Source organism: Oncorhynchus keta, chromosome 17 (genome assembly GCF_023373465.1).
Source record: "Oncorhynchus keta strain PuntledgeMale-10-30-2019 chromosome 17, Oket_V2, whole genome shotgun sequence".
Lineage (NCBI taxonomy): Eukaryota > Metazoa > Chordata > Actinopteri > Salmoniformes > Salmonidae > Oncorhynchus > Oncorhynchus keta.
The window spans coordinates 25976898-26048986 of NC_068437.1; the positions used below are offsets into that span (position 1 = coordinate 25976898).

The window sequence follows — 72089 nt, forward strand, 5'->3', positions numbered from 1 at the left end:
CATTGGCTACCAAGAGCGTTATCACACATCCCCACCCCTCGTCTTACCAGATGTAGCTTCTCTGTTCTGCCGGTGCATGGAAAATCCCACCAGCTCTATATTATCCGTGTCGTCGTTCAGCTACGACTCGGTGAAACATAAGATATTCCAGGTAATGTCCCGTGGGTTTAATTTCCCAAATGATTGCACGTTGACCAATAGAACGGATGGTAGTGTGAGTTTACTTGCTCGCCTACGAGCATCATGACCAGTGAACTTAGATAAGGCGGAGCTTTACCTAGCATGGACTTGTAGATGACCTGGAGCCAGTGGGTCTGGCGACGAATATGTAGCGAGGGCCAGGCGACAAGAGCATACAGGTCGCAGTGGTGGGTGGTACAAGGTGCTTTAGTAACAAAACGGATGGCACTGTGATAAACTGCATCCAATTTGCTGAGTAGAGTGTTGAAGCTATTTTGTAGATGGCATCGCCGAAGTCGAGGATCGGTAGGATAGTCAGTTTTACTAGGGTAAGTTTGGTGTCGTGAGTGAAGGAGGCTTTTTTGATTTTAGATTGGAGATGTTTGATATGAGTCTGGAAGGAGAGTTTACAGTCTAGCCAGACACCAAGGTACTTATAGATGTCCACATGTTCTAGGTCGGAACCATCCAGGGTGGTGATGCTAGTCGGGCGTGCGGGTGCAGGCATTTGGTTTTACTAGCGTTCAAGAGCAGTTGGAGGTCACGGAAGGAGTGTTGTATGGCATTGAAGCTCGTTTGGAGGTTAGATAGCAGTGTCCAAGGACTGGCCGGAAGTATACAGAATGGTGTCGTCTGCGTAGACGTGGATCAGGGAATCGCCCGCAGCAAGAGCAACATCATTGATATATACAGAGAAAAGAGTCGGCCCGAGAATTGAACCCTGTGGCACCCCCATAGAGACGGCCAGAGGACCAGACAGCATGCCCTCCGATTTGACACACTGAACTCTGTCTGCAAAGTAGTTGGTGAACCAGGCAAGGCAGTCATCAAAAAATCGAGGCTACTGAGTCTGCCAATAAGAATATGGTGATTGACAGAGTCGAAAGCCTTGGCAAGGTCGATGAAGACGGCTGCACAGTACTGTCTTTTATCGATAGCGGTTATGATATCGTTTAGTACCTTGAGCGTGGCTGAGGTGCACCCGTGACCGGCTCGGAAAGCAGATTGCACAGCGGAGAAGGTACGTTGGGATTTGAGATGGTCAGTGGCCTGTTTGTTGACTTGGCTTTCGAAGACCTTAGATAGGCAGGGCAGGATAGATATAGGTCTGTAACAGTTTGGGTCCAGGGTGTCTCCCCCTTTGAAGAGGGGGATGACTGCGGCAACTTTCCAATCCTTGGGGATCTCAGACGATATGAAAGAGAGGTTGAACAGGCTGGTAATAGGGGTTGCGACAATGGCGGCAGATAGTTTCAGAAATAGAGGGTCCAGATTGTCAAGCCCAGTTGATTTGTACGGGTCCAGGTTTTGCAGCTCTTTCAGAACATCTGCTATCTGGATTTGGGTAAAGGAGAACCATATTTGTAAGTCGCTCTGGATAAGAGCGTCTGCTAAATGACTTAAATGTAAATGTAATGATAAGACTCCTGAACATCTAATCAAATGGCTACCCAGACTATTTGCATTGCCCACCCACCCCCTTTTACACTGCAGCTACTCTCTGTTGTTATCTATGCATATTCACTTTAATAACTCTGCATATTCACTTTAATAACTCTAACTCTAGATTAAATGTGTTCTACGAAAGTTCTTGCAATATCCGGCAAATGTTTTATACAAACATTCTACAATAATCATTGCGACTCGACAGTTTTGGTGTCATGAGAACATTTGCCGTGACCTAACAAATGTTCTTGGAACTTTCACAGAATCAATTGTGGTTTTCTGGGATGACTGTTTAACCAAAACTCTGACCATTTCCAGGAGCTAAGTGCATGGGTCCTTTGGGCTATGCAGTATTTTACAAGTACCTTTTTCATAGACGATTTTAACAAATACACAATAATGATGTACAATCTTCTCCCTACTGATGGAGAAACAAACTCTGCCCTCCATTCCACCAGGCTGCCAGAAATGTCCGCAGGGGTGGATAAGGGAGCCTATGTTTGTTTGTTTGTTTGTTTGTATCTTTCTCCACTCACTTGTTTGTGTCTTCTTCCACTCACTCTGACTGATGTGGAGAGTTGCTCAGATATGAGTTCATATCAAACTCATATGTTGTTGGATATAACCACACAGTGGCTTGTTTTGTTTGTGAGTTCAGGCAAGTGAAATATAAGAGCCGAGTAGCTTTCTCACTTGTCATCCAAATTGTTCTCTCTAAACATCAACAAATACATTGGAAATTAGAATTACAGTAGATGTTTAATTCCCAAGGAAAAACATATACAAGCCATTGGAAAACTAAAGCTCATTATACTCTTCAAGATCACTGCAGAAAGTATATTAAATCCACACTTAGATCTTCAACCTACAAGACCCACATTTAGATCTCCATAGCCTTTAACAGAGTTCTAGCCTACCTCTGTCTGTTCAAACTCAATGGGCAATATCAGGCTGCCAGGGGGAGAGCCACAGAGAAGTGTTTCTGAGTGGAATAAATCCAGGTTTGTGGCACCCGGCTTTCTGCATGGCAGAACCTCCTGGATCACCGAGCTTTCTTAATCAGATGTGGTCCACAGGCCTTTGTCTAAGAACACTGAACACAGTCAAGGGACATAACCATAACCCTGGAGTTTACCACTGAAGCCCCCACATCAATGGTGAAATGGAGACACCCTTATGGAAAAAACACTTGAATTTCACGTGAACACATTTGAAGTGTTCCAAAAACGATTTTTTTTAATGTGATCCCATTTGATCTTATGTGAAGTTAATGTGAAATTATTTGATCATGTGAAGTGTTCCAAAAAACATATGTTTTCACTTGATTCCACAATAAATTTCATGTGAAATCATGTGATTTTTCCACATGTGAAATTTGTGTTTTTTCTTTAAGGGCATGCTTTGTTGGTTTACTGATTTGACTTTTACAGAGCTCTGGGATGTTGATCTTTGAACTAGAGAAACGTGAGGCAAGATAAACAGCTTCTCTACAGATGAGTGTTGAAATGGCTGAGATGGCTCACAACACTGCAGAGCTTCGTGGAGTTGTTTTCATTTGATCAAAATGCTATGATTCTTGTTCAAGGCTAAGGACCATTGATCTGATAGGTTGATTGAATCCATTCCTTAGACATTTGCTCTGATTATTAAAACATAGCTCAGCTCACAACAATGATGGCGAGGGTATCATCAAAATGCCACAAAGGGAAAGTATAGGTTCATTGGTGCAAATGGAAAAATACTGTTTTACAGATAGATGACATAGACATCTCAGTCTTACAAAAAAATATATGTTGATCAGGAAGGAAAATAGAGCTTGAGTGATAGGGTTTATAATCTTAGATAAGGTCCATTTATGGCCTTTGACAACTGCTGATCCCTCCTTTGGCTCTCCCTCCCAAAACTGATTTTGTTTAAAATGGCAGCCACATTTAAACCTTATAGATCCGGCTTATTTCATTGTCGCACCAACAAGCCCCCAAATCCAATGTCAGCCTGCTACATACTGTTTGCTTTCTGTGAGGTAACCATTTACACACTACTCAGCAGGAGGTGCTCCCCAAAAATGATGAGGTAAGATATGAGAGCAAAATTCTGACCAAAACAATCCTATTTCATGGAGGAAATGAGCCTTTCCCCTTGTCCTCTGTCTGTAAAGTTGATTTGAAGTCATGGTTAAGTCCTCTCTGTTTTTGAGGCTTGGTCAGATCAATTTGCCACCTGGTGAGGTGGGGAGGTAGGGAAGTACAATTTTTAATTGGAGGGTCACTTGGTACAGGGACACCACATCCTCTGGGCACTATGGCTGTCTTTGTGCTGGGATCCAGCCACAGGAAATCCCCCACCTCATTAAGGGAAGAAGAAAGATTAATTGACCAGTTCACTAACTGGCAGCCTCAGGACATGATCAACTTTGTAAGGGAAATCACCAATTAGACCTTAGCTCAGCATGATCCTTTCCTTAGAACAGGAGTAATCCTTTTTATTATAATTAGCGTTTGCAATCATCTAAGCTGGATCAAGTTTAACTTGCCCTTATTTTATGACACAATAAAGGCCTTGGTATTATGCCATGTTAAAGATCGCGTGTGCCAGTGGAGGCTCTTCAGAGGAGAAAGGGGAGAACCATCCTCCTCAGTCAATTTCATAAAACGTTATCCTTTTTAGATAAAAGTACACTAAATATATTCACACCACCAAATAATTGATTTAAACACAATGTTTTACAACAAAGTTCTACAGTACCCTCACCAGCACTCTAGGGTAGCGCCATGGTGTAGCCGGAAGACAGATAGTTTCCATCCTCCCCTGGATACATTGACTTCAACACAAAACCTAGGAAGCTGGTGGTTCTCACCCCCTTCCATAGATTTACACAGTAATTATGACAACTTCCGGAGGACATCCTCCAACCTATCAGAGCTCTGCAGCATGAACTGACATGTTGTCCACCCAATCAAAGGATCAGAGAATGACTCTAGTACTGAAACCATAAGCTACAGCTAGCTAGCACTACATCGCATAAAATATGGTGAGTAGTTGACTAAGAGAGAGAGAAAGACAATAATTGAATAGTTTGGAACAAACTAGTTTCTTTTGAAAAATGAAGGAGAAGCAAAAAGAGAGAGAGATAGCTATATTTGTTTCACTTACTTAGCTTGCTAGTTTAGCCTACTCAAACACCTGGCTCAAATAAAAAAGGGATGCTATGTTACCTAGCTGGCTATGACTATCCAACACAGGAACTCTTTCAAGTCAAGGTAAACTTCTGGTTTTATTTATTTTTTTGCCACCAGGGCCCACCGGTGTAACTGCTAAACTGCTTGCTAATTGTACACTGTACTGCATGATTGTAGCAGGTTTACTAACGCGTTAGTTCTAGTAGCTATGTTGACTTGACGTTAGCTAATGTGGTGACAACAATGTAGATAGGCGGTTAGCAGTTATGATATGAAGGTTTGGCTTGGAAAGGTTATTTTGCCTTGTCACAGACAGCGGATGTGTGCATTTAAGTCCACAAGCAAAGGGAAAAGGTGAGAGGAGGAGGGCGCATAGATGAGAGAAGGAATCCTTCAACAATCAAAGTTATTAATAAACCAATTAGGCATGTTTGGGCAATCTTGAAACAATGTTTTTAGCAGAAATGCAAGGGTTCATATGATCAGTGTAAAATGTGCACTTTTTTCTTTTTTTTCTTTTAATTTTTTTTATTTCACCTTTATTTAACCAGGTAGGCAAGTTGAGAACAAGTTCTCATTTACAATTGCGACCTGGCCAAGATAAAGCAAAGCAGTTCGACAGATACAACGACACAGAGTTACACATGGAGTAAAACAAACATACAGTCAATAATACAGTATAAACAATACAATGTGAGCAAATTAGGTGAGAAGGGAGGTAAAGGCAAAAAAGGCCATGGTGGCAAAGTAAATACAATATAGCAAGTAAAACACTGGAATGGTAGTTTTGCAATGGAAGAAAGTGCAAAGTAGAAATAAAAATAATGGGGTGCAAATGGGGCGGCAGCGTAGCCTAGTGGTTAGAGCGTTGGACTAGTAACCGGAAGGTTGCGAGTTCAAACCCCTGAGCTGACAAGGTACAAATCTGTCGTTCTGCCCCTGAACAGGCAGTTAACCCACTGTTCCCAGGCCGTCATTGAAAATAAGAATGTGTTCTTAACTGACTTGCCTGGTTAAATAAAGGTAAAATAAAAAAAAAGGAGCAAAATAAATAAATTAAATACAGTTGGGAAAGAGGTAGTTGTTTGGGCTAAATTATAGGTGGGCTATGTACAGTAATCTGTGAGATGCTCTGACAGTTGGTGCTTAAAGCTAGTGAGGGAGATAAGTGTTTCCAGTTTCAGAGATTTTTGTAGTTCGTTCCAGTCATTGGCAGCAGAGAACTGGAAGGAGAGGCGGCCAAAGAAAGAATTGGTTTTGGGGGTGACTAGAGAGATATACCTGCTGGAGCGTGTGCTACAGGTGGGAGATGCTATGGTGACCAGCGAGCTGAGATAAGGGGGACGTTACCTAGCAGGGTCTTGGAGCCAGTGGGTTTGGCGACGAGTAAGAGGCGAGGGCCAGCCAAAGAGAGCGTACAGGTATGGGGCTTTGGTGACAAAACGGATTGCACTGTGATAGACTGCATCCAAGTTGTTGAGTAGGGTATTGGAGGCTATTTTGTAAATGACATCGCCAAAGTCGAGGATTGGTAGGATGGTCAGTTTTACAAGGGTATGTTTGGCAGCATGAGTGAAGGATGCTTTGTTGTGAAATAGGAAGCCAATTCTAGATTTAACTTTGGATTGGAGATGTTTGATATGGGTCTGGAAGGAGAGTTTACAGTCTAACCAGACACCTAAGTATTTGTAGTTGTCCACGTATTCAAGTCAGAGCCGTCCAGAGTAGTGATGTTGGACAGGCGGGTAGGTGCAGGTAGCGATCGGTTGAAGAGCATGCATTTAGTTTTACTTGTATTTAAGAGCAATTGGAGGCCCCGGAAGGAGAGTTATATGGCATTGAAGCTTGCCTGGAGGGTTGTTAACACAGTGTCCAAAGAAGGGCCGGAAGTATACAGAATGGTGTCGTCTGCGTAGAGGTGGATCATGGACTCACCAGCAGCAAGAGCGACCTCATTGATGTATACAGAGAAGAGAGTCGGTCCAAGAATTGAACCCTGTGGCACCTCCATAGAGACTGCCAGAGGTCCGGACAGCAGACCCTCCGATTTGACACACTGAACTCTATCAGAAAAGTAGTTGGTGAACCAGGCGAGGCAATCATTTGAGAAACCAAGGCTGTCCAGTCTGCCGATGAGGATGTGGTGGTTGACAGAGTCGAAAGCCTTGGCCAGATCAATGAATACGGCTGCACAGTAATGTTTCTTATCGATGGCGGTGACCAGCTCTGAAACCAGATTGCATAGCAGAGAAGGTATGGTGAGATTCGAAATGGTCGGTAAACTGTTTGTTGACTTGGCTTTCGAAGACCTTAGAAAGGCATGGTAGGATAGATATAGGTCTGTAGCAGTTTGGGTCAAGAGTGTCCCCCCCTTTGAAGAGGGGGATGACCGCAGCTGCTTTCCAATCTTTGGGAATCTCAGACGACACGAAAGAGAGGTTGAACAGGCTAGTAATAGGGGTGGCAACAATTTTGGCAGATCATTTTAGAAAGAAAGGGTCCAGATTGTCTAGCCCGGCTGATTTGTAGGGGTCCAGCTGAATGGATTTGGGAGAAGGAGAAATGGGGAAGGCTTGGGCGAGTTGCTGTTGGGGGTGCAGTGCTGTTGACCGGGGTAGGAGTAGCCAGGTGGAAAGCATGGCCAGCCGTAGAAAAATGCTTATTGAAATTCTCAATTATGGTGGATTTATCAGTGGTGACAGTGTTTCCTATCTTCAGTGCAGTGGGCAGCTGGGAGGAGGTGTTCTTATTCTCCATGGACTTTACAGTGTCCCAGAACTTTTTTGAGTTAGTGTTGCAGGAAGCAAATTTCTGCTTGAAAAAGCTAGCTTTGGCTTTTCTAACTGCCTGTGTATAACGGTTTCTAGCTTCCCTGAACAGCTGCATATCACGGGGGCTGTTCGATGCTAATGCAGAACGCCATATGATGTTTTTGTCTTGGTTAAGTGCAGTCAGGTCTGGGGAGAACCAAGGGCTATATCTGTTCCTGGTTCTAAATTTCTTGAATGGGGCATGTTTATTTAAGATGGTTAGGAAGGCATTTTTAAAAAATATCCAGGCATCCTCTACTGACGGGATGAGATCAATATCCTTCCAGGATACCCCGGCCAGGTCGATTAGAAAGGCCTGCTCGCTGAAGTGTTTCAGGGAGCGTTTTACAGTGATGAGTGGAGGTCGTTTGACCGCTGACCCATTACGGATGCAGGCAATGAGGCAGTGATCGCTGAGATCTTGGTTGAAGACAGCAGAGGTGTATTTAGAGGGGAAGTTGGTTAGGATGATATCTATGAGGGTGCCCGTGTTTAAGGCTTTGGGAGGGTACCTGGTAGGTTCATTGATAATTTGAGTGAGATTGAAGGCATCAAGTTTAGATTGTAGGATGGCTGGGGTGTTAAGCATGTTCCAGTTTAGGTCGCCTAGCAGCACGAGCTCTGAAGATAGATGGGGGGCAATCAGTTCACATATGGTGTCCAGAGCACAGCTGGGGGCAGAGGGTGGTCTATAGCAGGCGGCAACGGTGAGAGACTTGTTTTTAGAGAGGTGGATTTTTAAAAGTAGAAGTTCAAATTGTTTGGGTACAGACCTGGATAGTAGGACAGAACTCTGCAGGCTATCTTTGCAGTAGATTGCAACACCGCCCCTTTGGCAGTTCTATCTTGTCTGAAAATGTTGTAATTTGGAATTAAAATGTCAGAATTTTTGGTGGTCTTCCTAAGCCAGGATTCAGACACAGCTAGAACATCCGGGTTGGCAGAGTGTGCTAAAGCAGTGAATAGAACAAACTTAGGGAGGAGGCTTCTAATGTTAACATGCATGAAACCAAGGCTATTACGGTTACAGAAGTCATCAAAAGAGAGCGCCTGGGGAATAGGAGTGGAGCTAGGCACTGCAGGGCCTGGATTCACCTCTACATCGCCAGAGGAACATAGGAGGAGAAGAATAAGGGTACGGCTAAAAGCAATAAGAATTGGTCGTCTAGAACGTCTGGAACAGAGAGTAAACATACATACACATACACTGCTGCCATCTGGTGGCCAAAATCCAAATTGTGCCTTTGCTGGAATAATACATTATAGCCTTTCTCTTGCATTTCAAAGATGATGGTACAAAAAAAATAAAAAATAAACGCATGTTTTTTTCTTTGTATTATCTTTCACCAGATCTAATGTGTTATAATGTGCTAATGTGTTATATTCTCCTACATTCATTTCACATTTCCACAAACTTCAACGTGTTTCCTTTCAAATGGTATCAAGAATTTGCAAATCTGTGCTTCAGGTCCTGAGCTACAAGCAGTTAGATTTGGGTATGATATTTTAGCCTAATGAAGCAAACGGAACAAAATGGGAATAAACAGTAAAACTCTTGTTTGCAACAGTTTGACTAATGATTGCACCATAGATCAGCTAGATGCAGACAAGATTGTGCAAGGCGGTATTGAATATGTCAATGTATGTCATTCATAGGCTAGATTGTAGCAACCTCATAATGGGTATAGGGAAGATTCGAGTATCATGTAGTAGCCTAAACCTATTGATTTTACATTGAGGCTGGATGAATGGAATATGAATGACAGTCATCCAATATGCTGTAATAGAAATAAGGCCATGCTCATAAATAAATAAAATCATCCTCCCTCATCTGAAACGGCACCGACCACCACTGGTCTGTGCTATTCTAAATCGAGCTGCCTGGTGGTTGAATAAATAGGCTCATTGTACATGATCCAGACACCTGCCTGAACAAATCATTTCCAGAAATTAAAAAGAGTGTAATGCAATTGACGTGGACCTCCAACCACGTCAGTAAATGACAATATTACACAAAATGTTTTTGCTTGGATAAAAATCTATTCCAGAATGAAGATACATGCTCTTTTTCCAACATCCACCTTACATTTGAACAATCAGGAAGGCATGACTTGCAAGAAACTTCATGCAGAAGGTTTGTTATTAAACCGCAGGAGGCCAGAAATATGAATTTAATACAATTTGTGGGGGATCACAGGTCCTGGTTCTGCCTGACTGGATTATACATCAGTCTGGTCCAGGTCACAGAGAAACCAAGCCCATTGCAAATTAAATTTGTGTCTGTGTAAAAAAAAATGTTTTTCAAGAAAAGACCAGGCCAATTTCCTCTGTTAAACTGCTAGATTATTTTTCCTTTGCTTTTCACACTTTATTTTTAAATGCTCCTTGTCTATTTATTTCTAAGGCACCTTGTTTTCTGTGCACAATTGAAGCTGAAGCATCATGGGAAGGGATTTAACAAAGGGTGCTGAATTGAATACGCTCCTGCAGGGGACATGCAGTTTTATGCAATTTTCTGGTGGACACAGAACTTGAACATAGAAACAGCGGTTTCAAACACACCAAACAGCGGTTTCAAACAAACACTTTCTTCAAAGTGTTACATAAGGTTTATTCTCAATATTGCATATCTTAGTTCTATATTAATAACAATGCAGAATGGGAGTGTTTCCTCTTTGTAACCATCCAGCTGAGAGGTTGTTGTCAAACCATGTGTGGTGCTACTCTAACTGGAGGGGATGGAAATGTCATGACCACGAGGTGTCTGGAATTTGGTGCCAAGTCCTGTCGGTTTTCATGGAGGTTGCATCTCTAATAACAACATTGACAGTGAAGCACAGCATAAACACGCACACACACACACACACTTTCAAATGCTTTCAGGGGAAATGAGTGCTGGAAAGATGGATATATGTCACCCTCACTCACTTCAGGAGTCCATTATCAGCCCATTATGGATATATGTAATGCACTGTGCAGATATGCAGAGGTCTCTGTCACCAAGGGCTGGTTATTCCTCCTGGGTATATTGGTCAAATTGGTTGACATTTTCCTGGCTCCAATTAACCTTCGATTTGACTCCTAGTACAGCCTGTCCTTTTCTATTGTCTTCTTGAACAAGGGGGCATCAGTGAATTCATGGGCAGACTCAGAAGCAGTGAATGCATGGTCAGAAGCAAAGGCATGGATTCTGATGTTGACCATTTCCCTGAGTGATTGTTCTATTTCCCAATGGGTGACCATGAGGGAGGGAGAACACAGCCCTCATCAGCAGGTCATCACATCAGTCTGCCCTTGTCTATTAAGTGATACAGTATTTAGCTTAAATGGGAAGGAAAATCCTCAATTATGTTTTGGTCTCTTTGGAATACCAAATGGAACTGCAACTAGGTTTTAACAACACAGAGAATCACTGATCATAGTTTGGAGATGTGCTTTTGTTTTTCTTATCAGTTATTTTCAGTATTTTTATTCTAATTATATTTCAATAAAGTCAGACTTTTTTGTCCATGAAAGTAAAAAGATCTAGAATAAATTCATTTTATAACGGTTTTCCTCCTCTTCTGAGGAGGAGTATGAAGGATCGGACCAATATGCAGGGTGGTAAGTGTTCGTCATTGTATTCAATAGCACTGAACACTAAAATACAAAGTAACAAAAAGAACAACCGAAACAGTTCAGTCCGGTAACTAAAACAAAGACAGAAAACAACTACACACAAACAAAAGTGGGAAAACAGGCTGCCTAAGTATGGTTCTCAATCAGAGACAACGATAAACAGCTGCCTCTTGATTGGGAACCATACCAGGCCAAACACATAGAAATATAAACACAAGAACAACACATAGAATGCCCACCCCAACTCACGCCCTGACCAAACTAAAATAGAGACATAAAAAAGGAACTAAGGTCAGGACGTGACACATTTACTGTATCGGTAACACTTTATTTTAAGGGTCCGTAATAAACCATTTTTAAAGGCATATATAAATTGTGTGTTCACCATTTATTAATCATTACTTCCACATTTATAAACCATTTAGTAATCATTAGTTGTAATGCTCTGGGTGTCGTGGGTGTGAAGTCAAATGCAGGAGACAGAGTTCAATGCTGTGCGTCTTTTAATAGCACCAACGCACCACAGGGTGCTCACAAAAGTTACGTTCCCAAAACACAGGGAATCAAAAAATACAATGGAAAAAATACACGACCAGGCACTAACATGTACCTTTACAACAGAGCCGAAGGTTACAATGAAATAATCCCGCACAACAACCAGGCTGTCTAATAAAGACAAACTAATTAACCTAAACAGGTGCTACCACTAAACATACAAGGAGGTGGAGGAAAAACAATCAGTGGCAGCTAATAGGCCGGTGACGACGACCGCCGAGCTCCACCCGCCCGGGAAGGGGAAACACCCTCGGTCGAACTCGTGACAGAACCCCCCTGACGCGCGGCTCCCGCAGCGTGCCGACACTGGCCTCGAGGTCGCCCCGGAGGACGAGGTGCAGGGCGATCCGGATGGAGGCGATGGAAATCCTTCAACATGGATGGATCCAAGATGTCCCTCACCGGTACCCAGCACCTCTCCTCCGGACCGTACCCCTCCCAGTCCACGAGGTACTGCAGGCCCCTCACCCGGCATCTCAAGTCCAGAATGGCCCGGATCGTGTACGCCCGGGACCCCTCGATGTCCAGGGGGGGGCCTCCGGCACCTCACTGTCCTGCAGGGGACCAGCTACCACCGGCCTGAGGAGAGACACATGAAACGAGGGGTTAATACGATAATAGGAAGGGAGTTGTAATCGATAACACACCTCGTTTATTCTCCTCAGGACTTTAAAGGGCCCTACACACTGCGGACCCAGCTTCCGACAGGGCAAGCGGAGAGGTAGGTTTCGGGTCGAGAGCCAGACCCTGTCCCCCGGTACAAACACGGGGGCCTCACTGCGGTGGCGGTCAGCACTCCTCTTCTGCCGTTCACTCGCTTGACGTAGAGATTCCTGGACGGCCCTCCAGGTCTCCTTGGAGCGCTGTACCCATTCCTCCACCGCAGGAGCCTCGGTCTGGCTCGGATGCCATGGTGCCAGGACCGGCTGGTACCCCAACACACACTGAAAAGGGGACACGTTAGTAGAGGAGTGGCGTAATGAGTTCTGAGCCATGTCAGCCCAGGATATGTATCGTGCCCACTCCCCTGGCCGATCCTGGCAATACGACCGCAGAAACCTACCCACCTCCTGGTTCATTCTCTCCACCTGCCCATTACTCCCAGGGTGATAACCAGAGGTCAGGCTGACAGAGACCCCCAAGCGTTCCATGAACGCTCTCCATACCCGAGACGTGAATTGGGGGCCCCGATCAGAAACGATGTCCTCCGGCACCCCGTAGTGCCGAAAGACATGGGTGAATAATGCCTCCGCAGTCTGTAGGGCTGTAGGGATACCGGGCAATGGGAGGAGACGGCAGGACTTAGAGAACCGATCCACAATCACTAGAACCGTGGTGTTCCCCTGAGACGGCGGAAGATCGGTCAGGAAATCTATGGACAGATGTGACCATGGCCGCTGTGGAACGGGGAGGGGTTGTAGCTTCCCTCTAGGAAGGTGCCTAGGAGCCTTACTCTGAGCGCACACTGAACAGGAGGAGACATAACCCTTAACGTCCTTAGCCAACGTAGGCCACCAATACCTCCCCTGAAGGCTCCCCACTGTCCTCGTCACCCCAGGGTGACCCGAGGAGGGTAGGACATGAGCCCACCGAATCAGTTTGTCCCGAACACCAAGCGGCACGTACCTTCGCCCCGCTGGACTCTGGGGAGGTGCGGGTTCAGACCGTAACGCCCGCTCGATGTCCGAGTCCACCTCCCATACCACTGGGGCTACCAGCTTTGAGGCGGGAAGGATGGGAGTAGGTTCGGTGGACCCATCCTCCGTGTCGTAAAGGCGGGACAGTGCGTCAGCCTTCATGTTCTGGGAGCCCGGTCTATAAGACAAAGTAAACCGGAAACGGGTGAAGAACATGGCCCACCTTGCCTGACGTGGGTTAAGTCTCCTAGCTGCCCGAATATACTCCAGATTCTGGTGGTCAGTCCAGATGAGAAAAGGGTGCTTAGCCCCCTCAAACCAGTGTCTCCACACCTTCAGAGCTCTAACCACCGCTAGCAACTCCCGGTCCCCCACATCATAGTTACGCTCCGCTGGGCTGAGCTTCCTTGAGAAGAAAGCGCAGGGGCGGAGTTTTGGTGGCGTACCCAAGCGCTGTGATAGCATGGCACCCACCCCAGCCTCGGACGCGTCCACCTCCACTATGAATGCTAGAGAGGGGTCCGGATGCGCCAACACGGGCGCATCAGTGAACAGCGCCTTCAACTTGTTGAATGCTCCGTCCGCCTCTGCTGACCACTGCAACCGCACCGGCCCCCCCTTCAGCAGTGAGGTAATGGGAGCCGCTACCTGGCCAAAACCCCGGATAAACCTCCGGTAGTAGTTGGCAAAACCCAAAAACCGCTGCACCTCCTTTACCGTGGTCGGAGTCGGCCAATTACGCACGGCCCTAATGCAGTCACCCTCCATCACTACCCCCGAGGTGGAAATGCGATATCCCAGAAAAGAGACGGCTCGTTTAGAGAACACGCATTTCTCAGCCTTGACGTATAGGTCATGCTCCAGCAGTCTACCAAGCACCTTGCACACCAAAGACACATGCGCGGTGTGAGTGGCCGAGTAGATCAGAATGTCATCGATATAAACAACCACTCCCTGCCCGCACAGGTCCCTGAGAATCTTGTCTACAAAAGATTGAAAAACGGCTGGAGCATTTTTTAACCCATACGGCATGACGAGGTACTCATAGTGGCCAGATGTAGTACTAAATGCGGTTTTCCACTCGTCTCCCTTCCGAATACGCACCAGACTATACGCGCTCCTGAGATCCAGTTTTGTGAAGAACTGCGCTCCGTGGAACGATTCCACCGCCGTAGCGATGAGAGGTAGAGGGTAACTATACCCCACTGTGATGGCGTTTAGACCTCTATAATCGATACACGGACGCAAACCTCCCTCCTTTTTCCTCACAAAAAAGAAACTCGAGGAGACGGGTGAATTGGAGGGCCGAATGTACCCCTGTCCCAGCGACTCCGTGACATATGTCTCCATTGCCAACGTCTCCTCCTGGGACAGCGGGTACACGTGACTCTTGGGAAGCGCAGCGTCTACCTGGAGATCTATCGTACAATCCCTTCCCGGTCGATAAGGTGGTAATTTAATCGCTTTCACTTTACTGAAAGCGATTGCCAAATCGGCATACTCGGGGGGAATGCACACCGTGGAACCCTGGTCTGGACTCTCCACCAACGTGGCACCGATGGAAACTCCCAAACACCTTCCAGAACACTCCTCTGACCACCCCTGGAGAACCCCCTGTCTCCACGAAATTTTAGGATTGTGCAGGGCCAGCCGGGAGTCCCCAGCACCACTGGAAACGCAGGCAAATCAATAATAAAGAAACTGATACGCTCCCTATGATTCCCCTGCGTCACCATGTCCAGTGGGACCGTGGTCTCCCTGACCATCCCTGACCCTAATGGCTGGCTATCTAGGGAGTGCACGGGGAAAGGAGAATCTATCGGCACCAGCGGAACCCCTAACTTAAGGGCGAGTCCGCGATCCATAAAGTTCCCAGCTGCGCCTGAATCGACTAGCGCCCTATGCTGGGAAGAGGGGAAAAAGTGAAGGAAAAAGGTTAAGACAAACATGTGGCCAACAAGGGGTTCTGGGTGAGTTTGATGCTGACTCACCTTGGGTGACCGAGAAGCTTTCCGCCTGCCATCTCTACTCCCAGACGGACCCCCCCAGCACCGATCAGACGTGTGTCCTCTCCGACCACAGTTGGTGCAGGGAAGGCCTCCTTCTCCGGTACCCCTCGGCGCAGCCCCTCCCAACTCCATTGGAATGGGAGCGGAGGGGCTGGGTGGTGGAACGCACAGAACCCTCTCTGAACGCCAGCGGGCAGCCAGCAGATTATCCAGTCGAATGGACATGTCAATCAGTTGATCCAGTGACAGAGTGGTGTCCCGACACGCTAGCTCCCGGCGGACGTCCTCTTGGAGACTACACCTGTAGTGGTCCATAAGGGCCCTGTCGTTCCACCCAGATCCGGCTGCCAAGGTCCGGAACGCCAGCGCGTAATCCTGGGCGCTCCTCCTCTTCTGCCTGAGATGAAATAGTCGTTCTCCCACCGCTCGGCCGTCTAGAGGGTGATCAAACACGGCACGGAAGCGGCAGGAAAACTCTGTGTAGTGCTCCCGCGCTGAGTCTGGGCCATTCCAGACTGCGTTCGCCCACTACAGAGCACGAGGCAGGAGATGAGGACACTCACCCTCTCATCTCCTGAGGGAGTGGGTCTGATGGTGGCCAGGTATAGCTCCAGCTGAAGCAAAAACCCCTGGCAACCCGCCGCCGCTCCATCATAAGGCCTCGGTAGCGTCAGACGGAGGGTGCTGGAGTCGGGAGATGGGGAGTCCGGAACCGTGGGTGCCGAAGGTGGAGAGAGGAGACCCTTCCTCTCCCATCTGTCCATTCTCTCCATCACTTGATCCATCGCGGATCCGATCCGATGGAGGATGGTGGTGTGGTGGAGAACCCGTTCCTCCATCGATGGGAGAGGGTTGGCTGCTGCTCCTGCTGACTCCATTCGATTTGGTGGTGCGGGATTCTGTAATGCTCCGGGTGTCGTGGGTGTGAAGTCAAATGCAGGAGACAGAGTTCAATGCTGTGCGTCTTTTAATAGCACCAACGCACCACAGGGTGCTCACAAAAGTTACATTCCCAAAACACAGGGAATCAAAAAATACACGACCAGGCACTAACATGTACCTTTACAACAGAGCCGAAGGTTACAATGAAATAATCCCGCACAACAACCAGGCGGGCCGGCTGTCTAATAAAGACAAACTAATTAACCTAAACAGGTGCTACCACTAAACATACAAGGAGGTGGAGGAAAAACAATCAGTGGCAGCTAATAGTCTGGTGACGACGACCGCCGAGCTCCACCCGCCCGGGAAGGGGAAACACCCTCGGTCGAACTCGTGACATTAGTAAAGTACTTTTGCAGTCCCTAAACTAAAATGAGCGCTATTTATACTTCATAAATACTTTACTAATACTTTACAAATGCTACGCCACACACATTAGTTAATTTTACGCAATGAGTCAGGATCTGAGTACCTCCCTGACCCTTTACCGAATGCAATCACATTCGGAGCCATCTGACTGGTCTAGAAACCGATGGGTTGGGCCAGAGCCAGAATACACGCGTGTAAAGCAGCAGCTTGAACATTCGTAATTGGCTTTTGATACTCTGATTGGTTAAAGATGATCCAATCGCAAATTACATTGTTTTGTACAAGGCCACCCCTCGTCATCACAAATTACTTAAATTATGGCCGACTAAAGTATGTAGCCAACGACAGAGCGTCGGAAGAATTTAGTGTGAGTAGTCAAGCTAAGACATTCCAGCAGTACCTGGTAAAATAATAAACACAGAACACAGTATTTTTAAGGAATATATTTACAGTACCAGTCACACTTTTGGATACACCTACTCATTCAAGGGTTTTTCTTTATTTTTTTATATTTTTTTCTACATTGCATAGTGAAGACATCAAAACTATGAAATAACACACCTGGAATCAGATAATAACCAAAAAGTGTGGCCACCCTTTGCCTTGTGGACATCTTTGCACACTCTTGGTATTCTCTCAACCAGATTCACTTGGAATATGTGGAATTCCCACATATTCTGAGCACTTGTTGGCTGCTTTTCCTTCACTTTGCGGTTCAACTCATCACAAGCCATCTCAGTTTGGTTGAGGTCGGGTGATTGTGGAGGCCAGGTCATCTGATGCAGCACTCCATCACTCTCCTTCTTTGTCAAATAGCCCTTACACAGCCTGGAGGTGTGTTGGGTCATTGTCCTGTTGAAAAACAAATGATAGTGGGCCTAAGTGCAAACCAGATGGGATGGCTAATCGCTGCAGAATGCTGTGGTAGCCATGGTGGTTAAGTGTGCTTTGAATTCTAATTAAATCACAGACAGTGTAACCAGCAAAGCACCCCCACACCATCTCCCCTGCTCTTCCATGCTTCACTGTGGGAACTACATATGCAGAGATGATCCGTTCACCTACTTTGCGTCTCACAAAGACATGGCAGTTGGATCCAAAATCACAAATTTGGACAAATCAGACCAAAGAATAGATTTCCACCTGTCTAATGTCCATTGCTCGTGTTTCTTGGCCCAAGCAAGTCTCTTATTAATATTGGTGTCCTTTAGTAGTGGTTTATTTGCAGAAATTCCACCATGAATGCCTGATTAACGCATCCTCCTCTGAACATTTGAGATGTGTCTGTTACTTGAACTCTGCGAAGCATTTATTTGGGCTGCAATCTGAGGTGCAGTTAACTCTAATGAACTTATCCTCTGCAGCAGAGTTAACTCTGGGTCTTGGCGGTCCTCATGAGAGCCAGGCACCTAAAGGATTCTCAGACCATGATAAACAAAGTTCTATGGTCTGATGAAACCAAGATTGAACACTGGCCTGATTGCCAAGCATCACGTCTGGAGGAAACCAGGCACCATTCCTACTGTGAAGCATGGTGGTGGCAGCTTTATGCTGTGGGGATGTTTTTCAGCTGCAGTGACTGGGAGACTAGTCAGGATCGAGGGAAGATGAACAGAGTAAGTACATAGAGATCCTTGATGAAAACCTGCTTCAAAGCGCTCTGGACCTCAGATTAGGGTGAAGGTTCACCTTCCAACAGGACAACGACCCTAAGCACACAGCCAAGACAATGCAGGAGTGGCTTCGGGACAAGTCTCTGAATGTCCTTGAGTGGCCCAGCCAGAGCCTGTACTTGAACCCGATCGAACATCTTTGGCGAGACCTGAAAATAGCTGTGCAGCGACGCTCTCCATCCAACCTGACAGAGCTTGAGATGATCTTCAGAGAAGAATGTGATTAATTCCCCAAATACAGTTGTGCCAAGCTTGTAGCGTCATATCCAAGAAGACTCTCGGCTGTAATCGCTGCCAAATGTGCTTCAACAAAGTACTGATCAGTAAAGGGTCTGAATACTGTAAATGTGATATTTAATACATTATCAAAAATGTTTTAAAAAATGCTTTTGCTATGTCATTATGAGGTATTGTGTGAAGATCGATGAAGGGAAAAACATTTGAATCATTTTTAGAATAAGGCTGTAACATAACAAAATGTGTAAAAAGTCAATGGGTCTGAATACTTTTGGAATGCACTGTATATGTGATAATAACTAGCTAACTTACATTTACAAATGTGGGCGTAATTATTAATAAATGGTGAGCAAACTGTAAATGCCTTATAAATGGTTTATTATGGACCTTTAAAATAAAGTGTTCCCGAGATTGTAATCATGTATTCTGTTCTAACTACCCCCTCCCCCACTCCCCTTTCTTTCCCCCTGGTTCATTCAGAGGGCATCAACAGTAAGTGTCGTCATGCAGGATTTCACCCCAATTTCAACAGAATCTGACAATTTACAGCTCTGGGCATTTCCTGCTCTTCCACCCCTCTCATTCCATATTTCTAGACTGCCATGTATTTTTAGCAGACTTAATTTCATCCATAACAGCAGACAAAGGTGTTGAAAAGTCCCTACAGTTTGCACTTTGCTCATGTTTGTGTGGTTCACAGAGGCAGTGGCCTGCATGTAATTACTCATTTACAATGACAGTTGGAGGAGGGAGTTCATTTTTTTTTTTTGGTGAAGGAATTAACTAAAATATTTTACCCTGCCCTCTGCAGTCACAAAACATGTCCTTACAACATCTGGGTCAGAATCAGACAAATAATATTTTTCAGAGCATGGCCAACAACTAAGTCAACTTCAAAAAGACAGGACTTTTGTCTTACACAGGTTTGCCATACAGTACTGTATTTTGAGGTCTTCCCAGTACGGTTAGAAGGTGGGGTGCTCTAATGGGCACTGCAACCTCTACATGACTGATGACCAAGTACACGTTGTATGACATAGGCTAATCAGTATCTAACTAACTAATCATTTTGACTTACAATAGAATAGAATTCGATTTAAGAGGAAAATAACAATGTGCAATTGAAAAGCCATTTATTCTTACATTGGTTCAAAATACCGCTCTCAACAACTAGCCTCTGCCTAAAAACAAAAGAGTTCATGTAGCATGTATCATTTATAGCTTACATTTTCAAGGGGAAAATAAATGGAATAAGGCATGTGGCTGTTTATTGTTGATATACAGCATCTTTCATTGTTGTCATATGCCAGTAACAAAATGAAGACCCCTGTCTAAACCATGATTAATATTTCAATGCGTGAGGTCATGTAACGGTAAAACAGGTAGAAAACCACAGAGCAGAGATCCAATGCAGTTGGGACACATTATTAAAAAGGTCCAACGCAGCCATTTTTATGTCAATTTCAAACCATTTCTGGGTAACAATTAAGTACCTTAATGTTTTAAATTAAGATGGTCAAAAGGAAACAAAAATAGCTTCTTAGCAAAAAAATATTTCTCAAGCAAGAATTTTGATAGGAGTGTTTGGGAGGTGTCTGAATGAGGGGAGGGGATAACTGCAAACTATCTGTTATTGGCTGAGAGGTGAAACTCAATTTCTCATTGGTCTATTAGCTAATTTACCACCTGGGGATGTCACCAGACAGGTCAAAACAACATCACACCAAAACAGGCAGAAATGTCAGGGGGTCTTTTCAAACAGCTCTTACACTAAAAGGGCATTATCATAATTATCACAATTTCACAGTATTATTCCAACCTCAAAGTGTGGAAATATATAGAAAACATAGGAAATCACGTTTTTGACTGCACTAGGCCTTTAAAATCCCTACGTCATGAAGAAACTCACATCCTATCAAAAATGAGATAGAGATAGTGATGCCTCTGACTTTAGTTTGAACTCGCGGTGAGGATACTAACCATTAAAGGTTCAATAGTTCTTGCCTTGTGTTTCACACTGCAGATTAGTTTCTTTTTGAAATGGTGCATTACATAAAGCCTTTCAACTCCTACAGAGCTCAATGGGAATTAGCCCATTGTTAAGGCAATACGGAGAAGTCACCTTAGTATGCATAATACTTGGTGTTTCATAATTAATTCCTGTAACAAAAAGAGATTGAAATTGAGCACATTACCCTTGCACTGAACTGTTGACATTTCTTATTCATAAATCTACTACAAATGTCAGATTTTACTGCCCCCATCTGTGACACAAGATGGCATCGCATTTCCTAAAATGATAAGAAAAGGCAGTCAAACTCACAGGTTGAATTTCAGCAAGGTTAAGTTACTGAATAAAAACAAATGCTGCATATAACAATGGGCTGGAGATGAAAAATCAGAAGATAGCATCCGGTACTTCATCATTCTAAGAGTCACCCAGCACTGGGCAAAAAAAAGTCCACACAGAAATCCCAACAGAACAGTCTGAGTGGATGGGGGCATGTAGCATATCAAAAGCATGCTCTTAGTGCAGGGGTAGCCCAGCAAGGCACAGCACACAACATTAACCCTGAAACGTAATGTTCATGATATCAGTTTTGTATGCAGTGCGGGTCATTGCATATTTTACTAGCAGGAAATCATAGAAACGGCATCTCTCCTCTCTACTGTCATCCATGTTTAATGCAGGTCTGTACCTGGCTAGCCAGGCAGCAGGCACAGCGGGCCCAGTTAGACTATTCTAAAGCTTTTTACAATACAAATCCTGAAAGATGGTGCAAACTTCAATTATCTAACAATCATATTAGAGTTGCATTTAGTTTGTTTCATGCCATTGTTAGAGCTATAACTAGGATATTTTACAAATGGAATGGTAACAACTGAGTTATATGCAGCGTATTCATGATCTCCAAATGATTTTGCGAGGCAATGTCAAGATTAATCGGAATTCAACAAAGATTGAACACATAAACAAAAATAGCTAGGGGAAAAAGCGCTGTGCTCATGTACAACCATAGCCTACATGCCCCAATCTCTAAAACCAGGAACTTGCGATTCTATTTCACATGAAGCAGCAAAAGCATTTTCCCTTGTCTTCCATAGGACACAGGGCACAGCTGAAGATGGCTTCATAATAAACAGTACCACGCCCCATGTCTAACCTTTATAACTGACTGCTTGCCAGGGTGAGGTTATACAGACCCTCAAAACTCATAGGACTGGAGTGCTGGGTCAACGTCAGTCACAGTAATATCAGCTGACACATTGGTGAGGGTGGCGACAGGGCAAGGTTATCTGTCACTGAACGCTCATGGCCAGCTTGGAGACCATGTACTGCCAGTGCTCTCCTTAGAATGTCTCTCTCTAAAATCTGTCCCATATGGACTTAGGGGGGCCTTAGGTTTGTTGAGGATCCAAGCTACCCCTGTCGCAGTGTCTCTGCCCTCTTCAGAAGAATGCTTTTCCAAGGCCCTGAGGTCAGACTGGTGGCTCAAGCCTTTACCCGCCTGCAACTCTACCACACACACCAACACCAGATAATACATCTCCCTCCAGATTTAGAAGACAAAAAGGGTTGAGGGCAATGATCCTACTTCAGCCAGCACAGATCATTACCCTTGGTCTAACTCTTTACCCTGAACTTCCCAGTGCATAAACACAATTAACATTGCATCTTGACATGCAATGCCCAATCTGGAGGCAGCTTCCAGTCCATCTAAACATGTGGACACAGTTGCGACTTTATACAGCAATTCCAACTTTGAGAGGTAATCTGCTGGTTTATTATAATACTTGTATAGTGTACATCATTTTTGAACATGGTAAGCAGCAAGTTCTACATCATATGATCATAATATGAAACTGGTGGTTGCGTTGCTAATTCAATAACTGTAACTTTGGGAGAGTGAAACTGACCTAGTGAGTCTAGGCAGGGTCTATTCATAACATATACTCACGTTGCAACCTTACTTTTTTGAGCTCCCATATTGCCGTTGACATTTCTATCACCTGGCACATGTGCAAAACTTTGTAAACACCTGCAAGACTTTAACACTGTAGCCTACATTTGTAATCAGCATTAGTTGTAAAGATGAAAAACCACACCGCCCATTGTAAATAAATAAGCACTGTATATCCTTATGGGCTTTGAACTGGTTGCTGCACGTAAGACAAGCCTAATTTAATTACAAACCAATGTAAAATGGTGTAAATGGCATAATTGAAGGCTACATCTGAATACACTGAGCTTATTTCAACATGCAGTGACGTTCTGTTTGTTTGAATCTTCCTGTGAATATTATATGATGGATTGTCTACTGAGGCCTCCTCTGAGTAAATTAATCATCTTCACCTGGGAAGCTGACGTTTAATCAATACACTTCTGACCTGTTGACGTGACCCATAGCCATGAAGATTCATTTTGTTTTCCCACACCGACTCCCGTGGACTCCGATGGATCTCAACGACCCACCCCAAGCAGATCGTCAGATCACGTGTGGCATGAGTCAATAACCACCCAGCAGATGAAACAACAATCTTCTGCTCCATTTTCTTGCAAAACAAATCAACTAATCCAGTTGGGTTTTGCCACAGCATGAAGAAATAGTTTACAAAATCAGGCTTGTTGTGATGATGTGTCTGTGAACTCCCTCCTCTTCTCTCCACACAAACAGACTTAATGGTTGCTACATGCTACAAAAATGTTTTTGTAATCTAACTATATTGCCATTTCCTTCAAACGTTTGCTTTGTAGGCTAATGGAGGTTAAACATACAACTTATTTAAAAAGGTGTGTATTTGTTTTGTTTGAAATGCTAAACTGCGATCTAATCATTACGCCGATTCTGTGGTACAGAAACAATTTACTCCAAAATGGAAAACGCAAATGAGAATTTCAATTGGATAAATTCAAATAGGTGCCTCGCCGTTTCGTTATGTTTGCCCTGTTTGAGTCGTAGCCCTTTCCTGCAGTCAAATGACTAGTGGCCTCGGATGGAATGTTATTCATATTTTTCTTATTTAAAAAACATTTAAAAATCAGCAGAAAATCTGGTGTTTCTATGTCAAACTGTTTTGTTATGTCTCGGTCTTCTGTGATGTATATAAAGAATAATATTGGGATGCAAACTCAAAAATGTAATACATTTCAACTATATCTGACATGGTACAGGTGTCTTCTTTTTTAAGCCCATATCCTTGTGTGTGAGGTCTATACTTTGGTTTCAAAGTATATTTGTTTAAGACTACCAAGAAACACTGTGTGACCCTGATTTATCCCACTGCAGTATTAAACAGTTTCCGTAATGAATACACCCCTGTTCCACACAGCTGACACAGGTTGCGTGTCCAATTGTTATTTGGTTTTCCTATTTACCGTACGGGGTGTTTTCAGAGTTGGTTTATGCCAGGTGAGGGCAGTTCCTTTTAAATCGTCCACACTGCGCTCTTCAATGAGAGTGATGGTTAAGTTATTGGCCAAGTTTATTTTACAGATTCTGACGTTCATCCACATTCCTGGATGTGGATGGTTTTAACACCCTAGGTTGCTCCTCCTGCTCAGCATCATTCAATTTCTCTAAACATCAAGTTTTAGGGATAGTGTTAAAACATGAAGTTTAGTTATTCATTCCAAATGGTTAAGTTCAGGGTTTGGAATAGGATTAAAGCCCAAACATTTCTAATGAGTGTCTCCCATTAGGATGAACACCAGACCTTCAGATCAGGAATCATTGAAACATTTAAACTTGTTAACCCTCGCTCGGCTGCCGGCCCAAACGGCATCCCTAGCTGCGTCCACAGTGTATGTGCAGACCAGCTGGCTGGTGTGTTTACGGACATATTCAATCAATCCCTATCCCAGTCTGTTGTCCCCAAATGCTTCAAGAGGGCCACCATTGTTCCTGTTCCCAAGAAAGCTTAGGTAAGTGAACTAAATGACTATCACCCTGTAGAACTCACTTCCTTCATCATGAAGTGCATTGAGAAACTAGTCAAGGCCATATCACCTCCACCCTACCTGTCACCCTAGACCCACTTCAATTTGCTTACGGCCCAAATAGGTCCACAGACGATGCAATCGACATCACACTGCACACTGCCCTATCCCATCTGGACAAGAGGAATACCTATGTAAGCATGCTGTTCATTCACTACAGCTCAGCATTCAACACCATAGTACACTCCAAACTCATCATTAAGCTTGAGACCCTGGGTCTCAACCCTGCCCTGTGCAACTGGGTCCTTGACTTCCTGACGGGCCGCCCCCAGGTGGTGAAGGTAGGAAACAACATCTCCACTACACTGATCCTCAACACTTGGGCCCCACAAGGGTGTGTTCTCAGCCATCTCCTGTACTCCCTGTTCACCCACGACTGCGTGGCCATGCACGCCTCCAACACAATCATCAATTTTGCAGACGACACTACAGTGGTAGGCTTGTTAACCGACAACAACGAAACGGCCTACAGGGAGGAGGTGAGGGCCCTCAGAGTGTGGTGTCAGGAAAATAACCTCTCACTCAATGTCAACAAAACAAAGGAGATGATCGTGGACTTCAGGAAACAGCAAAGAGGGCACCCCCCTATCCACATCGATGGGACAGCAGTGGAGAATGTGGAACTTTTTAAAGTTCCTCGGTGTACGTATCACCGAAAAACTGAAACGCAAACAGTGAGGTGAAGTAGACGCAACATCGCCTCTCAACCTCAGGAGGCTGAAAAAATGTGGCATGTCACCGAAAACCCTCATTAACTTTTACAGGTGCACAATTGAGAGCATCCTGTCGGGCTGTATCACCGCCTGGTACAGCAACTGCATCGCCCACAACCACAGGGCTCTCCGGAGGGTGGTAAAGTCTGAACAACGCATCACTGGGGGCAAACTACCTGCCCTCCAGGACACCTACAACACCCGATGTCACAGGAAGGCAAAAAAGATAATCAAGCACAATAACCACCTGAGCCACTACCTGTTCACCCCACTTCCATCCAGAAGGCGCTGTCAGTACAGGTGCATCAAAGCAGGGACTGAGAGATTGAAAAACAGCTTCTATCTCAAGGCCATCAGATTGTTAAACAGCTTAGCCGCTCGGTCACTGCTCATCCATACATTTTATACTTATATATTCTCATCCCATTCCTTTACTAGATTGTGTGTATTAGGTTTTGGAATTTGTTAAATATTAGGTTTTGTTGTGGAATTGTTAGATATTACCTGTTAGATACTGCTGAACTGTAGGATCTAGAAGCATAAGCATTTCGCTACACTCACAATAACATCTGCTAACCATGTGTATGTGCCCAATAAAATTTGATTTGATTCATGGGATTAAAAACCCTAGCCTACCCACTGTTGCCCCTAGTGGCCGGTTTTGAAGGAATATTTCGACATCCTCAGGACATGGACAGAAGTCCAACTTCGAAGTCAATCTTGGGCGGTCTGGCTGCCCTGAGAGCTCTGAGCTTTCCTTCCATCCAGGGCTCTGGTCTGCTATCAAGGCCCACCACTGCCATCTACTGATCTGTACATCTATACTCCAAACCAAGCTCTAGATTTATAACAAACAGAGAATGAAAGCTTTAACATTTCTCTTAAAAAATATAAACCAATTGTATCTAATCAGTGAGTGTGTCATTATGGTGAGTCGAAGAAGGGCCTCGATGCTGTAATAGTTATATTTTGAATCAAAACCTTAGCTCTACCCCAAAAGGTAAACTGATATCTTCAGATTTACACCTTTCGATGACTAACTATGTAGCTACAGTGTAAAAGCTAAAAACAACACAATATGAACAACAGCGTACATCACCACACATATTTCAACATGGACTGCTGCTGAGTTCATATAAGTGCCCTACATCAATCTTATGTCAATAAATATTTGATATTTGTTCTGAATCATTCAAAGTGAGACCCTTTTTGTTGTTCTTTAAGCAAAATGTACACCCCTTCCTCATTCTACCTACAGTGCATTCAGAAAGTATTCAGACCCCTTTACCTTTCCAACATTTTGCTAAGTTACAGCCTTATTCTAAAATTGATCAAAACGCCCCCCTCATCAATCTACACACAGAACCCCATAATGACAAAGCAAAAACAGGTTTTAGAAATGTTTGCAAAAAAAGGAAGGAAAAAAGGGGGAAAAAAGGAAATATTACATTTACATAAGTATTCAGACCCTTTACTCAGTACGTTGTTGAAGCACCTTTGGCAGAGGTTACAGAGGCCACTCAAGGACATTCAGAGACTTGTCCTGAAGCCACTCCTGCGTTGTCTTGGCTTTGTGCTTAAGGTCGTTGTCCTGTTGGAAGGTGAATCTTTGCCCCAGTCTGAGGTCCTGAGCACTCTGGAGGAGGTTATAATCAAGGATCTTACTGTACTTGCTTCGTTCATCTTTGCCTTCCATCCTGACTAGTCCCCAAGTCCCTGCGCTGAAAAACATCCCCACAGCATGATGCTGCCACCACCATGCTTCACCGTAGGGATGGTGCCTGGTTTCCTCTAGATGTGACACTTGGCATTCAGGCAAAATAGTTCAATCCTGGATTCATCAGACCAGAGAATCTTGTTTCTCATGGTCTGAGAGTCTTTAGGTGCCTTTTGGCAAACCCCAAGCAGGCTGTCATGTGCATTTTGGTGAGGAGTGGCTTCCGTCTGGCCACTCTACCATGAAGGCCTGATTGGTGGAGTGCTGCAGAGATGGTTGTCCTTCTGGAAGGTTCTCCAATCTCCACAGAGGAACTCTAGAGCTCTATCAGAGTGACTTTCGAGTTCTTAGTCACCTCCCTGACCAAGGCCCTTTCCCCCCGATTGGTTAGTTTGGCTGGGCGGCCGGCCCAAGGAAGAGTCTTGGTGGTTCCAAACTTCTTCCATTTAAGAATGTTGGAGGCCACTTTTTTCTTGGGGACCTTCAATGCTGCAGAAATGTTTTGGTATCTGTGCCTCGACACAATCCTGTCTCGGAGCTCTATGGACAATTTCTTAGACCTCATGGCTTGGTTTTTGCTCTGACATGCCCTGTCAACTGTGGGACCTTACATAGACAGAAGTGTCCCTTTCCAAATATTTTCCAATCAAATGAATTTACCACAGGTAGAGTTCAATCATGTTGTAGAAACATCTCAAGGATGATCAATGAAGACAGGATACACCTGAGCTCAATTCCGAGTCTCATAGCAAAGGGTCTGAATACTTATGTAAATAAGGTTGTTTTTTTTTGTAGAAATTTGCAAACATTTCTAAAAACCTGTTTTCACTTTGTCATTATGGGGTCATCCTGTCTCAGCCTCCACTATTTATGCTGCAGTAGTTTATGTGTCGGTGGGCTAGGGTCAGTTTGTTATATCTGGAGTACTTCTCCTGTCCTATTCGGTGTCCAGTGTGAATTTAAGTGTGCTCTCTCTAATTCTCTCTTTCTCTCTCTCGGAGGACCTGAGCCCTAGGACCATGCCTCAGGACTACCTGACATGATGACTCCTTGCTGTCCCCAATCCACCTGGCCGTGCTGCTGCTCCAGTTTCAACTGTTCTGCCTTATTATTATTCGACCATGCTGGTCATTTATGAACATTTGAACATCTTGGCCATGTTCTGTTATAATCTCCACCCGGCACAGCCAGAAGAGGATTGGACACCCCACATAGCCTGGTTCCTCTCTAGGTTTCTTCCTAGGTTTTGGCCTTTCTAGGGAGTTTTTCCTAGCCACCGTGCTTCTACATCTGCATTGCTTGCTGTTTGGGGTTTTAGGCTGGGTTTCTGTACAGCACTTTCAGATATCAGCTGATGTACGAAGGGCTATATAAATACATTTGATTTTATTGTGTGTAGATTGCTGAGGATTAAAAAAATGTCATGTAACAAAATGTGGAAAAAGTCAAGGAGTCTGAAGATTTTCTGAAGGCTCTGTATATATTTATTTCTCTCTGTCTATCCCTTCATCACCCTGTTATTTCCTCTCCTCCTGTCAGTTGGACAAGCTGCTCAGTGGCCCCGAAACACAGCACGTTATGCCACTCCGTTGATCACCGTTCAGTGTTGTGCCCTGCATCTGAATGTGATGTAAATGATAGGATAAATTCCTCTTAGGCAACATTTAGATTACTTTTCCTTTAGCTTTTCAGAGTGCAAAGGTTAGCTGAGACTATAAACTAAAGAGCAAAGTTCACTTCCAAGAAACCATGTTTGATGCTCTGGCAGACGAGGGCATTTTGGAGACCATTAAGCTAAACAGTACATACTGTAGGTGACATGAGGACAATAATCCTGACATGAAGAGCAAGCATGCAGCATGCCAAATCAAATACTGGTTGAAATTAATAAACTTTGAGACCCACAAAAAGTTTAACTGAAATGTTCTGTTGAGCCTACATTGCCTTGCTGTTAAAGGGGTCAACTGGAGTTGACTAGTGGGCTCCAGCTGGTTGGATGGATGTGAGTTTTATATGGGGAAAAAAAGACTAAAATATGCATGATTACTACTAGCTAAGTGTTTAGTCCCCAGCATGCTCATAACGCAGTGTTGTATTATGATATCAAAGGAGGATTATCTCAGAATTGTATCTATGTTTTCATATTTGTACGGAACTGTCGCTGTGGCTTGGAATTGGGATAATGCAAACATGCAAGATGTTTTCAGGCGTTAAATGTGAGAAAAGCGTTGACCCAGTTGACAGCTTGTTCACACATTAGATCACGCAGTCAAAGTAATCTGCTGTTGAAAATTCACATATGCCCGATTGCAGGGTTGGGGTGGGAGGTGTTTATAAAGATAGCTGAGATAATAAAGCACATGGGTGGGGGCATCGTTCTGGTTCATTCATATGTTCCTTTATAAATGGTGTCATTTAGAGTGGAGAAATTCTGGTCTAATAGATTCATCAATGCTCTAAGTGTAGAACGGCTCATTGAATATCTAAGAATGTTATTCTTCCTTATTTCAGACTGTTTCACTGTCATTTTCCAAAAGCTTAGAATTATATTGTTCTGTACTGAGGCTAATAAACACGTTGTCATGGTTTAGAAAACCTTGTGCCTTAATGGCTGGACAAGGATCTTTAATCCAGTTCCTTGAATTTCCTTACATTTGTATTTTCCCCTGCAGTTTGCTTAGTCCTGCATCCATACAAAGTGTAGGCTACTTGTTTACACCAATGAACTCTGCCTATACTCCCTTTGTTCGTGTCTTCTGTAAACAATATGATTTTTTTTCTGCTGCAGCATGTGATTCTTTAACAGGCTTATTTGTCCTTTTGTTACACATGTGTTCATAAAATCACTCTCTTCCAGCAATTTCTCCACTGCAGATTAGGTCCTTCATACATCAACACATTTGATGCAGTTCTACAGCATGTCTCTAAAACATACACATTACAATGTATTTGTGTTTTTTCATTTCTAAAAAAGGGAACTTTTTGGGCTGAATTTAAAACTTTCTTTACACCATGAAGAGTTCTGATGGACCCAAGCCTGGAAATCAATAATAATCTTCAACTATGAAAAAAATAACCTATCCCTATGATCATCCATAGAACCTTCATCCATTGCAGACGGAAGATTACCGCATAGCTAGCGCATAGCCAGGCAAAGAGAAGAGTGACAACTGTCCTATTGCTCTAGACGTCAGTGCCTGTCTCTGGATGAGAGGAGGCACGCAGGTTCACATCCTGCCCCTGAGTCCTACAGAGCTGCTCACTTACCTGAGGATAGCCTTTCATAATCATAATCCCCCAGCATCCATTGGTCCGAGGCAGTAGTCTTTGAAGACTGATTCAGACATATTTGTAAAAAAGAATGAAGAAATCTAAGCTCTAGTTAAACCATAATGCTGGCAAGTGGACAAAACTGCCATTCTAAAAACCCACAGATGTTCTTTCTAAAGTCAAATACCACCATCTAGAGGCCCAATTAATGTTTGCTAGTAGGGGGGCCAATTAGTCCCCCAGTGAAAACAGGACCAATACTAGATTATATTTTATTTTGATTAGCAAATACTGTTTTCTATAGGATTATCTCCAATTCAATAGCCCTAACTGCCCTAGGCTGTTTCCTTATTTATAACCAAGGGGTGACCAGCCTTCCACGAGCAAAATAACCACATAATAGGCAGGCTAAGCAGAAAATGTTCATTGTAAATAAACACGACTATCAGGTTTGCACTAAATAACATAGCCACAAAGTCAGATTCCAGAGCCACAAGCTCAAAAGTTGCAAATAAAATAGGCTTTTTGGTCTTATTTAAGATTAGGGTAAGGCATAAGGTTAACAGTGTATTAAGGTTAGGGTTAAGGTTAGTTTTAAAATCCAATTTTAAGATATATTTTAGAAATGGGTGGAGTTAGCCATAATTATGACTTTGTGTTAACGAGTGACGACCAAAATATCAAAGTTTAGCAACGGTCATCAAAATTGTTAAAATGTTTTAAAAACAATTCTCATAAATGCAACAGTTGGACAATAGATGAAGATATTCCAAACTTTTGCCATTTTTATAATTCATCAGATATTGACTGAATTATACCACATAAAACATTTAACTGATACTCACAAATAAAGGAGTTAAGTGATTTCGGTGAATTCAGGTATTCAATTTATTGTAAAATGCAGGTGCGAAACTTTGGTTTTAGAAATAGATGAACTTGCGTGTGTGTATATATATATATATATATATATATATATATGGGTGTTTATCCGACCTGATAAAATGTGTGTAATATATTACACACATTTTATCAGGTCGGATAAACACCCAACAATATAGGTGGTATGATTTTGTTGTTTTGCACACCAAGCAATTCGTTTTTTTATGGAGGTCAATGAGATTGTGGCTTATTTGCTACGGGAGATTTATTTGATCTCACATAATTTTCGTAATGCTTAAGTTAAATCTAAATTCCTTGGTGTCCACATCAACAACAAACTAGATTGGTCCAAACACACCAAGACAGTCGTGAAGAGGGCACGACAAAGCCTATTCCCCTTCAGGAAACTAAAAATATTTGGGATGGGTCCTGAGATCCTCAAAAGGTTCTACAGCTGCAACATCGAGAGCATTCTGACTGGTTGCATCACTGCCACTTCAGAGGGTAGTGCATGCGGCCCAGTACATCACTCGGGCAAAGCTGCCTGCCATCCACCTCTACACCAGGCAGTGTCAGAGGAAGGCCCTAAAAATTGTCAAAGACCCCAGCCAGCCCAGTCATAGACTGTTCTCTCTACTACCGCATGGCAAGCGGTACCAGAGTGCCAAGCGGTACCGGAGTGCCAAATCTAGGACAAAAAGGCTTCTCAACAGTTTTTACCCCCAAGCCATAAGACTCCTGAACAGGTAACCAATGGTTACCCGGACTATTTGCATTGTGTGCCCCGCCAACCCCTTTTACACTTCTGCTACTCTCTGTTCATCATATATGCACAGTCACTTTAACAATACCTACATGTACATACTACCTCAGGAAGCCTGACTAACAGGTGTCTGTATAAAGCCTTGCTACTCTTTTTTCAAATGTCTTTCTTCTCTTGTTTTATTTATTTCTTTACTTACCTACACATACACCTTTTTTTGACACCATTGGTTAGAGCCTGTAAGTAAGCATTTCACTGTAAGGTTTACTTACACCTGTTGTATTCGGCGCATGTGACAAATAAACTTTGATTTGAAGTTGAGTGCACGGATATAAGTAGGACACGAGACATCCTGGCAACTTTGAGAAAAAACACTTTATATCGGAGTTGACTCGAGATGGCTATGCATATTCATAACATAGCATCTGTCCATTGAATACAAAAACAACAACCTTCATTGAATATTTTATAGAATGTTACAATAATGAGATGTATCCACCAATCCAAAGACTGGTGCCACTTTGTATATTCTGGTTACACACTAGCGTTATTAATTTATCATCTCGGGTAAAAAAAAAAATGTTTTAGGCTAGCTATACTTTCTTTCCCTTGTCCTAATTTACCTGCCTAAGGGAGTGATTGAAATGTACACATTTGTTACCTGGAGGACATCGGGGTGGGTCATGCTTTTTGAATTTCAGTCAGGGGGAGGGTTTAGTATTTCAAAACTTTAGTCCAGGGGAGGGTTATGTAATTTGTCATCGATTAACAAACCTAATGGAATGGTAAATCTAAGTGCTGGTGGTAGTGCTATAGGTTCATGGGAATGTCAGCAATATTCTTTTCTATTTCACAGCCAAAATGATCAAAGCACTGCTAGTGGTGGAGGATAGTGGTTGGGTTTTGATGAATAAACCAGTTGTGGGTGGTTTGAGGCTTGGCCCCTCACTGGCCAATCAGAATGTGCTCCATGGCTAAATATGTGGTTTGTATATTTACGGTCTTTTATGTACTGTCTTGGAGTCAAGTCCAATGTTAGTCCGTAATAGTTTGTTAAACAGCTTAAACAGCTTACAGAAACAAAATAACTAAATGTAGACCCATTCCATCGTTGTAAAAATGTTGACTGAAAACAGATTCATTCATTGTTCTGAATTGCATGGCATCAATGTGGAAATGTATACATAAACTGAGCAAAAAGAGAAACATCCCTTTCTCAGGACCCTATCTTTCAAAGATAATTCATTCAAATCCAAATAACTTCACAGATCTTCATTGTAAAGGGTTTAAACACAGTTTCCCACGGGTGGTCAATGAACCATAAACAATTAATGAACATGCACCTGTGGAACGGTCGTTAAGACACTAACAGCTTACAGACGGTAGGCAATTAAGGTCACAGTTATGAAAACTTAGGACACTAAAGAGGCCTTTCTACTGACTCTGAAAAACACCAAAAGGAAGATGCCCTGCTCATCTGCGTGAACGTGCCTTTGGTGTGTTGCAAGGTGGCACGAGGACTGCAGATGTGGCCAGGGCAATAAATTGCAATGCCAATACTGTGAGACACCTGATCGTCCTCGCAGCGGCAGACCACATGTAACAACATCTGCACAGGATTGGTACATCCGAACATCACACCTGCGGGACAGGTACAGGATGGCAACAACAACTGCCCAAGTTACACCAGGAATGCACAATCCCTCCATCAGTGCTCAGACTGTCCACAATAGGCTGAGAGAGGCTGGACTGAGGGCTTGTAGGCCTGTTGTAAGGCAGGTTCTCACAAGACATCACCGGCAACAACAAACACACCGTCGCTGGACCAGACAGGACTGGAAAAAAAGTGCTCTTCACTGACGAGTCGCGGTTTTGTCTCACCAGGGCTGATGGTTGGATTTGGGTTTATCGTCGAAGGAATGAGTGTTACACCGTGGCCTGTACTCTGGAGCGGGATCGATTTGGAGGTGGAGGGTCCTTCATGGTGTGGGGCGGTGTGTCACAGCATCATCGGACTGAGCTTGCTGTCATTGCAAGCAATCTCAACACTGTGCATTACAGGGAAGGAAACCTCCTCCCTCATTTGGTACCCTTATTGCAGGCTCATCCTGACATGACCCTCCAGCATGACAAAGCCTCCAGCCATACTGCTCGTTCTATGCGTGATTTCCTGCAAGACAGGAATGTCAGTGTTCTGCCATGGCCAGCGAAGAGCCCAGATCTCAATCCCATTGAGCACGTCTGCGACCTGTTGGATCGGAGGGTACTTAATGCAGCTGGTGGCCACACCAGATAATGACTGTTACTTTTGATTTTGACCCCCCTCCCCCCCTTTGTTCAGGAACACATTATTCCATTTCTGTTAGTCACGTGTCTGAGGAACTTGTTCAGTTTATGTCTCAGTTGTTGAATCTTATGTTCAGATAAATATTCCCACATGTTAAGATAGCTGAAAATAAACGCAGTTGACAGTGAGGATGTTTCTTCTTTTTGCTGAGTTTAGCATTTGTATAATTGATAAGGCCTAAAAAGAGTGAATAATTCCAATCAAATTCGAAACAAAATTAAACAACTTGTTTTAAATAGGCTATGTCTAAGTACACTTACAGGCACCATAATTGCTCCCTGTGGGCACATAATATTAAAACAATGCAGATTATGGAGGGTTTTGCACACGTCCAAACTTTTCTCATTAGCTGGACAAATATTCAATATAAAGAGAAAGGGAGACTGGAAGCAGTAGAACGGTGAGTGGACAAATATGTTTTATATACATATTGGAAGCATCTTACAGATCGCATTCTCAATTCTCCAGAAGTTGCAATGCATGCACGCCTTGGATGTTCTCACCATAAAACCAGGACAGTGTGAATCATTCTGTTTGGTTTTATTAAAATTCAACAAAATGTTAATGATTTTTTTCAAAAATAATTTAATATAAAATGTAAAAATCTTCAGGATAGAAAAAGACAGGACACATTGCTATTGAACCAGCTTTCATTATAGTAGGCCTTGGGTAAGGGTAGCCTATGTCCATGCGCATCATGAAATGACAGATGAGAACCATGGTGAATACTGGCAAACCTAGTATTTTTAAGTTATTTTCCTGTAACAATTGCTTGTTTCCCATTTCTTATACCGCTTTACCATTTAAACCAGCATTTGGTTGTTCTTAAATTTCTTTACTAGTGCTGCCTGAAATTAGCACTTTACATCATGTTAAGGACATGTCAGATATGTCCAACCCTCCCATCTGAGCTGATATAAGACCGGTAAGTGACCTATCCTTGCACAAGTTTGAAAATAGCAGAGCAGGTTAAAATTGCAAACAAACAGGCGTTTGACACAAGAGCCCCCTTAACGACAGTCAAGAATAGCCTTAGAGGGAGAGCGCAAAGATGGAGGACCAGAGGTAAGCTTGCTACTGCCATAATTTTAATAAAAATATGTTTTGTTTCCCATAATGAAGCTATACAGTATATGCGAGTTATTGACCTCACAATAAGCAATACTTGAGTAATTTAGATTACTATGAAGCGGCAGTCGTGCAGATGGGGTACTGAAAGTAGGCTAATTCGAGAAGCCCTTATTCATTTAAACAGTCTTCATTTTAATTTGACTTTAGACTACTAACAAGAGGACAGTGGTGGAAGAAGTACTCAATTGTTATACTTGAGTAAAAGATTCCTTAACAGAAAATGACTCAAGTGAAAGTTACCCAGTAAAATACTTAAGTCTAAAGGATCTGGTTTTAAATGTCCGTAAGTACAGTGGTAGAAAAAGTACTCGTTATACTTAAGTAAGTAAAAAGTGATGAGGAAGGGAAGGATTTCCTGGTGGTTGGGTCCCCGGTGAGGGTGAGTGGTGCTGTGACGGATTCCAATGGTTGCATATCCAGGACTTGGACAGGAAAAGGAGAGCGGGTATGAAGTTAAGTTCAGGGAGGAGGCAAGGTGGCAAGGGCCTGGTCGATAAAGTTCCCCACGGCACCGGAGCACTAAAGCTGTAGAAACAACACTTGAGGGACAGCTAGCCAGAGAAATGGGAACCAGAAAGGTTTCGGCGGAGAACAATGATAACAGAATTCTCATGACTAGCCTGGGAAACAGAAGGTCACAGGGCTGCCCCTCTGCTCTAGTGGACCCCTGGTTGGGATGCACCGGACACCACTGAAGCTGGTGCTCCTCCTGGCTGCAATAGGGACAAAGCCTCAGCTATCTCTGGTGAAGCCGCTCTGCCACAGAGAGGTGTGTGATCCCTACCTCCATGGGTTCAGGCTCTGCTTCAGGGCAGCCAAAGGAGAGAGGGGAGGTGAGTGGCAAGTTGGAAACCGGCGCTCCTGAAGAAGGTTATCCAGAGGGCTGGCCATTGCGATGAGAGTCCAAGGATTTGTAGTCATCCTGACATGCCAGCTCTGTCTGGACCGCTTGGCGCAGTCCACTGCAGAATAGTGTGGGGTGCACTGGCTCATTTAATCTGCTGAAGGCTGCCACAGTCTGAAAGGTGAGTGAGTACACCGCAGCGGTCTGGGCACCCTGCTGAAGGTGGAAAAGTCACTCAACTCCCTCTCTGCCTTCGAAGACCGCCCTGAACAGAGCCATGAACCCCTAATAGGAATCCAGCTTTTCCTCTCTCTGACGGCCGTAGCCCACTCCAACGCCAATCCGGTCAGCAGGGAAATGACAGTGGCAACCTGGACCTCTTAGTGGGGGGCTCCCATCTGATAGGCGAAATAGAGGGAGCACTGGAGTAGGAAGCCACGTCATTTCGATGGAGTGCCGTAATACTTCTCCAGAAGGGACAGTTGGGCATCGCTGACCTGGGTGGACGGCTGGGTAGGCTGGGGCACTGGCTCCTTGTGACGACCCGTAGCAGGAGGCCCTCAGTCAGAGGGATGGAGAACCTCCTTCCTGGTCATACCCAGTAGAGCCAGCTGGTCATGGTGTTGGTGGAGTAGATGACCGTGTTTCTCGACAGTGTGGAAGATGGTGAAATCTTCTGCTGCCATACTTTCTGAGGCAGAAATCTATAACATATACACAGGGAGTCAAGAAGCAGAGTTTAATAATGAAACTAGACAAAATAACAGACATGAAAAGCATACCGAACATGAGAAAATTATACTGAATGATACTTGCTATGAGGGGAGAGTAATCAGGGTGGTAATGAAGTCCAGGTGTGCTTAAAGGTTGCCAGGACCAGTGGTTAGTAGACTGCAAAGTCGAGCACCGGAGTGACACTTCAACAACATGCCTATACATTTTACATGTAGGCTGTATTACATGAAATTTAAAAAAATATTAATTTAGAATACATCATATTGAAATGAAAAATGCCTTATTAGGCTATTCAGTCATTCTACTGTAGAGTGCCTTTGAATTCACTTGTAGAAACACGAGTTTGGAGTGAGCTATGCATAGTTTTGTTAGTTTAGCCTAGCAGATCCTCTTATATTCTCATTCCCTAACCACAGTCAACACACATCTATTAAAGTAAAAACAATATAATGGAGAAAAAAAATGTATAACTAAGAAAATGATTGTTTCTGGAATTTAAAAAAGTGACAAGTGCATATACTGTAGGCCTACCTGATGATATGCAGCTGCTCTGTTAAAAAAAACAAATTGCTTTTTCTCTAATTCATTGATGATCAGATACTTCAGTTGTAACTGGTTCGGTTGTCATTTCTTTTTTTTCTTTTCTTTTTTACAGTTTATAGACAATTTTAGCACTTCCAAACTTAGACTATCCACTTTTTCAACAATAGCCTGTATAGAAATTAAAACCTCTCCGGTGCTGCAGCATGCGCTCAGCACTACATAGAGGATTCAAATAGCTTGATTGAGGAGTTGGTTATATTTGATTCAGCTGTGTAGTGCTAGGGCGAAAAACCCGAAACGTGCACCCAGAGGGGTGCCCCAGGACTGAGCTTGGGAAACCCTGAGTTGGCCGGTGGCTTCCTGTGATTTATATTGGTGGCTTCACGTCATACATGAAGCATTCTGCTGAGATTTCCTTCCTAGATACATTTTCAAATATGTGTGGGCATTGGCGCAGTATCTTCACCCTAATGGTCAACGTTGGTGAAATCTATCTTTTGATTGGTGCATATTTTTGTCAATATACCCTGCTACACTGCCACTGGGTTTGCGCACCACAGACCTAGAATCAGATTTCTTTACCCCCAAAATAAGGTTCTCCATAAAGGAATGATCAAATATCTGATTCTGAATCAGTACCTCGATCCACAGGCATCATGGTTGTCTGAGCCGTGTGTCAGTTCTGGCAGCTTTGTGGGAATTTGACACTATGGGAAAACTAGATGAGTTACTTTAAACCCGGGTGAGTTGCAAGCTCAAACCTTATTAACTTGGTAATATGATGTGATATGGGTTCATTTATTTTGTCAATTTTATTTTAAGATTGATTAATAAACTAGAGTTTTTAACGTTAGCTCGAATGTTAGTTACGTCAGTGAGTGAGTGAAGGAAGCAAGCATGCAATGTCAAAAATATATTCGGCCGTTTAGCTAGCTACTGGTAGCTGTTAACGTTACCACGTAGCTAAATAGCTTGCTGGTTATTTTGTTCGTCCTGTCGTTTTATGGTAGGTATAGTTAGTTAGCTATCTCTTTTCATAGTTGAATGCCACTTTGTATGTCCTGTTGCTCTATACTGTAGTTAGCTAGTCACATTCATAGCTAACGAGTCTAGACTAGTTGAGACTAGTATGAGGGCTGGCTGTTCATGGCCCCTAGTCTGATTAATCAGGCTGTTATACACAATTAATTGGTAGCTATATAGAGCCTGACACTGTGTAAATGTTCCTTACAAGACGATGTTGAATATAATTACATTTACACTCCTCTACCGGCTGTCTGTCCTTCAGCTGCTCGAAATTTGAGACAGAATATCCACAGGAAAGTATTCATTGTTTACCCGACTTTTCAGAAAGCCAATAAGTAATGTGGCTCAGTTCACACCGAGGTAAAGTTAGTTTTATTGTGGATATTTATATAACTATTGAACCAATCATGCCATGACAATGAAAATGGTGTGTTCTGAATCCGGGGAGGATAGAGAACAATCAGAGATTGAAATCTGAATAAAAAATTGAAAATTCGCACGCAAATTTGTTGATTGTTCTCCATCCTCCCCAGATTCAGAATATACCATTTTCATTGTCATGGCATGCTTGGTTCAATAGAACCAAATATCCAATGTAAAATTTGTTTTACTTTAGTACCTAACCATATACTTAGCAGCTCTCTACAAAGTAGGGTAAACAATACTTTCCAATTGATATTTTGTCTCAAATTTCGAGCAGTTGAAGGACAAACTGCACAGACAACCGGTAGAGTAAGTTTAAATGTAATTTCATTCAACAATCTGGCTTGTAAGTAACATTTACATGATTTTGCAGGCATTAGTGTCAGGCTGTATATACCAATTAATTGTGTAATATAGCCTGATTAATGAGACTACATCAGTGGCAGTCGGTGCCGTTTAAGACGAGGGAGGATACATTTATTTTTATGAGCATTGCCTTATTTCTATTACAGCATATTGGATGACTCTCATTCATAGTCCATTCACCCAGCTCAATGTAACATCGATAGGTTTAGGCTACTACATGATACTCCAATTTTCCCTATACCCATCATAAAGTTTCTACAACCTAGTCTATGAAGGAAAGTTTACAACATAGATGCACAGGTCGAGAGAATTTTAAGAAATCAAAGTGACAGACAGTGACACATTCAATACCGCCTTGCACACATCTAGCTGATCTAAGGTGTAGTTATTAGTCCAACAATTGCAAATTATAGTTTTTATTGGACAAATGCATGTGTGTTTATCCCCGTTTCATTCCATTTGGTTCCGTTTAAGAAAAGTTGTTCAACGGTGGAATGAATACACCACTGATCAAACACAGTCCACTTTCATAGCAGCATGATCACTTTGCTTGTTGTGTGTGTATATATATATATTTCTCGAAACTATCTACACACTCTCCTCACTTTTTCTCTTTGCTTGTGGAGAACACATCAGCTGTCTGTAACCAGGTGAAAAAACCTTTCCCAGCCAAACCTTCATATCATGTCTGCTAACCTCTACACACAGCCTACATTGTTGTCACCTCATAGTCAACATAGCTACTAGAACTGATGCATTAGTCAACCCGCTACATTCATACACAGTCAGAAAGCAGTTTAGCGGGCCCCAGTGGCAATAAATTAATACAACCAAAAGCTTACCTTGACTTGGAAGTTCCAGTGTTGGATAGCCATAGTCAGCTAGCACCCCTCTCTGTTTGAGCTGGGTGTTTGAGTAGGCTAAACTAGCTAGTTGCATTCAACTAGCTCAGTTAAAGTTAATGTAAAAAAATAAGTACAACCAAATATATCTCTCTTGCTTCTCCTTAATTTTGGAATAAATTGTTCAACTACTATCTCCCTTTGAGTCAGCTACTGACCATATTTTATGCACTGCAGTGGTAGCTAGCTGTAGCTTATGGTTTCAGTACTATATTCATTATCTGATCATTTAACTGGGTGGACAACATCTCAGTTCATGCTGGAAGATCTCTAATAGGTTGGAGCTCGGAAGTTGTCATAATGACTGTAAGTCTATGAAAGGGGGTGAGAACCGTGAGCCTCCTAGGTTTTGTATTGAAGTAAATGTACCCAGAGGAGGACAGAAGCTATCTGTCCTCTGGCTAGACCATGGTGTTACCCTACAGAGTGCTGCTGAGGCTACTGTAGACCTTAATTGCAAAACAGTGTGTTTTAATAAATGATTTGGTGACATGAATATATTTATATATTAATTTATATATATATTTGGTGACATAATATATATATATATTTATTGTTTTGTCTGAAATGTTTCACTATTTACATTTTTATGAAATTCACTGAGGAGGATGGTTGTCCTATTCCTCCTCTGAGGAGCCTCCACTGGACTACATGGTCCCTAGACTAGTTGACTAATTGGCTGTTCACTACCTACAGAAACAATGTCAGTGGTACTTTTTGTATTCAGTTTGCATAGCTAGCAACATATTATAAAACCCTTAGCTATCACACTTAACAATTTTGTGTATTTTCTGTCCACCTAAAGTAGCTTGTTGTGATGCGGAGAGGAGACCTTGTTCCCCGCGCCTTCCAGGCCCCAGTGGATGTCCATGCTAGTGTAGATGGCCAGGTGTACATGTTCAGGCGAGGCCAGCAGAATGACTCTGCTGGCTCTTCAGAGGAAGAAGAGTTCAATGTGATGGAGTTGAGGCCCCGGGGGTGGCAGGAGCTGGAACAGGACAGACGCGGAAGCCTCATGCTGCTGGAGAGGGATGTATTGGTTGGGGACAACCTCAACAAACTTGCTCTGCAATATGGCTGCAAGGTAAGTCCTGCAGCCCATGTATTTGCTGGCAGCAAACTGTACAGTGTACTGTACAGTGGTGGTGTAAAGTACAAATATTTAAAGAACTACTTTGGTCATTTTTCAGGGGGTATCTGTACTTGACTATTTATATTTTTGACTACTTTTACTTCACTACATTCCTGATGAAAATAATGTACTTTTTACTCTATACCTTTTCCCTGACACCCAAAAGTACTCGTTACATTTTGAATGCTTAGCAGGACAGGAAAATGGTCATATTCATACACTTATCAAGAGAACCTCCCTGGTCATTCCTCCTGCCTCTGATCTGGTGGACTCACTCAACACACAGGCTTTGTTTGTAAATTATGTCTGAGTTTTAAAGTGTGTCACTGGCTATCTGTAAACAAAATTAAAACAAGAAAATAATGGGTTCTGGTTTGCTTAATATAAGGAATTTGAAGTGATGTATACTTTACTTTTGATAGTTAAGTATTTTCAAAACCAAATACTTTTACTCAAGTAGTATTAGTAAAGTCACCCAAGTATTTAATGGGTGACTTTCACTTTTACTTGAGTCATTTTCTATGAAGGTATCTTTACTTTTACTCAAGCATGACATTTGGGTACTTTTCCCACCACTGCTCTACAGGACACTACGTCAAGCACTGTACATACATGTCTGCATAGGCTACTGATACTGTGTGTTCACATGATGCCAATATTGACACTTGTCTTCCTCTCAACAGGTGGCAGACATAAAGAGAGTGAACAACCTGATTCAGGAACAGGATATATTTGCTTTGAAATCAATCAAAATCCCTGTGAAGAAACACAGCTTATTGACTGAGGCTAATACAGAGCTAAAAGTGCCAGATCCAGGAGCCTCAAATTCAGCCACACCACTGCCCCAGCCACAGGGCAAACTTACAGCCAGATTCCCTGGTAGGCCACATCTACAGGAATACACCGACTACCTCAAGGAAGTGGACCATGACATTGAGAGACTGATCCAAACCACAAATGCACAGGATGAGGTTTTTTTAGAGGCTGCAGAAAGGCCACAAAAGTTGGGCTCCAGAGGCCAGCGCCTGACCAGCTATGGAGCAGACTGGGGCATCCAGTGGTGGAACGCTGTGGTGGCCATGCTCCTGATAGGCATTATCCTACCTGTCTTTTATGTTGTTTATATCAAAACACAAGATACTGGAGTGCCTGCTGCTGTAGCTTCCTCAAACAGCTCAGGGACAGGCCTCAGCACAGATAGCCCTAGGAGCACTTTTAGCAGCCAAGAGAGTGTGTCTCTCAGTCTGAACAAACCTAACACTTAATTGAGGGAAACAATGTCTATGGACTTCATGCTTAACTTTGGTCAACCAATGTTAGCCATAAGTACAATCACTTTGAATCCCTAAATAATGTTCTGCTTAAAGGTCATCAAAGTATTACCTTAATGAAGATGTGTTGCTGTGTAACATTTCTTTACACAAGCTTGAAGCTTTTACTTTAGTATGGATTTCTTTGTGTTTTACCACGTATATTGGGCTTCATCGTTTCTAATTTTGTGTGCCTTATTAGATGCGTGACTTATTCAGTCAACTGTTCTTTCTTGTTTGTGCTAATTATTTGTGCACGTATTTTAACACAAGTGGTTGATTTGTGACATTACAGCTTCAATTGAATATGGATATTCAGTTTCTGACTTTCTTAGACAATCTGAACTAATGGTACAAAATGTTTTATTTTTCTATGATAAGGATACAATGCCAACAGTGCCATTTTACAGAGATGTGTATGAACTAACATGTTTTTCTTTTGTTTCAATACTTTATTAAGTGCAGTAAATGTCCTTTAAAGGGATAATTGTGGCTTTTATCTACTTCCTCAGGGTCAGATGAACTTGTGGATACCATTTTTATGCATTTGCTTGCAGTGTTTTGGTAGTTTTGTAAGTCAATGCTAACCAGTGTTAGCGCAATGCCTGGAAGTCTACTGTTCCCATAGACTTTCAGTTATTGCGCTAATGCTAGTTAGTAACTTCCTTCAAACTGCACGAAGATACAGTACATACAAATGTTATCCACAAATTCATCGGACTCTGGGGAAATAGATAAAGGGCCTCATTGCCAAAACCCCCGAACTATCCCTTTAAACTAGGAATTAAAACTAAACCTGCATGCATAAAATGTCCGCTTGCAGGTCTGTGAACTAAGCTATGCAGTGTGTTACACTGATGTAGGCCAGGCCTATCAGAAAGCAAAGCAGTCAAAGCTTTTTCAAAACTGCTGCCATGGTCCGTTTCAATCAAGTGCTCTTACTCTGTGCCAATCAGTTAATGTTACTCCTGGAAAAATATAGCCTGATATTCCTATTGCCTTCGATCCAAAACAAACAGTGAGAATAATGTGAATGAATTAATTACTCCGGTCAGTAACAACTTTTATAAGTTAGCATTAGTGTTATTTTCCAAAGTTACATGAGTGTTTTGAGAATGTATGAACCATTCAAGAGGGCTCAAATTATGAATAATTTGAAACATGTTGGCAGTCTTTTATCAAACTGACCCTTTTCAGTATTTTCCACATTACTTTTTAAATTGGTTAACAATTATTATTTGCAAGCATAGCCTACATTATGTAAGGGACAGGACCAGTGAACAGTGACACAATGAAACTATTTGTTGCAGGTCAAAGTTTTAAATGTTGAAGTTAGTTGTAACTGAGAAGTGTGTGTGTGTGTGTGTGTGTGTGTGTGTGTATATATATGTATATATATATAACGCAACATGTAAAGTTTTGGTCCCATGTTTCATGAGCTGAAATAAAAAAATCCCAGAAATGTTCCATACACGAAAGTTTGTCTCTAAAATGTTGTGCACAAATTTGTTTACATCCATGTTAGTGAGCATTTCTCCTTTGCCAAGATAATCCATCCCTCTGACAGTTGTGGTATATCAAGAAGCTGATTAAACACTGACTTGCCTAGTTAAATAAAATAAATAAAAACAGCATGATTTCACAGTTGCACCTTGTGCTGTGGACAATAAAAGGTCACACTAAAATGTGCAGTTTTGTCACACAATGACACAGATGTCTCAAGTTTTGAGGGAGCATGCAATTGGCATGCTGACTGCAGGAATGTCGACCAAAGCTGTTGCCAGAGAATTTAATGTTCATTTCTCTACCATAAACCACCTCCATTGACATTTTGGAGAATGGACCTCCACATCTGCCTTCTTCACTTGCGAGATCGTCTGAGACCGGACAGCTGATGAAACTGAGGAGTAATGTCTGTAATAAAGCCCTTTTGTGGGGAAAAACAAGTTCTGACTGGCTCGGCCTGGCTTCCCAGTGGTTGGGCCTATGACCTCCCAGACCCATCCATTGCAGCGCCCATGCCCATTCATGTGAAATCCATAGATTAGGGCCTAATGAATTTATTTCAATTGACTGATTTCCTTATATTAACTGTAACTCAGTAAAGTTGTTGCATGTTGCGTTTATACATTTGTTCAGTATAGTTTGTAAAAGGCCAGAAGCAATTTATCTTTCACAACACCATGCTGTTTTTATAGCCTGTGAGTTTAATACATTTTAAACGTAGGTAATATATTTGAGGTTTTTAAAATGGTACATACCTTAATGTATTTACTTTATGCCCTATACTGGCTGAGGTTAACACAAAAGCACAGTAGTGCTTCAGTTCTATATGAGTGTTGTATTTCATTCACTATGTGTGTGCTATATTATTGGGCATTTTGTTATTGTTTATTTCTCCACTATGATCATATTTTATTTTAATATAACCATAGTTCTAAAGGTAGAAATCATGTACTGTGACTGGATAATCCCTGTCGTTTCTCCTGATTTAACTTTTGTCTTCACTAATTAATTGTTTGAAAGAATGAGAGGTTTACCTACATAACACAGCCCACATGGACATTTAATCATGTAGATAACATGGGTGGTGGAGCATGTAATAATGTAATTTATGTGGAACCGTTTTCTTGTATGTGGTTGGAAGAAATATTCACACTTCATCATATTGGTGCACTGTGCACCTCTGCATTAATAGCTACCATTCGGAAGAGGGCGTAAAAGAGCCTGGTTCTTTTTCTTTTGTGGCTGGCAGTTGGCATGGACCAATTTATCGTGCACATTTTCTCTCCTATATACACTAAGTGGTGGATTTTTAAATTCAGCTGGCAATGCTGGGTCCGATGATAAAACATGCCATCATCTCCCACTTTGCGCGAGTTCAAAGTATATGTGGTGGTGAACATTACAGTGTTATTTAGCTCTAGTGGGTCTTTTTTTGTAGAAGTTCATCTTGTATTTTCCCTAATACAAATTGAAAAGCTTCATTCACACATTGTGGAGAGTAGTGAATTGTTAGAAATCTATTTTCTAGATAGTCCTCTACAGCTATCAACTCAATCGCTGGTTGATAACTGTTTTCTTTCCCTCCCAAAAGATAGCATTTGTAGATAATTGGCCTTTCTGGGACTCGCCCACAAACAGGACCAAGCCTGGCCTACTGAGGAGGGGTGCTCTCATTTTATCTATGAACATAGACAGAGCTCTAACTCCTCTAGCTCCACGATGAGATAGGGTGCAGGCCAAGCAGCAGGCTGTTAGCCAGCCTGCCAGCTTAGTGGAGTCTGCCACTAGCACAGTCAGTGTAGTCAGCTCAGCTATCCACATTGAGACCGTGTATGTGCCTTGAACTAGGTTTCGGGCAAAACATTAACATGGCGGTGTTCGCCTTAGCAATCTCACTGGAATAAAGACCTCCTCCATTCCTGTCATTATTGAAGGAGATTGTGATATCGCACATCTCAAAATAGGGCTACTTAATGTTAGATCCCTCACTTCCAAGGCAGTTATAGTCAATGAACTAATCCCTGTTCACAATCTTGGTGTGATTGGCCTGACTGAAACATGGCTTAAGCCTGATGAATTTACTGTGTCAAATGAGGCCTCTCCTCCTGGTTACACTAGTAACCATATATCCTGTGCATCCCACAAATGCGGAGGTGTTGTTAACATTTACGATGCCAAATTTAAATTTCCAACAAAAACAATGATAGCATATTCATCTTTTGAGCTTCGAGTCATGAAATCTTTGCAGCCTACTCAATCACTTTTTATTATAGCTACTGTTTACAGGCCTACTGGGCTCCACCACCCAATGTCCAACATGTCGTCGGACCTACTCACTGTCACAGTCATACTCTGAACCTAGTTTTGTCCCATGGAATAAATATTGTGGATCTTAATGTTTTTCCTAATATTCTTGGACTATCGGACCACCATTTTATTACGTTTGCAATCGCAACAAATAATCTGCTCTGACCCCAACCAAGGATCATCAAAAGTTGTGCTATAAATTCTCGGACAGCCCAAATATTCCTAGATGCCCTTGCAGACTCCCTCCACCCAACCAAGGACAACAGAGTACAACAGTTGGTTAACCACCTAACTGAGGAACTCAATTTAACCTTGCGTAATACCCCTCAAAACAAAAAAACATGTCTCATACAAAACTAGCTCTCTGGTATACAGAAAATACCAAAGCCCTGAAGCAAGCTTCCAAAAATTGGAACGGGAATGGCGCTACACCAAACTGGATGTCTTCCAATTGGCTTGGAAAGACAGCACCGTGCAGTATCGAAGAGCCCTCACTGCAGCTCAATCGTCCTATTTTTCCAACTTAATTGGGGAGATTGAGAACAATCCCAAATTTATTTTTGATACTGTCGCAAAGCTAACTAAAAAACAGTATTCCCTAAGAGAGGATGGCTTTCACTTCAGCAGTGATAAATTCATGAACTTCTTTGTCGAAAATATCATGATCATGAGAAAGAAAATGACAGACTCCTGAGTCTGCACAACACTGCCAGGACCTAGGATCAAGGGATACACTCAAGTTTTTTAATATTGTATCTCATGCCACTTTGATTAAAAGCAGTCATGGCTTCAACCTTCAAGCTGAATACTGGACCCGATTCCAAGTGTGGAATATATACGGTACCCTTTTCAAAACAGGCTTTTTGGAAGTACTCTTTTTAATGGCTCAGAGTGGAAGCTGTCCCCCTTTAATATATAATTTCTGTTAGTTTCCTTTCTATACGGAGTTGTAAACAGGGTTCTATTTGATTTCTCAATCCACATATCGAGGTAATAAACATGTTTAGTGTCACATTCAATAGTGAATTTGAGAATTGGGTCAATGTCATTGAGTAATGCCATAAAGTCTGACAGCCTTTCTCCCGTTCCTCCCCATATGCAAAACATTTTGTCAATATATTGATACCACTTGAGGACTTTATTCTAAAATATTATTCAAAATGACCCACATGAAGGTTAGCATAGCTCGGTGCGAATGGGGAGCCCATTGTTATTCCTTCCATTCGTTTGGAGGTGTAGTATTCATCATCAAACTCCCTGTTCACCCACGACTGCGTGGCCACGCACGCCTCCAACTCAATCATCAAGTTTGCGGACGACAACAGTGGTAGGCTTGATTACCAACAACGACGAGACGGCCTACAGGGAGGACGTGAGGGCCCTCGGAGTGTGGTGTCAGGAAAATAACCTCACACTCAACGTCAACAAAACTAAGGAGATGATTGTGGACTTCAGGAAACAGCAGAGGGAACACCCCCCTATCCACATCGATGGAACAGTAGTGGAGAGGGTAGCAAGTTTTAAGTTCCTCGGCATACACATCACAGACAAACTGAATTGGTCCACTCACACTGACAGCGTCGTGAAGAAGGCGCAGCAGCGCCTCTTCAACCTCAGGAGGCTGAAGAAATTTGGCTTGTCACCAAAAGCACTCACAAACTTCTACAGATGCACAATCGAGAGCATCCTGGCGGGCTGTATCACCGCCTGGTACGGCAACTGCTCCGCCCACAACCGTAAGGCTCTCCAGAGGGTAGTGAGGTCTGCACAACGCATCACCGGGGGCAAACTACCTGCCCTCCAGGACACCTACACCACCCGATGTTACAGGAAGGCCATAAAGATCATCAAGGACATCAACCACCCGAACCACTGCCTGTTCACCCCGCTATCATCCAGAAGGCGAGGTCAGTACAGGTGCATCAAAGCTGGGACCGAGAGACTGAAAAACAGCTTCTATCTCAAGGCCATCAGACTGTTAAACAGCCACCACTAACATTGAGTGGCTGCTGCCAACACACTGTCATTGACACTGACCCAACTCCAGCCACTTTAATAATGGGAATTGATGGGAAATGATGTAAATATATCACTAGCCACTTTAAACAATGCTACCTTATATAATGTTACTTACCCTACATTATTCATCTCATATGCATATGTATATACTGTACTCTACATCATCGACTGCATCCTTATGTAATACATGTATCACTAGCCACTTTAACTATGCCACTTTGTTTACTTTGTCTACATACTCATCTCATATGTATATACTGTACTCGATACCATCTACTGTATGCTGCTCTGTACCATCACTCATTCATATATCCTTATGTACATATTCCTTATCCCCTTACACTGTGTATAAGACAGTAGTTTTGGAATTGTTAGTTAGATTACTTGTTGGTTATCACTGCATTGTCGGAACTAGAAGCACAAGCATTTCGCTACACTCGCATTAACATCTGCTAACCATGTGTATGTGACAAATATAATTTGATTTGATTTGATTTGATTTGAATTGTAGACTGGGTGGTTCGAGCCCTGGATGCTGATTGGCTGACAGCTATGGTATATACCCGTATTCTACGTGTATGACAAAACATTTATTTTAACTGCTCTAATTACTTTGGTAACCAATTTATAAGGCACCTTGGGGGTTTGTGGAACATGGCCAAAATACCATGGCTAGCGCTGCCAAAGCCGCCAGTCAGTCAGGAGCTGCCAGAGCCGCCCGTCAGTCAGGAGCTGTTAGAGCCGCCCGTCAGTCAGGAGCTGCCAGAGCCGCCCGTCAGTCAGGAGCTGCCGGAGTTGCCCTTCACTCCGGCGCCGCCGGAGTCTCCTGCCTGTCCTGCGCTGCCGGAATCTCCCGTCTATTCGGGGCCCGCTGCAAGGGTCCCCAGTCCGAGGTCGGCGGCGAGGGTTGCCGCTCCAAAGGCGCCACTTAAGGGCGTGAGTTGGGGTGGGCATTCTATGTTTTGTTCTTGTGTTTATATTTCTATGTGTTTGGCCTGGTATGGTTCCCAATCAGAAGCAGCTGCCAATCGTTGTCTCTGATTGAGAACCATACTTAGGTAGCCTGTTTTCCCACTCTTGTTTGTGGGTGGTTATTTTCCGTTTCAGCGTTTTTCACCATTCGGGACTGTTTCGGTTTTTCTTTATTCGCTTGTTCGTTTGTTTCCTGTGTTCAGTGTAATAAATATGACGAACACTTACCACGCTGCATATTGGTCCAATATTTCCTACTCCTCCTCAGAAGAGGAAGACGACAACCATTACAGTTTTGAGATTTTCACCCTCCAAACATTATTTACAAAAGGTCTAAATTATGAAATGCCTATGTATGTTATGTTGTAAATGTGAATATGAATTAATACCTCCACTTCAGATCACTCTAATGTTTTTCTTGCTCTGTACCCAATGATTTATGAAAACTTACTTGATTTCTTCATTGTGGTTTTAAACATTTACATTACATTTAAGTCATTTAGCAGACGCTCTTATCCAGAGCGACTTACAAATTGGTGCATACACCTTATGACATCCGGTGGAACAGCCACTAGCATCTAAATCTTTTTTTTTTTTTTTGGGGGAGAAGGGGGTGAGAAGGATTACTTACCCTTACTTACCCTATCCTAGGTATTCCTTGAAGAGGTGGGGTTTCAGGTGTCTCCGGAAGGTGGTGATTGACTCCGCTGTCCTGGCGTCGTGAGGGGTTTGTTCCACCATTGGGGGCCAGAGCAGCGAACAGTTTTGACTGGGCTGAGCGGGAACTGTACTTCCTCAGTGGTAGGGAGGCGAGCAGGCCAGAGGTGGATGAACGCAGTGCCCTTGTTTGGGTGTAGGGCCTGATCAGAGCCTGGAGGTACTGAGGTGCCGTTCCCCTCACAGCTCCGTAGGCAAGCACCATGGTCTTGTAGCGGATGCGAGCTTCAACTGGAAGCCAGTGGAGAGAGCGGAGGAGCGGGGTGACGTGAGAGAACTTGGGAAGGTTGAACACCAGACGGGCTGCGGCGTTCTGGATGAGTTGTAGGGGTTTAATGGCACAGGCAGGGAGCCCAGCCAACAGCGAGTTGCAGTAATCAAGACGGGAGATGACAAGTGCCTGGATTAGGACCTGCGCCGCTTCCTGTGTGAGGCAGGGTCGTACTCTGCGGATGTTGTAGAGCATGAACCTACAGGAACGGGACACCGCCTTGATGTTAGTTGAGAACGTCAGGGTGTTGTCCAGGATCACGCCAAGGTTCTTAGCGCTCTGGGAGGAGGACACAATGGAGTTGTCAACCGTGATGGCGAGATCATGGAATGGGCAGTCCTTCCCGGGAGGAAGAGGAGCTCCGTCTTGCTGAGGTTCAGCTTGAGGTGGTGATCCGTCATCCACACTGATATGTCTGCCAGACATGCAGAGATGCGATTCGCCACCTGGTCATCAGAAGGGGAAAGGAGAAGATTAATTGTGTGTCGTCTGCATAGCAATGATAGGAGAGACCATGTGAGGTTATGACAGAGCCAAGTGACTTGGTGTATAGCGAGAATAAGAGAGGGCCTAGAACAGAGCCCTGGGGGACACCAGTGGTGAGAGCGCGTGGTGAGGAGACAGATTCTCGCCACGCCACCTGGTAGGAGCGACCTGTCAGGTAGGACGCAATCCAAGCGTGGGCCGCGCCGGAGATGCCCAACTCGGAGAGGGTGGAGAGGAGGATCTGATGGTTCACAGTATCGAAGGCAGCCGATAGGTCTAGAAGGATGAGAGCAGAGGAGAGAGAGTTAGCTTTAGCAGTGCGGAACGCCTCCGTGATACAGAGAAGAGCAGTCTCAGTTGAATGACTAGTCTTGAAACCTGACTGATTTGGATCAAGAAGGTCATTCTGAGAGAGATAGCGGTAGAGCTGGCCAAGGACGGCACGCTCAAGAGTTTTGGAGAGAAAAGAGAGAAGGGATACTGGTCTATAGTTGTTGACATCGGAGGGATCGAGTGTAGGTTTTTCAGAAGGGGTGCAACTCTCGCTCTCTTGAAGACGGGAGGGACGTAGCCAGCGGTCAGGGATGAGTTGATGAGCGAGGTGAGGTAAGGGAGAAGGTCTCCGGAAATGGTCTGGAGAAGAGAGGAGGGGATAGGGTCAAGCGGGCAGGTTGTTGGGCGGCCGGCCGTCACAAGACGCGAGATTTCATCTGGAGAGAGAGGGGAGAAAGAGGTCAGAGCATAGGGTAGGGCAGTGTGAGCAGAACCAGCGGTGTCGTTTGACTTAGCAAACGAGGATCGGATGTCGTCGACCTTCTTTTCAAAATGGTTGACGAAGTCATCTGCAGAGAGGGAGGAGGGGGGGGGATTCAGGAGGGAGGAGAAGGTGGCAAAGAGCTTCCTGGGGTTAGAGGCAGATGCTTGGAATTTAGAATGGTAGAAAGTGGCTTTAGCAGCAGAGACAGAGGAGGAAAATGTAGAGAGGAGGGAGTGAAAGGATGCCAGGTCCGCAGGGAGGCGAGTTTTCCTCCATTTCCGCTCGGCTGCCCGGAGCCCTGTTCTGTGAGCTCGCAAGGAGTCGTCGAGCCACGGAGCGGGAGGGGAGGACCGAGCCGGCCTGGAGGATAGGGGACATAGGGAGTCAAAGGATGCAGTAAGGGAGGAGAGGAGGGTTGAGGAGGCAGGATCAGGAGATAGGTTGGAGAAAGTTTGAGCAGAGGGAAGAGATGATAGGATGGAAGAGGAGAGAGTAGCGGGGAGAGAGAGCGAAGGTTGGGACGGCGCGGTACCATCCGAGTAGGGGCAGTGTGTGAAGTGTTGGATGAGAGCGAGAGGGAAAAGGATACAAGGTAGTGGTCGGAGACTTGGAGGGGAGTTGCAATGAGGTTAGTGGAAGAACAGCATCTAGTAAAGATGAGGTCAAGCGTATTGCCTGCCTTGTGAGTAGGGGGGAAGGTGAGAGGGTGAGGTCAAAAGAGGAGAGGAGTGGAAAGAAGGAGGCAGAGAGGAATGAGTCAAAGGTAGACGTGGGGAGGTTAAAGTCGCCCAGAACTGTGAGAGGTGAGCCGTCCTCAGGAAAGGAGCTTATCAAGGCATCAAGCTCATTGATGAACTCTCCGAGGGAACCTGGAGGGCGATAAATGATAAGGATGTTAAGCTTGAAAGGGCTGGTAACTGTGACAGCATGGAATTCAAAGGAGGCGATAGACAGATGGGTAAGGGGAGAAAGAGAGAAAGACCACTTGGGAGAGATGAGGATCCCGGTGCCACCACCCCGCTGACCAGAAGCTCTCGGGGTGTGTGAGAACACGTGGGCGGACGAGGAGAGAGCAGTAGGAGTAGCAGTGTTATCTGTGGTGATCCATGTTTCCGTCAGTGCCAAGAAGTCAAGGGACTGGAGGGAGGCATAGGCTGAGATGAACTCTGCCTTGTTGGCCGCAGATCGGCAGTTCCAGAGGCTACCGGAGACCTGGAACTCCACGTGGGTCGTACGCGCTGGGACCACCAGATTAGGGTGGTCGCGGCCACGCGGTGTGGAGCGTTTGTATGGTTTGTATGGTCTGTGCAGAGAGGAGAGAACAGGGATAGACAGACACATAGTTGACAGGCTACAGAAAAGGCTACGCTAATGCAAGGAGATTGGAATGACAAGTGGACTACACGTCTCGAATGTTCAGAAAGTTAAGCTTACGTAGCAAGAATCTTATTGACTAAAATGATTAAAATGATACAGTACTGCTAAAGTAGGCTAGCTGGCAGTGGCTGCGTTGTTGACACTACACTAATCAAGTCGTTCCGTCGAGTGTAATAGTTTCTACAGTGCTGCTATTCGGGGCTAGCTGGCTAGCAGTGTTGTTTATGTTACGTTGCGTTAAAAGAACGACAATAGCTGGCTAGCTAACCTAGGAAATCGCTCTAGACTACACAATTATCTTTGAAACAAAGACGGCTATGTAGCTAGCTACGATCAAACAAATCAAACCGTTGTACTGTAATGAAATGAAATGAAAATGTGATACTGCCTGACCGGTGATTGAATTCGAAACAGTAGACGTTGGCTAGCTGTTAGCTGTTAGCTGTTGGCTAGCTAGCAGAGTCTCCTACGTTAAGGACGACAAATAGCTGGCTAGCGAACCTCAGTGAATTAAGATAATCACTCCAAGGCTACACACACTAAACTACACAATTATCTTGGAAACAAAGACAGCTATGTAGCTAGCTAACACTAGACTAATCAAGTCGTTCAGTAGAGTGAATAGCACTACAGTGATGCTAATCTGTGTGCGTTAGCTAGCGCTTGCTAGCTCCTGGGCGAATAGCAGTGAAGGCTACGTTAGGGCGACGAAATACGATAATTATGCAATTATCTCTGATACAAGGACGGCTATGTAGCAAGCTAAGAAGAATTGCTAAGATTAGACAAATCAACCGTTGTACTATAATGAAATGTAATGAAAAAGTTATACAACCTGCAGAGCGAAGTGCGAATGCGACCGCTCGCTCCAACCCGGAACCGGAAATGTTTAAAGACGTGTTTAATACGTTTTATGTACTAAATGTATCTTATTTGAATATATATGAAATGCACATTGTTGTATTTGGTAACACTTATTTCTTTTCCCTTGACTCCCACCCGATTCGATGCATTGAACGGATCTGGGTGGAGCTATGTCTACATGAAGGTGCTAATTTAAAAAACTCACAAAAGCTCTGACAAAGGCCTTGAGGGTGATACGTAAAGCAGTGATACTAGAAGAGCAGTGTGCGGGTTTATTTTTCTCTTATTCAACTGTTACCATGCACCTGCAAAAAAAGGTAGCTCAGATGTGCGAGTGCCTTTTGAATTTTGAATATAACCAGAGACAACAGAGCTTATGTGTAAACAAACATATGACTACATTTATGAAAGATGGCACCGAGAGACATGTCAGCTCTGCTTCTAACTCCTAAGCAACTTTGCAGTATTTTTTTGTGTGTGTTATTTCTTACATTATTAGCCCAGAACGTTTTTTGTGTTATTACATACAGCGGGAAATTTTTGGATATCAGAGTGGCAGTAACTCACCAGCATTGCGACCAGGAAAACGACTTTCCCGAATTGGATCCTTTGTTCGTACCCCCCAGGGAAATTAAACATTTTTCAGAGGCTACCAAGACGCCACCGGCGGGGAGAAGAGGTACTTGGAGTGGAATTCTAGTCTGACCGAGAAGGCGTGCACACCATCCACCGCTTACTCGCAAATGTTCAGTCTATGGACAATAAAGTTGACAAGCTCAGGGCGAGGATCTTCTTCCAGAGAGACATCAGGGATTGTAACATATTGTTTCACAGAATCATGGCTCTCTTCGGATATACTGTCCCCGTCCATACAGTCAGCTGGGTTCCAGTACATCGTATAGACAGGAGTAAAGAACTCTCCGGGAAGGAAAAATGATTAACTACTCATGGTGTGATTGTGATAACATACAGGAAAAAAACACTCGGCCACTGCCATTCCCTCTTCCGGGATGCCTAACAGTCCCTCCCCCACCCACCCCTCAGCAAATAAGATCACAATTCCATTTTGCTCCTCCCTTCCTATAAGCAGAAACTCAAACAGGAAGTACCCGTGCTAAGGTCTATTCAATGCTGGTCTGACCAATCAGAATCCATGCTTCAAGAATGTTTTGATCTTGTGGACTGGGATATGTTCTGGGTAGCCTCTGAGGATATCATTGACGTATACACGGACATGGTGACTAAGTTCATCAGGAAGTGTATATGGGATGTTGTTCCCACTATGACTATAAAAACTTACCCGTACCAGAAACCGTGGATAGATGGCAGCATTTGTGCAAAACTGAAAGCGCAATTCACTGCTCCTGGACAAGCTAAACACCTTCTTCGCCCACATTGAGGATAACACAGTGCCACCAACGCAACCCGCTCCCAAGGACAGTGGACTCTCATTTTCCGTGACTGACGTGAGTAAGACATTTAAGCATGTTAACCCTTGCAAGGCTGATGGCCCAGACGGCATCCCTAGCCGCGTTAGCAGAGCATGTGGAGACCAGCTGCCTGGAGTGTTTACAGACATATTCTATGTCTCCCTAGCCGCGTTATCAGAGCATGTGGAGACCAGCTGCCTGGAGTGTTTACAGACATATTCTATGTCTCCCTAGCCGCGTTATCAGAGCATGTGGAGACCAGCTGCCTGGAGTGTTTACAGACATATTCAATGTCTCCCTATCCCAGTCTGCTGTCCACCAATGTATCTGAACTAAATTACTATTGCCCCATAGCACATCACTTCTTTCATTCACCTCTACCTTACCTTACCTTACCTGACACCCAAGACCCACTTCAATTTGCTTACCGACCAAATAGTTCCACAGACGATGCAATCGCCATGGCACTGCACACTGCCCTATCCCATCTGGACAAGAGGAATACCTATGTCAGAATGCTGTTCATTGACTATAGCTCAGACTTCAACACCACAGTACCCTCCAAGCTCATCATTAAGATCGGGGCCCTATATCTGAACTCCGCCCTGTGCAACTGGGTCCTGGACTTCCTGATGGGCCGCCCCCAGGTGGTGAAGGTAGGAAACAACACCTCTACTTTGCTGACCCTCAACACAGGGGCCCCACAAGGGCACGCACTCAGCCATCTCCTGTATTTCGTGTTCACCCATGACTGTGTGGCCATGCATGCCTCCAACTCAATCCTCAAGTTTGCAGAAGATACAACAGAAGAAGGCTTGATCACCAACAATGACGAGACAGCCTACAGGGAGGAGGTGTGGGCCCTGGCTGAGTGGTGCCAGGAAAATATCCGCATTATGGGGTATTGTGTGTAGATTGATGAGGAAAAACTGTTTTTTAATCCATTTAGAATAAGGCTGTAACGTAACAAAATGTGGAAAAATGGCTGAATACTTTCCGAATGCACTGTAATTTATGTAAAACCATTTACTATATGTTGAAAATATTAGATATTGGAACATAAATTAGGGATTAGGGATAACAAAACAACAACATCAAAAGCATACGCAAAGAGGACTCAGACAACTGGTTTAGACAATAGTTAGTGAGCTCTATTCATGAATTACAAATGGCTCCAATAGCCAAAGTATGACTTTGTTAAAGGAGGTGGGGGTGGGGGGGACCAACCCATATGGTCTACCACACCCTCTCTCATTAGCACCACCCACTGAAGAGCTACAGTAATTGTCTTCGCCATGCCCTATATGAAATTGTTCATTCTCTTTGTGTGAAGGCCATTGAAAGGGAATCTTTTAACCTTGCTTAAATAAAACAATGTGCCTTTTCCTTTTCAATTATACATTGTTTTGGTTACACCTCGACTCACTTTGGTTGAGCGACCCTCCACTTCTATCTACATTTTTGTACCACCCATACCATTAGATGGCAGCATGTAGTAGTCTAATACTGCTCACCCACTTAACCTGGAGCAGAACTACAAAGACTTCCACATTTGTGTGACCCTGTTTCCCTGACTTGCATATGGGTTTTATGCCTGGGTAAGGAATTTGTACTTTGTGACAAATTATTTTGTAAAATTAAAAAAGATACTCACCAATATGATTATATTAGGTGATTAATATTGTGCTGAGAAGGGTGGATTACTTATGTGTATGGAAGTTTTATTCCAAATATTTCAGTGTATCCGGAAGACTGAGAGAAGAAAAGAGAAGTAATGGGTATGAGCTGCAGCTGCAGAGGCTCCATGGTCTCCTGTGATCCCAAAACCTGAGACCTCCATCTCGTAAGCAACGCTCACAAAAACAGCCCCTGCTCTGATCTAGGCCCCACAGCGCTGGCACTCAGCCAGCTTCCAGGCTGACTCTCTCCCCATCCGTCTACCTCCACCATGTTCAGAAATGGTCCACACCTATCTTTGTTTGAGTATGTTCACATGTGGCTCCTTAATAGTCATATGGTTTTAAATCATAGTTCTATTATACACTTCGCAACAAACATATCTGTAGCTGAGGGTTGTTGTACCTGTGAAACTGGCTGTATGACTGCCTTCTCTCTCACTGTCAACAATATTAAATTCCAAACACATTCAGTACACTGCTATAACTTGTCTGACACTACTGGTATAAAAAGCTGGAACTCATGCAACATGTCCCCACTTTTTGAAGGACTCAGCACAGTAAATGAATCCCCTCTCATCTTTAAGTTTGGTTTTTGTAAGGCAGCAGTAAAAAAAGTTGTACTATTTAATTTAACTTACTATGGCCAGTGACACATATAGGTTGATACAGGTATAGTCTTTTAATTTCATTCTGCTTTTTTGAACACTCCATTTTGTATTTCACGAAGGAGGGGGGTTGCGGTTGTGCTCAATTTATGAAACCCCACCCCATGAACAGAGCAGACCCCATCTGTATCGTCTGGGTGGAGAGTAAATAAAATGAAAATATTCATGGCCAACTCCAAGCACTGCATCTTTAAGAAGTTTGCACACTTGAGAAGTTGGCAGTGGGCCACTTGGCCACTAATCCTTTTTCCAAGGAGCTTTCAGCACTCATCTCTCTGGCACATTGGCCTCTGACTCTGACATTGCTATCACTGTCTATGTAGTTCTTCAGAGCTGCCACCAGGAGACAGCGTTTCACTTTACATTAGAAAGATCGGGTCTTCGTCTCATGCCTTTGATAATTATTCACTGCTAAGGTATGTGTCTCGTTTCGATTTTTTTTCCTGAAGCAAAAACATACCTCATTTACCAGTCTTTCCCTGTGGAAATGTAAGCCTTATTTTGACTCAATATCTAACAGATTTCAGTGTTCAAAAAGGTACTGTAAATGGAAAAAATTCAACCCACGAGGTTTACAAGGATTTGTGTTGTGGGTCCCCTTTGAATCCCCTCCCTAATAATTTTAGGGAACAAAAAAGTAATCCAGTGAATAATCCACCACAACTGTTCCAACCAACAAAGGTACAATATCTTTCTGTCTCTCTCTGTCTCTCTGTGTGTTTGTGTTAGGTAAGGCCTGTTTCAGGTGGGGGTTGGTAAAAACTAGGGTTTGATTTCCTCAACTCCCCGGGGGATTTGGCAGACACAGGGTAATTTGTAGTGAAATTTCCAGCAGGGTTAGTTTTGCAGGTGGCTGAGAACGAACTCAGGGCGTGGTTGGGAATGAGAGAAGCAATTTGCTGTCTGCGGGCTGTAAATATGAGTATTGTTGCACAGCGGCAGGTTGGTGTGGCGACGGTATACACTATGATCAGGGCCGGACAAATGGAACTGAGGCAGTGGAGGTATACAGGATGTTATGGTTATTCATCCCCATGCAGTAGAAACCAAAGTTCATCACCCCATGCACAACGAGAGAAGGAACTGAGCTTGTGTAGCACATGGGGATATGTGAAACTTACTCCTTAGCCTGAATAGTCACCACTTGCACCGCCGAATTGTTAACTTTCTGGTGGCGCTGACTGGTAAGATGCTTCGGGAGGGCAGTCACGTGTGCTAACAAAGCAGAAATCCTGGGTTTGAGCCACGGTGTGAGTTGAATCAGGAGGAAGCAGTACTTGCTAAGCTAGCGGTGTGACATCCATTACCATGGCTTGTGGATTTTCCTACATTTCAATGTATAGTTTCACCTCTTAGGGAGTATAAATTGATTATTACATTTATTTTCTAAAGCTTTGCAGCCTAAAACTTTCTCTTAGTCTGCCATTCTAAAATATTTTGAAAAACATGTAGGATGTTTTTGAGCTGAAGCAAGATCAAATAAATGTTGCCTCATTGCAATATTTGATCATAAAATGCTATAGATATTCTCCGCTACTGTTGCATACTTTTTAGCCAGTAGTTCTGAAAGTAGTGCTCACAATCCAAAAGTAGTCCCCGAATAGTTAGTGCTCACAATCCAAAAGTAGTCCCCGAAAAGTGCATATATGTGCAGATATTTGCACCACATCATTGATCTCTTTCTCTCACTCTGATGTGTGTGCATCTTGCTAGCAGTCACTCAAATGGCGAGGGGCTGAAGCTAATCGGGTAGAACTAAATTGCTACAGGGCTGGCCCACGGGGGCGGCAAGGGCGCAGCACAGCTCCAGAAAAACATTAACTTTCAAAATAGGGATTTCATCACTAATTGAGGTAATTCTGTAATTCTGCTCATATATTATGTACATATGTATGAACTACACATTGATACATCCAGCCCAGGTTTAAAAAATACTTTCCATTCGCCAAAGTTCCGGAGCATGTCTTTAATACATACAGTATTCAGTTTAACTGAAGAAAATATCCACAGTGGTGTGAATGTTAATCGATTAGTATGCTGGGACAAATTGGCTAAATTAACTAGCTAGATAATTTTAGTTTTAGATAGTTTTCTGTTTGTTTAACTAGCTGGCTAACTAGCTTAAAACCATTCACATGTATCTAGTTTATGATTGTGAACTTAAAGGATTGCGAAATATAGTTATCTTTATGTCTACATTGCCATTGACTTGACTGGATTGACAGGTTAGATGCAACACCTCCTTTGTTGCTTGTTTGTTAGATGAATTTCAGTACAGCTGTGCCTGTCAACAGACAATTACAAGATATAGGAAATTAGTAAATAAATGGGGAAAAGACATTTTAATTTGATCTATGCCTCATACGAAATCTATTATTAATTTCCATGTTGATTATTGCTCATCGTTGCTCCAATGTATCACACCTCTCCATTGTCAGAAACATTTCTCGGCAATATTGCCTCAAAAACTGCATCATTTCTGAGCAACAGCTGTGTAAATAAATCGTATTGATTGTTAAATCTGTTTTGCCTTGGATCCTCAGATCAATATCAGATATGACCTGTCGGGAGAAGAAGGTGAGGACCAAGGTGCAGAGTGTTAAGTGTTCATCATTTTAATAAACTGAACACTAAATCCAAAGTAACAAACTAGAACAACCGAAACAGCTCCGTCGGGTACAACACACTAAACAGAAAATAACCACCCACAAACAAAAGTGGGAAAACAGGCTACCTAAGTATGGTTCTCAATCAGAGACAACAATTGACAGTTGCCTCTGATAGGGAACCATACCAGGCCAAACACAAAGAAATATAACACACAGAACAAAACATAGAATGCCCACCCCAACTCACGCCCTGACCAATCTAAAATAGAGACATAAAAAAGGAACTAAGGTCAGGACGTGACATGACCAATGAACACCTGATCTGGTATAGTGCAACACTGGTTTGATTTCAGATGAGAAAACATTTTTATTCTTATAAAAATAAAACAATCTGCATGTGGCGGTTCATGGCAGGAGACTTATTTTAATCTCTTAGGCTTTGGTGTGGTTTTAAATACAAACACCATTCTTTGACTCCGCTGCCAAAATTCTAATGTATAATGTCATGTCAGACGTGAGAGTTTCACAAGAAACATGGTGTGTCAAGGGAAAAATGTGATTCTTTATTTCCCTTTTATCAACATATTTTCATTCATATCAGAGGATGACATCTGTGAGAATGGAACTATTCCAGTGAAAAGAGTGGAACATCAGTGATTAATTATGCCAGTATAAAAACAGAGAAGGCATCTTGAAAACAACTTATCCGTTTGGTCCGGTTCAGTTTCAAACCACTTGTACACATGTAGAATGTTTTCCTACCATTTCTATGGTTTTAGAGAGACGTCTGGCCCTGTCTGTGTCCATGGGTTTGTCTGAGAGATCAGTGAGAGTCACAGCTGGCTGGAGAATTTGATGTGCTGTCAGTCATGTTCCAGCTGGGGTGGGTGTTTTTCTTCCACCCCCGCTGCGGGGGAACCAATGGTGCGGCACCTGTTTTGCATTCCATCGGGGGCCTAGGGTTCCAGAAACAAGGGCTGGTTCCAGCCAAAGATACCCAGGGATAAAATATGAAACAATGTGTTGCAATGTTGTTTCTGTAATAGAGTGCTTCTCCCGTCAGTATGCTCTGTAGAATATATATATTAGAGTGCTGCATCAGATGACCTGGCATCCACAAATACCCAACCTCAACCCAATTGAGATGGTTTGGGATGAGTTGGACCGCAGAGTGAATGAAAAGCAGCCAACAAGTGCTAAGCATATGTGGGAACTCCTTCAAGACTGTTGGAAAAGCATTCCAGGTGAAGCTGGTTGAGAGAATGCCAACAATGTGCAAAGATGTCATCAAGGCAAATGGTGGCTACCTTGAAGAAACTAAAATCTAAAATGTATTTAGATTTGTTTAACACTTTTTTGGTTATTTCATAGTTTTGATGTCTTCACTATTTTATAATAATGTAGAAAACAGTACCAAAAAAAACTTGAATTAGTAGGTATGTCAAAAATTTGACTGGTATTGTATATAGAGTAGAGTTCTAAATAAATCACTGAAACTTTCACCAGCAAAGCCCCCCACACCATCACATCTCCTCCTCAATGCTTCATGGTGGGAACCACACATGCGACGATCATCTGTTCACATACTCTGCGTCTCACAAAGACACGGCAGTTGGAACCAAAAATCTAACATTTGGAAAAATCAGACCAAAGGACAGGATTCCACCGGTGTCCATTGCTCGTGTTTCTTGGCCCAAGCAAGTCTCTTATTTTTATTGGCGACCTTTAGTAGTGGTTTCTCTGCAGAAATTCGACAATGAAGGCCTGATTCACACAGTCTCCTCTGAACAGTTGCTGTTGAGATGTGTCTGTTACTTGAACTCTGTGAAGCATTTATTTGGGCTGACATTTCTGAGGCTGGTAACTCTAATGAACTTATCCTCTGCAGCAGAGGTACCTCTGGGTCTAACTTTCCTGCGGCTGTTCTCATGAGAGCCAGTTTCATCATAGCGCTGGATGGTTTTTGCGACTGCACTTGAAGAAACTTTCAAAGTTCTTGAATTGACTGACCATGTCTTAAAGTAATGGTGGACTGTCGTTTCTCTTTGCTTATTTTAGCTGTTCTTGCCATAATATGGACTGTATACTGTATACCACCCCTACCTTGTCATAACACAAGTGACTGACTCAAAAACATTAAAAATGAAATTCCACAAATGAACTTTTAACAAGGCACACCTGTTAATTGAAATGCATACCAGGTGATTACCTCATGAAGCTGGTTGAGAGAATGCCAAGAATGTGCAAAGCTGTCATCAAGGCAAAGGGTGGCTACTTTGAAAAATCTCAAATATAAAATACATATATATATATATATATATATATATATATATACAAATACACATTTGTTTCACACTTTTTTGGTTACTACATGATTCCATATGTGTTATTTCATAGTTTGATGTCTTCACTGTTATTCCAGTGGAATGTTGAAATTTTGTTGTGTATGTGTGTGAGTATGATTGCTTGGCAGTTTCATGTGAGTGTTTTTAGCAAAGAAAATATCAAGAAAATATCATTTAATATTGTCTCATGCACTTCCGGCAAGCAAACATCTATTATCTCATTGATATAGACACTTTACATTAACATAATATAAATACAAGTCATTCAACTAGTACACCTCATATGTTTCCTGTGTAAAGCGTGCTGAGAGCAGTATGTTTGTCAATCCATTGGGGCAGTGGTTAAAGTGATTACATGCTTGAGCCCTCAGTGAATGGCTGGAATGCAGAACCAGCACACTGCGACAGGCACAGATGAGGAGAGGATAATGGGAAGAATATTACACGTCACATCCAGGGGAGCCTCCTCTCATCTGAGCCCTGCTACCAGCATTGTGACCTGCTGGAATGGCCCACTGGAGCGCAGCACACCAACACCCTGGGGCTTGGCTGATGACTCAGTTTTAATGGGGATCAGTGTTCACACAGCTAATCAATTATACCTGCTGCAGTCGGTGTAGTAGCTATGTGTGACTAATTAGGATTAAAAAGGGTCAGAGAAGTGTAAATAAAGCATTAGACATTGTAATGCAAGAAGCACGATTTGTGTTTCTCCAAGACACCATTTTTATATATTTATCATATCATCTGTTATAACAAATGCCTGCCCTCATAGTGCATCATTTGTATCAGAGATGCATGAACATGTATGGTGGTTGCCACTACTGTAGTGTTGTGAAAATGTAGAATCTAGATCAATAATATACATTTTGGTTTGAAGCCTTGAGCTTGCAATTCTTTGAAAGGACAGAGCTTTTGTTGTACACACAGGTGACCTGGATAAAACCAATTAAAACCTTCATTTTTGAATTGACTGCCCTAGCTTTCTTTTAGTATTTATTTGGGTCTTACAGTTTCCCCTTTCTTTAAACTATAGCAGGTCTCTTGATCTACGCTATGGTTAAAACATCTTTGTCAGCCTAGGTGCACTCAGTTCATTTACCCAGTTGAAAAATAATGTATATCCCAATTCCTGGTGGATAATTCGCAGCTCCCCATTGCCAAACAAAATCAGATGAAGGCTGTTTAATTCTGGGTGGCTATGCTAACTGGAATGCCTTTCCTTGCATATGGCGGTGGGGGATTCCTCATGCCTCTCACCTCTCTCTCTCTCTCTCTCTCTCTCTCTCTCTCTCTCTCTCTCTCTAGTCTAGAATATTGTTTTGGCCCTTGGGGTTTGGGGCAGGTTTGCCAGAGAGGATGTGGATAATAACCTCAGCTTTCACCATACAGTCCAGTGTCGATAGCTTGTAATGTTCCAACCCCTTTTCATAGGCAGTAAAGATTCTGTGTAAGTAATAATTAAAGGGTAGGAAGCACGAGTTTTACTCACCAAAGTAACAACACAGTGTAGTCAAAGACTTGGTAACTTAGGTGTAGTAACATTAGATGGCGCCGGAAAAGACGGCAGACATTTTACCAGCCGATTGTGTTTTTTTGTTTGTTTATTTGCGTTGTTTGTAACTTGTTTTTTTACTTATTTCGTACATAATGTTGCCGCTACCATCTCTTATGATCGAAAATAACTTCTAGACATCAGGACTGCAATTACTCACCACGGACTAGCAGAATCCATTTTTTTCCTTTCACAACTCTGACAAGCCAGGCATGAAGAATATACTGCTTCCTCAGGAACAGGCCCAAATCCCCGTGATCTGTGTGAAGAGGAGGTGGAGAAAGAGGGGCCGAAGGACGGGCTGCCTTCTGAGAATTAGTAGGCGATCAAATAAACCCCCACTTCCCTCCATTCTGCTAGCAAACATGCAATCCTTGGAGAATAAAATCGACGAGTTACGCGGAAGATTAAACTACCAACGGGACATTAAAAACTGCAACATCTTATGCTTTACGGAGTCGTGGCTGAATGACGACAATATCAACATACAGCTGACTGGTTAGAAGATGTAGTGGCAGGATAGAACTGCTGCGTCTGGTAAGACAAGGGGCGGCGGACTATGTATTTTTGTAAATAACAGCTGGTGCACGATATCTAAGGAAGTCTCGAGCTATTGCTTGCCTGAGGTAGAGTATCTCATGATAAGCTGTAGACCACGACCTACCAAGAGAGTTTTAATTTGTGGTCTTTGTAGCTGTTTACATACCACCACAGTCAGAGGCTGGCACTAAGACAGTATTGAATGAGCTGTATTCTGCCATAAGCAAACAAGAAAACACTCACCCAGAGGCGGCGCTCCTAGTAGCCAGGGACTTTAATGAAGGGAACTTAAATCCGTTTTACCAAATTTCGATCAGCATGTTAAACGTGCAATCCGGGCATGTGACTAATAAAATTTGATTTGAAAACATTTGATTTGATCTGGTTACCTATAACTACAAACATACATTAGTTATGTTTAGTTTTTTTTAATACATATTCACTTATTTCCGGGTAACTTCAGAACTACCCAAAATGCACTATTTCTCAATGTCATATGAAGGATATATTCTGTGCTACCGAGTTTGCATGCTAACTTGGTAGGTAGCTCTATCTGGCTAATGTTAGCCACACATTATGCGCTTCAAATACTTTGTGGCTGTGTTGTCTAGTGATAACCCTTTAGCACTGAAGGTTCTGGTGCCTTCTTGCCATGGGATCAAAACAAAGGGAAAATCATACCTGCTTGCTCTTATTGTGTAACGGTGGTAGCTCGTCTGTTCTCCTTTTTGTTTTGTACATTTTTCGGCATGCTCTCTGTGAAGTAGGCTACGGGGGTTTTGTCACTTTTTTCACCTTGGCTAAGTGCTAGAGCGCTAACTGACTGACATCTGGAATCAATCTATTTAGGGTTTTTCTGGCTGTAGCTATTGGATTTTTCCTTACTCTTACCATCAAATGGGCCCCAGCCATCAATCTGTAAATCTCTGCTCTTTTGATCTGCGGTCATGTTTTAGTTGTGTTCTAACTGGTCTCTAGCATGCCGACCATAGCCGTTCTAGTTGGCTAGGCTGGCTAGGCTAATAGCTAACGTTAGTTGGCTAAATAGCTAACATTATCTGGCTGGCTAGATGCTGGCTAAGATAATTGCATATAGCTCACATGTTTTGATATTTGGTTAAAAGGTGTTATGTATTTCCACAACACAACTTTCGTTTACTTTAATGTAGCTGTAAGTTAGGTGTTGATAGCAACTGGCTGACTTATTCAGTGCTAATGTAACGTTAGCAGGCTGGATAATGTTAGCAAGGCTAGTAGGGCTAACGTCAGAAGGCTAGTTGGCTAGCAACCTTGAAGTAGATTTGTAACAATACATTTATAAAGTATTTGGCTGGAAATTGTATTTAAACCAGAGTGCAAACAATTAGGTTTAATTTGAAGTTATACATTTAAAGTTATTTCTGTTAAAGTTTACATTATAGGGAATAGACTGGCTTGCTGGGTCCTCCATATTACATCACAACCCTGGAAAAGCATGAGGTGTTACTTTGCATGGGGATTTTGATGCGTATACCAGGGGCGCAACTTTCACTGGGGATGGGACATGCCCCCTCTCATTTTGAAATAGCGTTTTTGTCCCACCCCACTTTTATCATTGGAATGTGATACAAAACGAGTCAACGGTGTGCTTTAGGACCATGTGGATGCCTCCGAGCGGTCGGGTAGACTGTTTAGGAGTGTTTATCCGACCTGGTTATTTTTTAAATTAGGTCACCCCCAACTTCTAAAACCAAAGTTACGCCCCTGGCGTATACTAATGCAAAATCCGTATGTTACATGTGGTGATGTTCATGCTACCTAACCTTAAAGTAATAATTTATAAATAGACTTAAGTGAAAGTTCATCTAAAAAAGAAAGAAGGAAATTGTATGAATGCTGTGGGCATATCCAATGCCTTGGAAATAAGACATGATAATTGTAATTGTCCTGGGCTGAGACACAACATGGGGTAAATAACATAATACGTATAAGTACAACCCCAGCTGTGAGACCAACACAGCAATTTGTTAAGAAGATGACATGGGTAATGAGAACCACTTGCTCTACAGAGCTTTGGAGGGAGAGGGGCAGATTTTTCTGCTCATCCTCTGAAGTACTTGAAAAATATTTGTTGCACGTCATGCTGACAGCCAACACATTTACTACCATCCCAGATGTTCTTGTACAGCTGTAACAAATGTTGACTAGAAAAGCACAGTTTCAAATAAACTTTGCTCGTGAGTGCAAATGCTCTGTGGTAAATACAAAGTTTAGTTGCGGAAAAGTATTTTGTATTTGTATTTACTAAGGATCCCCATTGGGGTCCAGTAACATTAAGGTAGTTATATAAATTTAAAAATATTACATGACATTACATTTCATAACACTTTACCCAATACATTTAGTGTGTTCCCTCAGGTCAATACTCCACTAACACATATTTGCAATACAACATCCATGTGTACTTGTGTGTAGAGTGCATGTCTCATCATGTGTATGTGTGTCTGTACATGTGTGTGTGTGTTTCTTCACAGTCCCCATTGTTCCATAATGTGTATTTTTGAAAGTATTAATGAGTATTAATGAAAGTAGTTGATATGGTTACTACAATAGCTTTACCTCTTGATTGGTAGAAGTTATTTCTGTTCTGATTTCAGATGTGAATAGCAGGGGAACAGACAAAGTGGTCAAACCGGAAGTTGTTAAAAAAAGTTCTAAGGAAAAGTAGTAGCTGTATCTTTTGAGTGGGAGAAGATATTTATGTTCTGATTTTAGATTTGAAAAGCAGAGAAGTATACTAAAGCAATAATGCATGAGAAACTGGGCATTGTTGCGTGAATAACTTCCGACTAAGGGCTGAACTTAGGCCCGAGCTGAAGCCAAGGGACGGGCTCTTAGACGGGTGTTATTCTCAACAATTCCCGGGTTTGAGGCCTAATTGCTTTTAATATATGGGTGCCAATATATATACAAAATATTAATGACATTTTCATTAAAAACATTCCACCATACAAAATATTCCGGGCAAAAGCCAGTCGTTAGTTCTGAAGTTGCTAACCAATGGGCCGGTCACTCATTCTGTCTATTATAATTCCAATGGTTGCTATGCTAAACAAATCATTTTTATTTTACCTTTATTTAACTAGGCAAGTCAGATAAGAACAAATTCTTATTTTCAATGATGGCCTAGGAACAGTGTGTTAACTGCCTGTTCAGGGGCAGAACAACAGATTTGTACCTTGTCCGACACTCTAACCTCTAGCCTACCCTGCCGCTCGTTGACATGTACCTATGCAGGCTAGCTACTTCTCCTTTGCAAGCTAGCCAACTAAAGCTAACACATTATCACATCAAGCAGCTGAAAGGACAGCAAACGATGTGCTGACAGCACACTACTTTGTTTAACCTTTGTTTCCATTGCCATTTCTTTGGATCCATTATAATGATCCTGAAAAATGAATTCACCTGACTCAGCTCACAGTCTCTTCACGATGGTATACAAGGTACGGTGGAGATTGCAATAAAAAAAACATCAACATTGTTCCACAGGTTGGAGAGGCAGACAGCAAGGTTTAGATAAACTCCAACTGTTGCAAACCAAACGCTAGCCTTATAGCATGAGGAAATATTGTCTAGTGGGTGGATTGGTAGAATATATTTCTGTTCTGATTTTAGATTTGAAAATCAGAGAAGTAGACTAAGATGTCATACGCTCTAAATTATTGCCTAACTTGTTGGGAGAGTGACCAAAGTAGCACTTAAAATTGTGCACTTAAATCAGATAACTTTGAACCTTTTCAGATGATGCAATGTTCACAATGACCTGAAATGGCGGAATTTCCAAGCATTCCAAAGTTGACGTTGACAGGTGGCCATGCCTCTTGGTGTTATATCAAGGATAGAAAATCTACTCTGATCAAAATATTATTGCAGATTATTTTATGACAAATTTAGCTGTTGTATAAATAAAGTAAAAAATAATAAACAGGGAAACCTTTGCATGTCACCTTTAAGGAGTTTCCCCATGTTTTATATAGGATATTGCCTTGTCAGGCAGTAGGTTCTAGTGGCCAAGCTAACGGATACTGACTTGCCAAATAAGCACAAAGAACTGGATTTACTGAAAATCTTCCTCCATAAACCACTCTTGAGGCAAGCCAAAGATGAAGCAATCCTACTACAGTTGTGAACTATTAAAGGCTATAAATCATAGTAGTAAATCGCAACTAGCACAACCAATATAGTAAGAATATTTATGCAGACAGGGACCATTTTGTGAAGAGAGGGAAATATTAAGAAAAAAATATTTGCTGCATTTAGCCCTGCAGAATGTGTAACCCCTGCAGACCTCTTTAACATGTGTGTGTGCTTGTATACAGTATTTGTGTACTGAAGAAAATGCTCTTACAGCATATGAATGTTTGTATGTGGGTGGGTGTGTCGTGAGTGGAAGAGTGTTTTTGTTTTTCTGCGTGTGTGATCTAATAACAGTGTAGGTGGCCATCACAGGAAAAACATTCATTCGTTTTGTTTATGTGAGCTGTCATGAACTGCACGGTCCGGTGGACTACATAAGCTGACATGTGTTTGATATTTCTGTTCTCACCAGTATATGTATTTTTTTTCTTGACATGTTTTGTATTACACTGTGCCTACACATTACAACATATGTTTGGTCTCATGTATTCAATCTTTTACACATTATTTTCTCACTATCTGTTTATCTATGAGCATTTAACCATTTCATTCTCATCGCTATTCTTGTAGGGTGACTGACCCTGGTGGTGAGGTCTCACAAGACATCTCAACATCACATGCTACACTTTACACGTTGGGGGTCCACACAATCAACAGACATGACACAGATAATTGTACAAAGCACCTGTAACTGGCCAAACAAAGACGAGGTTATCAGCTGAGAACTTGATGGATGGATTAGTCAACACTGAAGATGGACACAAGAGCCAGGTACCTATCTCTCATCAAGGGGACAAAGCTACCATACAGTGGGGGGTCGGCCCCTTCCCTCTGGTGGGTTGCTCCTGATCCAAGGACAGATTACACACATAGTGACAGGTCCTTTATTCCACTGGACGGTGTGTGTGTGTGTGTGTGTGTGTGTGTGTGTGTGTGTGTGTGTGTGTGTGTGTGTGTGTGTGTGTGTGTGTGTGTGTGTGTGTGTGTGTGTGTGTGTGTGTGTGTGTGTGTGTGTGTGTGTGTGTGTGTGTACACAGCCATGTTGGTGGGTCACAGCTGAGTTACCCCGTCATGTCCCAGGCATGAGTGAAAGGGGGCTCTATGCATTGGGTGTTCTCTCTCTGGCTGACGTCTGCAGCGGGAGCTGTTGCCGTGAGATGCAAATTATCTTTTTATTTGTTGAAAACATTCCTCTGAAAAACACTCATGCTTAACTGAGAATGTGTGTTTTTGCGTAACACATACTATGATAACACATTTTCCGCCACCTAAATTTTGAAAAACGATTGACCCTATGTAAACCCAACCAACTTATTTTTGTTACTGGTTATAGAAGAAATCCCAAGAGATAAATGCACCTTATTTATGACTAAACCACAGAGGATTGACCTATTTTGCTTACACTTTCAACACATTACGCCTTGTGCAGAGGGCTTTGCGACCATCTTGTGGCAATGTCAAATGAATAAAAATTCCCACAGAAAAGCTGAGACCCAGGTCTTGAGTGCGTTAATATGATAAACTCTCCACAACTCTAAGCTTGATGAATGGATGAATATCCCTCTGTTCACAGCTCAGGAGGAGTGAAGCTCAGGGGACGGAACAGAGAGAGAGAGAGTGGTGCTGAAGACCCTGCTCCGAGGGCCTCTTCATTGTTGCCATCTGGTTCTCCTTGACACCCGAGAGGATTCAGAGGCGAAGCATACTACTGAGCCCTGTCAGGCCAGCCCATGGAAGCCCCTCTCAGCACAGCAATGAGTGAGTGAGAACAGACTCCTAGAGATAAGGGCACAGGGAGAGAAAGGCCACTGGATATCAGGCCTGTGTGTGTGTGTGTGTGTGTGTGTGTGTGTGTGTGTGTGTGTGTGTGTGTGTGTGTGTGTGTGTGTGTGTGTGTGTGTGTGTGTGTGTGTGTGTGTGTGTGTGTGTGTGTGTGTGTGTGTGTGTGTGTGTGTGTGTGTGTGTGTGTGTGTGTGTGTGTGTGTGTGTGTGTGTGTGTGTGTGTGTGTGTCTCTTTGTGTAGAGGTCGTGAGTGAGAATAAGACCTAGGGGGATCACGTCACCGCAGAGATAGCCACCATTGCCTAGCAACCTCACCCCCCAGGCCAGAGGAGGAAGTGAAAACTGAAAGTCGATCTTCTTTTAAAATATCATAGTAATGGATCTTTTCAACAAGGGACGCACGATAACTGATACTGTACGATAACTGATACTTAAAATTTCCATGTGAGGACGCTTTAAAGTCACATAATACATTTGATTGCATGTGGATTCCTTTTTTTTTGTGTTACGATCTGCAACGTGTAAAATAGCTACCACAATAGTACTTAATACTCTAACTGTAAACAGTGTAATTTCATTGATAATGTAACAGTAACCCAGTAACCCCTGTGTGGCTGTAAATGACTCCAAAGTTATCCAGGGCTACTCTTCATAATACAGAGCTGCCAGATATGAAGGTTACTGTTGGGCTGTTTACTAGTTTTCACTCGCTTCATAGTCTGAGTGGGCCACCCAGCGATGTCCAGACTCGGAGCTCATTTCAGCCGTGTAACTAGACAAATGATTGTCTTCCTGCTAGACAGTTCAGGGGAGGCACGTCCATACTGCAGGTGCAGCTGGGCCTGAAATTGCTTTGTTTAAACTTGTCAGGTTGGAATGGAGATTTTAAAAAGGTTCTGTGCTCAGGCGAGTGCAAGTGGTCTCAGCACGAGCTACATTTGTTTGAGACACACAGACAATAAGACTTGTGTTGGACCTGAGCTGAATACATGATATAGATATAAGATATAGATATCTCCAGCCTTGTAGCAGTTTAGACTGTTGCATTTCTCCAAGATTTTTTCAATAATTACACTTTTTATCATCACATTCCATTGGATTGTTTGGACACAATCTCAAAGTTGTTGATGTTTACTACTCTTCTTTTTCACTCTGCTGTTAATATGGTGATTGAAACCAGATGTAAAAATTGGAACATGCAAATTGAACACTGCAGTAAACACTGTCAATTATTGATCATTCATTCATTTAAAATGATGTATGCCAAAATCATATTTC

The 72089-nt window shown here is 43.0% G+C and overlaps 1 protein-coding gene and 1 long non-coding RNA gene across 4 annotated transcripts; one reads left to right on the plus strand and one right to left on the minus strand.

Moving 5' to 3' along the window:
- Positions 1-34867: 34867 nt before the first annotated feature.
- LOC118396708 (uncharacterized) lies at positions 34868-37733 on the minus strand. Its single transcript, XR_004828252.2, has 3 exons — positions 37584-37733; positions 37130-37268; positions 34868-37021 (listed from the first exon to the last, which is right to left on the minus strand). It is a non-coding gene; the product is annotated as an uncharacterized LOC118396708 (long non-coding RNA).
- A 468-nt stretch (positions 37734-38201) lies between these two features.
- On the plus strand, positions 38202-44234 carry LOC118396707 (lysM and putative peptidoglycan-binding domain-containing protein 4-like). Of its 3 annotated transcripts, none has more exons than XM_035791070.2 (3): positions 38202-38337; positions 41121-41396; positions 42128-44234. In XM_035791070.2, exons 2-3 carry the CDS (start codon positions 41130-41132, stop codon positions 42707-42709), a joined length of 849 nt encoding a protein of 282 aa, XP_035646963.1. In that variant the 5' UTR covers positions 38202-38337; positions 41121-41129; the 3' UTR covers positions 42710-44234. The 3 variants fall into 3 exon arrangements, with proteins under 3 accessions (XP_035646963.1, XP_035646960.1, XP_035646962.1); XM_035791067.2 differs by having other exon boundaries at positions 38210-38337; positions 41118-41396; XM_035791069.2 differs by lacking the exon at positions 38202-38337 and adding an exon at positions 38344-38601 and having other exon boundaries at positions 41118-41396.
- The last annotated feature ends 27855 nt before the right edge of the window (positions 44235-72089 follow it).

What these genes read in the sequence shown, in the direction of transcription:
- LOC118396707 (XM_035791070.2), top strand. Translation starts at nt 41,130, where the DNA reads ATGCGGAGAGGAGACCTTGTTCCCCGCGCCTTCCAGGCCCCAGTGGAT. An exon ending in CTCTGCAATATGGCTGCAAG is followed by an intron (nt 41,397 to 42,127) that starts GTAAGTCCTGCA and finishes TCCTCTCAACAG; the next exon opens with GTGGCAGACATAAAGAGAGT.